Here is a 70,886-nt window from a genome sequence, read left to right on the forward strand (position 1 = left end):
CCAATCTGCGTTTATGTAATCCTGGCTTTCAACAAAAGCATCCAAAGTCCATCACCACGGAGAGGCCCTTAGGACATATCCTGCCACTGCTTTTTGCCAGAGTCATGATGGAGCAGTCTAACCTGGGAATAGCAGTGCACTTTGGAACACAGCAACACACCCATCAGTACACAAGCCGAGCTGTCACATATAATAAATAATATGTACAGATGCAAATTTAGGCCAATACTCAGGAACCCTTGGGTGCCAGATCTTACTCTGATGAAAGGCCAGCATGATAATATGGGCCCAGCAGGGAGGGAGCTTTTTCAGCCTGAGGGCCACATTCTCTTCTGGGCAACCTTCCAGGGGCCGTGTGCCAGTGGTAGATGAAGCCAGAGGCAAAAATAGCTAGAGCAATTCATGCAATTTTACCTTTTGACAGTAAGCTAGATTCTACACTTGTATGAAGAGCCTGCAGGATCAGGCCAGTGGCCCATCTAGTCAAACATCCTCTTCTCACACTGGCCAACTAGGTGCCTCTTCTGGGTGGCCCACGAGCAGGACCTGAGCACAAGAGGCCTCTCCCCTCCTGCAACTGGTGTTACAGAAGCATTGCTTTCTCCAGCTCGGGAGGCAGAGCATAGCCACTGTGGCTTTTGGCCATCGTCAACTACCTCCGCCATGAATTCGTCTAATCCTTTTTTTTAAAGTCACCTAGGCCATCTTTTCCCAGCCACCTAGCTTTTCCCAGTAGTGATGTAGTGATGTATGATGTATTTTCCCAGTAGTGATGTATGGAAGTGAAAGCTGGACCATAAAGAAGGCTGATCGCCAAAGAATTGATGCTTTTGAATTATGGTGCTGGAGGAGAGTCCCATGGACTGCAAGAAAATCAAACCTATCTATTCTTAAGGAAATCAGCACTGAGTGCTCACTGGAAGGACAGATCCTGAAGCTGAGGCTCCAATACTTTGGCCACCTCATGAGAAGAGAAGACTCCCTGGAAAAGACCCTGATGTTGGGAAAGATGGAGGGCACAAGGAGAAGGGGACGACAGAGGACGAGATGGTTGGACAGTGTTCTCGAAGCTACCAGCATGAGTTTGACCAAACTGCGGGAGGCAGTGGAAGACAGGAGTGCGTGGCGTGCTCTGGTCCATGGGGTCACGAAGAATCGGACACGACTAAATGACTAAACAACAACAACAACAACAGGCCATCACTGCTTCCTGGGGATGAGAATTCCAAAGTCTAACTCTGCACTGTGTGAAGAAGTCCTTTCTTTTAACTGACCTGAATCTTCCAACATGAGAGAGAAACTTTTATTTCCCCACTTTCTCCACACCATTTTGGACACTATTATCATGTTGCCCCATGCACACACACACCCCCCCCAAAGACCTCAATAGGTCACTGTTTCCTTATGATTTTTAGTAAGGCCAAAGAAAGCACTTGTGCAACGGGAGGAGTCAAGCTGCAGATTTAGAAGCCACCCCAATTTGCTCTCCACCACCAATGGCTATACTTGCATCTCTTCTAAAGCATTAAAGCAGCTTAACAATCAGATCCTCTTTAAGAGAGACAGTAAAAATACAAGCTCAGAGAGAGATGCAGGGTTTCCCCTTCCTGGTTTTGGTGCCGGCAAAGGAGAGGTCTCTTATCTGGTGCAAAGAGCCGGAGAGGATTCTGCACAAGAGGTGAAGAGCAAGAGAGGATTTAACTAAAATAACCACACCCTGCTGGTTATCTGGGGCATGGCCTCTCAGGAATATCCCCATTGAATCAAGAAGGGGCTGGTGAGCTCCTTTCCATGTGGGGTGAGTGTCTCATAGAACAATCCTGAATAGTGGAAGATTCAGGACAGATAAAAGAAAGGATTTATTCATGTAGCACATTGTTAAACTATGGAACTCAGTGCCACAGGAGGCAGGGACAGCTTAGGTAATTTTAAAAGAGGATTAGAAAAATTCATGGAAGGCTGTTGATGGCTATTAGCTATGATCACAATGCTGTCTCTACCTTTGACGGCAGTAATGCTTCTGAATCCCAGTTTCTGAAAGCCACAAGAGGCGAGAGGGCACTTGTTCCTGAGTCCTGCTTACAGCAGCTTTCCCATTGAGGCATCTGGCTGGCCAGTGGGAGAACAGGATGCTGGACTGGACCCCCTTTGGCTTGATCCAGCAGGCTCTTCTTATGTTCTTATGAGATCCTGAAAGATGGTAGGATGGGAGAAGAAAGTGGGGGGAGGGGGGACAAAGAAAGAAAGGAAAGAGGAGGCACCTCCCATCTCTGAACCTTTGGAGAACCACTGCTGCCAGTCAGTGCAGGCAATACTGGGCTGCTGGTCTGACTCATTTTAATACACTTTCCCATGTAGCTCAGTGTTGGAGCATCTGCTTTGTTTACAAAAAGTACCCTCTTCAATCCCTGGAACTTCCAGGTACAGCTGGGATTATCTCTTAAATCTGAAGCGCTGGGAAACCACTGCTGCTAGTCAGTGCAGCATTTAGTCCATGACTCAGAAGCATCCAGCTTCCTGTATTCCTGTTTGATTCAAACTTCTTCAGAATTATGAGGACTAGAAACTTATGGAGAAGGGCTATAGCTCTGCTGAGAATGTCCTCTGTCTGAAGCTCTGGAGAGCAGCTTCTGCTGTCAGCCAGTGCAGCCAGTCCTGAGCTTCAGTTAATTCAGAACTATGAGGACTAGTATCCTAACAAAGGCTCCTCCAGAAGCCCCGGAAAGACACTGCTGCCAGTCTGTGTAGACAATACTGAGCTAGATGGCTCAATAGTTGGACTCAGCGCAAGGCACTTCCTACCTCCCTATTTCATCCAGGCTTTTCTCTAAAACTATGAGGACTAGCATCTTACTCGGCAGAGAATGCCTCCTGCCTGAAATTCCTGGAGAGCTGCGGCCAGTCCATGTAGACAGTGCTGAACTAGATCGACATGTGCTTCTGTTTAATTCAGCTATTTCTCCAGAATCGTGAGGACTAGAATCTTTCTTTCTTTTCAGGCGGAGGACTTGATCAAAGCTCTAACTCAGCCCTAAAGCAGCTCCCTCTCTTGGAAAGCCAAGCCCGGGCGCCGAAAAGCAACCGAGAGCGAGGAGGGCGTGACCGCCGGGTGTGTCCGCCCATTAAGGGACGGGACGGGCCCGGCTGAGCCGCCTGGAGTTGCGTGCCGTCACTGCTGCTGCCACTGTCACCTTTCCTTCCGCGCCTACAACGTTTCACGCTCCACTACGCGGCTCTCCCGGGCTGTGCGCTGCGTGGAATCCCGGCAGCCCCTCTCCACAGGACCCCCCAAAAGGGGAGAGCGAGACTTTTTATTGCGGTCCCCCGGCGCTCTTTTGCGCGCAGGATGGAGAACCAAGGCGGGTGGCTCTTCTTCTGGGTGCCCCTCATGCTGGTTCTGGTGGCACTGGTGCTGGAGCTCAGCCCACGGGCCAAGTTCAAGGCGAAGATTGGCTTCTACTGCGTCCTCTGCGTGGTTGCCTCCACCTTCACCGCCCCCGTCTGCCTCCTATGGAACCGAGGAAGGACTGTCCACAACATGACGTGAGCTTGGAAGCTTCTCCGCTTCCCCGATCTCCTTTATTTATTTGGGGTGTTCTTTGCAATAATAGCTGAGAGTTTGGGCTACACACACACACACACCATAGCGGGTTGGACTAGATGATCCTTTGCGTCCTTTCCCATTCTACGATTCTGTGACATCCCTCCCACCGTTTCCTTTCCCGGGTCGGGATTCCTTTCCCACTCAGGGCGTGGAGCTCTGCGCGCGCTCGCAAGCTCTCCTCGTGCTTTTCTTTCACGGATGTTTAGCAGGCAGTTTGCAAAGTGTGGCAACGTTTGGAGGCTCACCTCTGCCAAGGACAGGCTCCTTGTTTTCCCCACACACGTGTCTTAATACAAGTGACTGCTTTTTTAAAATTTATGTTTTGCCGCCCTTAAAATATTTGCAAAAATCCACAGAACGCGGCTCATGCAATGTCTTTGGAAGCCGTTTTCTCTGCTGCCTTCTAGCAAAACTCTTAATGCAACCTTTCCGTTTTGGTGACTTGTGGAGCGAGCCTTTTCTGGAGGGAGAGTTTTCCTCCTCCGCTCTTCCGGGTTTGCAAGTCCTGCCTCTTCCTGGAGAGTAGAGAGCAAGCTAGGATAGAGAAATCTCGCTTTAAACCAGCGGTCTCAACAGGTTGAGAAAGGCTGCTTTTGCTTTCCATTCTCTTAAGAAACCTTGATCCTTCACTTCCTCAAATCTCACGCGCGCACACTTTACAAGAGCCCCAAATCTCACACCGGGGTGGGGGGGGGCCGGACTCTCTGTGCATAGAGCAGCGCTTTTCAAACTTTTTCGGCCACCGCCCCCTTGCCTCCATAAACTCAACCCCAGCGCCTGCTACCCTACCCTATAAAAAGACATTGTTCAGAATTTTTTTGTTGGCATCCATCTGTCTCGAGAGACAGTGGAATGCGCCTCCGGGGGTGAAGTCAAACTGCTGTAGAATCACGGTCCCAATAACAGACAATAACAGTAAAATTCAAAACGGCAACAATTAATTGCACATTTACTCAAAATCCAATTAAAACACTTTGGCTTAATTGGAGGAACTTGATCCAGTGATAGCAGCTTTTCAAAGTGTAATAGTCATTTACACCTTCAGCGCCATTCTGCCCCCCTCTTGTCTCTTAGTGCCCCCCAGGGAATCAGCCTCCTCCCGCCGCCGCCGCCCCCGCCATGTTACTGCACACTTTGGGAACCACTTGGTCAGGGTGTCATCTCACACCTCTACCTCCCCTTGCTATTGCAAAAAACAACAAACCCAAGAACAAAATACGCAGCTGGCTGCTCAGAAGACTGCCCCCTCTAGACTTGGGGAAATTGTGCACACCCACCCAGCTATGACAGTTGTCTCCAGCATTCTTTCCTGATTCCAGTCTAAATTAAACCTGCCCAAAGCATTGATGCGTCATCTGTGTACGTTTAAAAAGTTCAGACCCTCCAAGTGCCCCTATTTTCCAGTGACGTTCCTGGTTTAGAGAAGCCGTCCTGGTTTCCGATTTGATCCCAGATTGTCCCACTTTTCCTTAGGATGTCCCTAATTTCATTGGAAAAATGTTGGAGGGTATGGAGTTATCTGACCCCCCAGCCATCTGAAGGCAATCCTGTATAGGGAAGGTTTTTTTTTTAATGTTTAATCTTTTATTACGTTTCAAATATGTTGGAAGCTGCCCAGAGTGGCTGGGGCAACCCAGTAAGATGTGTGGGGTATATATAGTAAAATTATCATTCTGGAATGGGATGTCCCTATTTTCATCGGAGAAATGTTGGAGGGCATGAAAGTTGCTTTCTGGCTTGCATATGCACCACATATTTAGAGCATATTTCCACCCACCCACCCCTGAAGAATCCTGGGAACTGTAGTTTAAGGGAGTTGGAAATTGAAGTCTTGTGAAATATAGTTCCCACGATTCTTTTGGGGAGGGGTGTTTTTAAATGTACAGTATAGCGCGAATTTAGCCTTTTTATAATAATAATATTTTATTATTTATACCCCGCCCATTTGGCTGGGTTTCCCCAGCCACTCTGGGGAATTAAAAATTTTTTAAAAGTGGAGATGTGAGTTTGGACTAGCTTCTTACTATTACACTCTCTCTCTCTCTCTCTCTCTCTCTCTCTCTCTCTCTCTCCTCTTAAAAAAAAGTAGACTGAGATCTCATTTCTCTTCCCTTATTAGTTTAGCATAATCCAATGAAACATTAATGAAATCACCAGCATCTACTTTGCAGGCAGTTTCTTTAAAAAAAAATAATCAGCATATCACCCAACATCTTCAGAGGCGTTTTATCCAACAATATCTCCTTAGAGTAAACACACTGGAATTAAAGGGCTTGACTGATTTGGGTCCATTAGTGTCAATGGACCTATTATTTAACGTGTTTATAGTTATACCTGCTTCCTCCCAAGGTGGTATGCAAGGCAGCTCATAGCATTCAAAAGCAACATTCTAAAATACAATTATACAATAATTATAATACATCAAAGTTGGACCACAACTCCATTGCTTTTTTATCCCCTCCACCCCTTTAGTTTTGGAAGCCAGCTTGTGCTACACAAAACGGGGGTCACAGTTCCCACTTCCATGAACTTGATTTCTTTCTCTGCAAGAGATCCATGATATATTTCCCCCTAATTAAATGGTGTTGCATAGTGGCTGGTCTAAGGGAGCTGCAGCAAAGATAATGAGCTGCTATTTTGAATCAACTCTAATTACAGCACTCTTGCTATGTGTGGTTTCTAGAATCAGGCCCTGCCTGGCAGGTGGCAGGTCAGTCTGGATTTCCACAGCATTTTTTTTTTAAAACACATGCTAGTATCCATACTGCTGAATAACCAACCGCAAAAATATTATGGCAATTTAAATGTTGCCATTATTTTGCATGAAATAACTAGGCCTGCATTTCCATTTCAGAGAGAGTGAGAGTGTTGGGTGGGTGTTTTAGTGCAATAGTGTGAGTTGAAGTGTCTTCGTCTGGCTGCACATACTGACTTCTGAGCAAGCAGAGATCAGCATTCCAGACCCACCCAAATTTTACTTCTTTATAATGCTTCAGGGCATCTAGGTCTGTTGAAAGGGGTGAGAAGAAGATAACCTCTCTTTGTGGACCTTCACTTCCTTGGGTGATCAAGGGACACAACTTGAATTATTTCAAGCATCTAGCCCTCATGGTTACTGAGAGAATCTTGAAATTCACACAACAGCCTTTTAATTATTATTATTTTAAAGCCCCAATTAACTTGCATTTCAACTGGTTTTGATGTTGGCTTTATTGGGACATTTCAGAATTTAATGTGCAGAAGTTCGGAGGTTGGGCATTGGAACAAAGCCACTCCTGTCAATCATGTGTCATGAAGTGATTGCTAATTGTTCTGCTGGTGTGTTTGCAGAAAATGTGTGTGTGCATTCCCTTTACTGCAACTGGAAATATATTGCACCAACATGGCTGTTCTCCAAACCAGGGTGTTTATGTGTACCAAAGTGTTTTTATGCAATAGACACACATATTCCTCTTGTAAACCTTGTAGGAGAAATATAGTACAGTGGTACCTTGGTACTCAAACTTAATCTGTTCCGGAAGTCGATTCCAAAACCAAGGCGCACTTTCCCATAGAAGGTAATGCAAAACTGATTAATCCGTTCCAGACTTTTAAAAACAACCGCTAAAACAGCAATTTAATATGAATTTTACTACTGAGACCATTGATCCATAAAATGAAAGCAATAATCAATGTACTGTACTGTAAAATAAATAAGATAGTATTGTAGATGATAAAAATTAAAATTTTAAAAAATTCTAACCTGTACTGATGATAGTCATTGTTTGGATGGGCTTTTATCCATTTCCGCAGTCACACAGTCAATCAATCCATCAGTAGCTGAACTGGGTTCCACATAGTCACAAAACTAAATTAACCCAAAAAGCCTCAAAAACAAAAACGCAAAATAAATAGCAAAAACAAAAGCGCCAAACTTAATCCGTTCCAGAAGTCCGTTTGACTTCTGAAATGTTCAAAAACCAAGGCGCAGCTTATGATTGGTGCAGGCGCCCCCGAAACAATAGCCAACAGCCACATTGGACGTTCGGCTTCCGAAAAACGATCGAAAACACTTACTTCAGGGTTTTTTGCATTTGGGAACCAAGGCTTTTGAGAACCAAGGTACCACTGTATTAAATAAAAGACCTCTTTATTTAAAGTTTCTTTAAACACTTTTCCTGAAATGCCCTACATGGGAACATGGGTGTAGTCTGGATTTTTGTTGAAAGGGCAGGCCTTTTGTTTTCTGGGGGGCAGAACCTCAGTTAGCTATGTATTTTTATTGATTTTGGAGGGGCAGCTGCCCCTCCCTGCCCCCGCCCCCCCCCCCAGGCTGCTCTCATGGCTGGGAAAACTGAGCTGGTGTGAAAGGGAACCTCAGTTCCACCCCCACCATCCACCATGCCAACTTTTTACTCTCATCCAGAATTGTGTGTCCCTTTCCCTGGTGGATACAATACACAGAAATGACTGCCTTAATAGTATTAAGTTCAGGGTCTAAATTAACTTGAGCTGCACCACCAGCAATTTCATGGTGTAGGCCTCCTCAGTGTGCTCTGCTGAGCCACTCCCAACCCACCCCCAAAAACCTGTGGTCACTTTTGTCAGCTGCCAAGATGAAATCTGGTTACTGAATGCAGCCCTTTCTTCAATACTATGAGGACTAGAACAAACCCTGGAGTACAGCTGATGCCAGTCAGTGTAGACAATATGGAGCTAGAATGGACCTGTGTTCTGACCATAGGCGCCGACTCCATGGGGCTTGAGGGGGCCCGAGCCCCCTCAAAAATTCGTTTGGGGGGGCTCCGCCCCCCCAATAATCTCCGGCGCCCCTCCAGCAGAGCGCCATCGCCGCCCCTCCCCCAGCCCAAAATGCACAGGGGGGGCGGGCTGCATGCCTCCTGCCCTCCCTCCCGAGCAAAAGCTCCACCCAATTTCCTTTGGAGCTGATTAATAGGCGCAGCACGCTCTCCCCTATTCGCTCACGAGGAGGCGGCGCCACTTTATTTGCATATTCATGAGCTTATTTATTATTCATGAGCTTTCCCGGGCCCCCCCAATATTTTTTATAAGTCCGCGTCGCTGGTTCTGACTCCATAAAAGGCTGTGCTCCTATTTAATTCAGCCTTTTCTTCAAGTCCATGAGGACTAGAATGTGAGCAAATGTGAGATTTCTCTCCCCCTCGAGCAAAAATAAATGGCCGGGTTGTGAGTGGGGCATGGGATGTGGGTGTCAGAATTCCCCTTTCACACCCCTTTCCTCCTTTCTTGTGTTGCTCCACACCCTGACAGACTAAAATTGTTTGTGTCCTGTGAGGTATTCAGAGGTGTGTGAGCTCCAAACACACACACCTCTCTCTCTCTCTCTCTCTCTCTCTCTCTCTCTCTCTTTCTGTGTGTTTGTGTGTTGCCTAATGATGCTTTCATGTCAAAAGCTTTACTTAAAGGAGGCAAGTTGAGGCAAGAATTTTGTTTAGCAGGAATGCCTGTGGAGAGGCCTGACACTTTGCCACACGGTCACTTATTTGCATGCTTTTTACAAGGACAACACCCACCACACAAAGGGCAAGAGGTGGGAAGCCTTCCTTTTGCGAGCCCCCCAGGTGTGCATTCCTTTACAGGTAACATTCCAGGGGCCACAGGCCACTTGTAAGTACAGCTGCACACAAGTTGGAGGGTTAGATATGGAGTTAGTCATGTGCAGAGTAAAGTAAAGGTAAAGGGACCCCTGACCATTAGGTCCAGTTGCGGACGACTCTGGGGTTGTGGCGCTCATCTCGCTTTACTAGCCGAGGGAGCCGGTGTACAGCTTCTGGGTCATGTGGCCAGCATGACTAAGCCGCTTCTGGCGAACCAGAGCAGCGCACGGAAACGCCGTTTACCTTCCTGCCGGAGCGGTACCTATTTATCTACTTGCACTTTGACGTGCTTTCAAACTGCTAGGTTGGCAGGACATGTGCAGAGTTGACCTGTTTAAATGTGCAGAGTAGACCTGCAGACACCCCATGCCTTTGGTTTCTTCCCCCAAAGAATCTTGGGAAGTGTAGTTTTGCTCCCCAGGGAGCTACAGTTCCCAGTGCCTTTAACAAACTGTGGTGCCTATAACTCTTTGGGGAAAGCTAAGCGCTTGTAACTTTTTTATTTCATAAAATCTATACAGCGCTTCATGATTTAAGAAAGAAAAACTTTAACACAGTTAACAACAGAGACAAAACAATAAAATTATTAACAGGAAGAATTAACAATAATTTAACACATTCAAAAAGTTAAAATAGCAATAGACTCACATCTGCTTTCTAAATAGCTGCATAGGCTTGTCTACATCAGATTGTTTTTTGCAGGTGCCGAAAAGAGTATAGCAAAGGCGCCTGACCAATATCCATAGGCAGGGAGTTCTGGGGGTTAGAAAAAATTGAGTTCTGAGAGATGTGGGACGGGGTTTATGTGTGATGTGTACCCAGCCTAACACTGGCATGTTAAATATAGGATAGATCTGCACCCTATATTTATCTATTTGTACTTCCCTCAATGAATCATGGGAACTGCAGTTCACCCTTCACAGAACTGCAGCAGGGGCTGTACCTTGGAGCAGCAAACCTTCCCCTAAAAATGAAGATTATTGTCATGGTTCTGAGTAAAGGGCTAAATTTAATAGGAGGTTGCTACTTATATTTAACTTAGGAAGATGCCTTCTACTAAGTCAGACTCTTGGTCTACTGTCTACACTGGCTGACATCTGCTTCACGAGGGGGCTTCTGGAAGGGAGTCTTTTCCCAAGACCTACCTGGAGGAGATCTGCTGGGTGTTGAACCCAGGACCTTCTGCAAGCAAAGCAAGTGATCTGCCACTGAGCTGCAGCCCTTCCTCATACATTTGGTGCCCTCCAGGTGTTTTGCACCAAAGCTCCCATCAGTCCCAGCTAGCAAGTCAAAGCCTTGAACAATTCAGCTAAATGCTTGTTTGCAGAGCCTGCATTAACAGCCTGTCCTAGAAATATTGGCTGGCTCTCCTAGTTTGGGATCCTTCTGACACACAGGAACTCTCTGAGATTGTCCTGCAGACCGGACAGGAAACAACTGGTTGCTCAACTAATCTGTTCCCCCACACACACCCCTTACTGCCAGTCCTCACATTCCCCTCCTAGCAGCTCTTCCCACAGGCCCAGCCAGATGAAGCCTGCAAAAGAAGGAGCAAAAGAAAAATCCTAATGTGTGAGCATTAGCCCCAGAAGCCACTTAAAAAGGGATCAAGGATGCAGCGTGGCCCACATGCAAAGGGGCGGTGATCACACTTACTCATCCTCTTAGAGCCTATAAATAGAAATCCTAGATGCACATTCACCAGGGGTGGCAGAGTTTATTTATTTGCAGGGCATAGTAAGTTCTGGCATCAAGCAAACACAAAGGCCATTAAACAACAAGAGATTTTAAAGTCCTAAAGCAGCAGCTGGAAACTTCTCAGGCCACATGTGGCCCTTTGGCCCTCTCTGTCCAGCCTCCAGTGCTCTTTCCTTGACCACCCCTCTGCCCCCAACCCTCTCCCCATGGGCCCTGCTGCTCCTGGAGTACATGAGTGTGCTTGGAATGTGTCCTTGAGCTGTGACAACACTGCTGGCCTGCCTGAACTGAGACATGTCTATATCTGTATATCTATGTATAGAGCAACCTCTGCGGCTGCAGTTGATGAAACTCTACTCAGAGTAGACCAATGAAATTAGGGAAAGGCCGTGGCTCTGTGGAAGAGCCCCTGATCTGCATGCAGAAGGTCTTGGGTTCAATCCCCAGTGTCACCTTCAGGTAGGGCTGAAGAGTTACTGCCAGTCAGTGTAGACAATATGGAACTGAATGGACCAATGGTCCAATGACTCAATAGAAAGCAGCTTTTTATGTGCCAGGTTCGCACCAGAGGAAAAGACTCCTGTTCATTATCAACCAGGGTTCCAGAACAGCCTCAGAACTTAACAGTGTGGTTCTGGTTTTGCAGTTCTGGGGTTGCACACTTTTTGCAGCAGCCGGATGCCAGGCTGAATAGCGAGATGCCAGTGGACCAGTTTTGGGGATACAGTTTGACATTAAAAAAAAAAGTAGTAGTAGTAATGTTGTTTGTTATACAACCTTAGTGTACCAAGGTGTTGACCTGACCCAGAAAGGCCACCCTGGCCAGTAGGTCACCTCCAGAAGGGATTGATCTACTCCTGTGCCACAATTTAGTGGCTAGTGTGGTTCTTTGGAAAACGTTCTCTGGCCTCCTTGGTCATCAAATATCCCTGCCCTGAGATTTATATAAGCTGCAAAGGGGGTTAATCTGGCCTTGTCCACAAAGGCTGTGATCTAGCTAACTTTGGATTCCAAGAGCCAGGACTGGGTTTGTGTATAAGGCTATGTACACACTGCAAATTTAAAGCAACCCACCCAACCCCCTTAAAAAGAAAAAAAAAGAATCCTGAGAACTGGAACGCTGTGAAAGGTAAAACAAAGTCCCCAGGGCTCTTTGAGGGAAAGCCATGTGCTTCAGATGTTTGGTATGTACACTCAACCAATGGAAGGGAGCCTGTTTTGTTGGCTGGTTCTTGTTTTACAATAATCTTGTTAAGTTTATATTGCTCCTTATTCCTTCCTAGAATGGAGCGGCTCCCCTTTGAAGAAAGTTTGCAGCAATGGGGACTTTTTAATTTAAAGAAAGCCTTTCTTTGCACAGCACATAGTTAAACGATACTCCCATAGGAGGCAGTAACAGTCACCAACCTAGACGGCTTTAAAAAAGGATTATACAAATACATAAAGGAGGAGAGGGCTAATGAGGGCTACTGGCCATAATGGCTGTGCTCTGCCTCCATAGGTGCTTCTGAATACCAGTTCCTGGAAACCACAGGAGGGGAGAGAGATCTTGTGCTTGAATCCTGTTTGCTGGTTTCCCCTTTGGGGTATCAGGTTGGTCACTGTAAGAACAGAGCACTGATCCAGCTGGTGGTTTGTAGATAATAATAATAATAAATAATAATAATAATAATAATAATAATAATAAATTTTATTTATACCCGGCCAGAGCCAGGCTCAGGGCAGCTAACAGCATTAAAATTTCAGTAAAAAACATAATAGGGGGGGGGGACACAAATTTAAAATACAGGTTAAAATGCAATTTAAAATGCAGCCTCATTTTAAAAGTAGCCCATAGATCAAAACCATAAGGGGGAGGGAAACATAAGGGTCAGACTGAGTCCAAACCAAAGGCCAGGCAGAACAGCTCTGTCTTGCAGGCCCTGTGGAAAGATGTCAAGTCCCGCAGGGCCCTAGTCTCTTGTGACAGAGCGTTCCACCAAGTTGGGGCCAATACTGAAAAGGCCCTGGCCCTAGTTGAGACCAGTCTAACCACCTTGCGACCTGGGACCTCCAAAATGTTGTCATTTGTGGACCGTAAGGTCCTCCGCGGGGCATACCAGGAGAGGCAGTCCCGTATAAAGTGATTCAAGGCTGCATAGATGGGTTTTCTGCATCAGCCCTTCCAATTTTATTCTCACAACAACCCTGTTGAGTTGAGAGTGAGAGGGGTTGCTTCAGACTTCATGGCACCTGGGCCTCCCTTTGTGCTGATGCTATGAATAAAGTGTGGCATTTTCATTTGGGCCTTTTCTGAGGAATCTTCAAAGTCCTTAGAGGTGCATGACCAAGTTGTGTGGCAGTGCTGGCTACTCCTGTTTTTCAGAGAATTTGGTGCCTTGAATCAGGCTTACTGTATGAATTTATGGTTCAGGCCTTGTCAGAATGAGGCCACCCACACAGGCAAGAATAAGGAAACAAAACAAAAAAAGGCATTCTACATACCTAGGGACGCTTTTGCCTTTTATGTTTTTAACTGTTTTCTTGGGGGGGGGGTGGATTTCCTGGTGCAGCCGACATCTGTGTCATGAGGAAAATGTTGCAATGCTTTCTGATAGGGCTGTGGTGGTGGTGGAGCTGAGTGTAACATCATGACCCTATCGTCATTTCAGTCCTGGGTGAGGGTTCAAGATGCTGTAATCAGAGAGTAACTAAAAATCATGACATAAGGAAGTCAGAGAAAGTTGACTGTTGCAAAAACGCCGTGTTCCTTTTCGACAAACACTGTTTCCTGTGTGCAAAGTCTGTCTCTGTGTGTGTAAGGTTGTGTGAGTGAAGGGGGAGGAGGGAGAGGTGGAAGGCAGCAAGTCTGCTCTGGACAAAGAGAGGCTGCCTTAGACTGAGTCAGTCCATTTAATTCAGTGTCACCAACACTGACTGGCGGCAGCACTGGCTTTCCAGGGTTTTAGATTGGAGACATTCCCAGCCCTACCTTGATATTCCCAGAGGGATTGAACCTGGGCCCTTTGCATGCAGAGCAGGTGCTCCATCTCTGAACCCTGGTCCTTCCTCCTGGACAGAAGGTTGCCATAGAACAGGGGTCAGCAAACTTTTTCAGCAGGGGGCCGGTCCACTGTCCCACAGACCTTGTGGGGGGCTGGACTATATTTTGAAGAAGAAAAAATGAACGAATTCCTATGCCCCACAAAAAACCCAGAGATGCATTTTAAATAAAAGGACACATTCTACTCATGTAAAAACATGCTGATTCCCAGACCGTAGGTGGACCGGATTTAGAAGGCGATTGGGCCGGCTCCAGCTCCCAGGCCTTAGTTTGCCTACTCATGCCATAGAGGATGTTCCTCCCCCCTGTCTGCAAAAAAAACAAACAAAAAAACTAAAAACTAGCATGCTCTGTTGATTTTGCAAAGGAGGAGATGGAAGTGCCATGGCTTGCAAAACTGCAATGGATTGGCTCTTACTTCAGAACCATGGAATGGAGTCTTTCTTCATAGGAGTGGACCATTGCCAGAGGCAGGGCATCTCCACCTAGGGCTGGGAGTGAGTCCCCCCCTGCCCCCGCCCCAGTTTGCTCTGATTCAGTGAAAGGCAGTTTCCTAAAAAGAAGAAGAATACCACCTCAAGTGTTTCTAATGCTCTTGGGGTGGCTAACAACTGTGAAGCGAGGGCAGTAATTTTAGCAGTGCTTTACAGTGGTACCTCGGGTTACATACGCTTCAGATTACAGACCCCACTAACCCAGAAATAGTACCTCAGGTTAAGAACTTTGCTTCAGGATGAGAACAGAAATTGTGCTCCGGCCCTATTAGCTAAAGTGGTGCTTCAGGTTAAGAACAGTTTCAGGTTAAGAATGGACCTCCGGAACGAATCAAGTACTTAGCCCGAGGTACCGCTGTATTTATTTATTTTCCTCTGGCAACAGAAAAAAAGTTTGTTTCATAAGGTTGTTATTAGAACTGGACGTCCTCCCATTAGATGAGGCTAGGTACAAACGCAAGCATACCTGTAATGGATCCTGGAAGTCCGTTTTTTCCTTGGCTGTGCTTTTACTGTACTAGGCTACGTGTGGACATGAGCCTTGGTGGATCAGGCCTAAGGGGATCTTAGAGTAGTCCAGGACCCTGGACCCAATAAATTCCCTATGCAAATTACTCTAATTTGCACATGAAGATTTCCCAGGAAATTCACATCACCAGATTAAGAACATAAGGAGAGCCGGTTTGATCAGGCCAGTGGCCCATCAGGCCATGCTGTCCTCACAGTGGCCAACAAGTTGCCCCCAATAGGAAACCTGCAAGCAGTTGGCACGAGGGTACTCTCCTCTCCTGTGGTCCAGAAACTGGCATTCGTAAGCATTACTGCCTCCAACTGTGTATGCAGAGCATTGGCGTTAGGGCTACTAGGCACTGAACACCTCATCTCCTCCATGAATTCATCCAATTCTCTTTTAAAGCCATACAGGTTTGGTGGCCATCAGGGCCTCTTGGTCCTGGCCCACTGATGAGGCTGTGGGAGACACCCACCCTGAATGACAGACACCCAGGGAGGTGGCACCCACTTTGCCTCTGTCTCCAGTGGAGAAGCATCACCCTCAAGTGGCACAAATTTCTGGAGAGGTCTCTTTTAAATATTGCGAGATCTCATGGAGCACGTGAGACTTCACAAGACTTTGGCAGTATCTTGCAAGATGATATCTTGCAAGACAGATGTCAGATGTCAGAATCCGGATTCAAGAAATTGGATACATTTGTCCAAACTGACAAGAGCTCCACCTGCTCAACTGCTTTGAAGCGTGAGGGAAAAGCAGCCAGGCCGGTTTCTGGGGATGCGGCCTTCTTGCTGATGAGTTAATTTGCTGCAGAGCATCTAAGGGAGGAAAGGTGGTTCCAAACCCCAAAGCACTAAAAAAATTCCTCCCAGTAGCACCTTAGAGACCAACTAAGTTTGTTATTGGTGTGAGCTTTCGTGTGCATGCACACTTCTTCAGATACAGGTTTACTACACCTATCAGCTAATCACCCATTCCCACCACCCTTCTGAGTAATACCCCTCCCCACCCTCTCACTATATATAAAGTTCTGGTGACTTCTGTTTCAGTGTATCTGAAGAAGTGTGCATGCACACGAAAGCTCATACCAATAACAAACTTAGTTGGTCTCTAAGGTGGTGCTGGAAGGATTTTTTAAATTTTGTTTTGACTATGGCAGACCAACATGGCTACCTACCTGTAACTATTTCATGACTGTTTATTAAGTTTCTGTCCTAGGATACAAGAAAGCTAGTCTCTCTAGCATAAGATCACCCCCAGTGAGCTTCAGGACTGAGTTGGGAGGGATCTGAACCCTGGTCTCCATCAGGGCCTAGTCCTCATTTAATCCCCACAACAACCCTGTGAGGTAGGTTATGCCGAGAGAGGTAGTTACCAGCCCCCAAGGTCACACCCATGACCTTTGTGACCAAATGGATGGATGGTTTCTCCCAGGGCATAGGGACGTGGGTGGCCTCTTGGGCTTGCCAATCAGAAGGTCGGCGGTTTTAATCCCTGCAACAGGTTGAGCTCCCGTTGTTCAGTCCCAGCTCCTGTCAACCTAGCAGTTTAAAAGCATGCCAGAAAGTTGGAGTAGATAAATAGGTACCGATCCAGCAAGAAGGTAAACGGCATTTCCTTGCTCTGCTCTGATTTCGGTGTTCCGAAGCGGCTTAGTCATGCTGGCCACATGACCTGGAAAAACCTGTCTGCGGACAAACGCCCGCTCCCTCAGCCTGTAAAGCGAGATGAGTGCCACAACCGCAGGGTCGTCTGTGACTGGACTGAACTGTCAGGGGTCCTTTACCTTTACCTTTTGTCTCCCAGGGCACCCTAGCAACTATACTCCAACACACTACAGAGGCAACAAGCCATTCTCGGCTTTTGAAGCTGGAAGGTGGGGCAAGTTACACATTATCCCAAGAGTGCACACACTAGCTGGAACACTCATCCACCACTCGTCTGCTCTCACCTGAGAGAGGGCAGGGTCCACTCCGCTGCTCTCATGTGCCCAGGGAGGAGTTCTCTGGAGAGAAGCCAGCTGCAGAAAGGAAGAGGCTTGGTGCCTCGTGAACCAAGCAACTGAGGACCTCCCTGTACTCCAGCCAGGGTGGCAAAGCACTTCATGCTGGTCAGTGTAGACACAATACTGCGCTAGATGGACCAAGGGTTTGACTCAGTATAAGGCAGCTTCCTAGGGACACGGGTGGCGCTGTGGTCTAAACCACTGAGCCTCTTAGGCTTGCTGACAGAGCTCCCATTGCTCTGTGCCAGCTCCTGCCAACCTATCAGTTTGAAAGCATGCCAGTGCAAGTAGGTAAATAGGTACCGCTGTGACGGGAAGGTAAATGGCGTTTCCATGCGCTCTGGCACTCATCATGGTGTTCCGTTGCACCAGAAGCAGTTTAGTCATGCTGGCTACATGACCTGGAAAACTGTCTGTGGACAAACGCCAGCTCCCTTGGCCTGAAAGCGAGATGAGCGCCGCAACCCCATAGTTGCCTTTGACTGGTCTTAAACATCCAGGGGTCCTTTACCTTTACCAATGCAGCTTCCTATGTTCATCATCATTACCATTATTAATATGTTCTTGTATAATTCAGCCCTTTATTGAGAACCATGACAACTTGCTTGTTCTTCTTAGGGGAAGGGGTACAGCTTGATGAAAGCACATCTGCTTTGCATCTCCTAGGTTCAATCCCAAAGGCAATTACAATGCAGCAATAATTTGTGTTGTCATGATTCAACACAAATTCAGCTGTTGAGGGGTGTCTGGGGTGTTGGGGAGTACCACTGGTGGGGGACATGCTGTGCTCCTTCCGGGGATAGTCTGTCCACCTTGGGTCCCCACCCTGCACTCAGCTCTCACCTGTGGCCCCTAGAAGCTGCCAGCATGCAACAGCAGCTTCAACTGGCCAGCTAAACCAGGTGAGGAACTTCCCCTGAATGTGAAGATAGGCTGCGGTGGACAAGACCAATAGTGGGTCCAATGGTCAAGAAGGTTTGAAGGGAGACCATCTAGGAGAAGGAAAACTCTGATCTTATACCTTTGCTGCCTTGCGGGACATCTTCTGGAAAAGAGAAGACTAAGCAGTAAACCCTACACAATTCCGGAGTGAAGTCCGTGGGACGGTTGGGTGGCACCTTGTATGCCTCCTTTGGGCAACTCCTTCAGCCAGACTGGTGCCAAACATATAGCTCTGGCAACTACCAAGTGGCTTTAAGAGAGGATTGTGGAGAAAGACAAGACTATCAATGGCTAGTTGACATGATGGCTATGCTCTACTGGAGGCAAGATGCCTCTGGACGCCAGTTGCTGGTAATCACAAGAGGAGAGTTTCTGCTGTTGTGTGCCTGCTTGTGAGCTTCCCATTGGAGGCATTTTGCTGGCAACTGTGAAAAGACAACGTTGGATGAGATGGGCCTTTGGTTCAATCTCATGGAACTTTGAAGTGTCAGGCATAGCTCTAATGGCTTTAGCCCAAACGTAGCAGAGTTTTCCTGCACAGCGAAGAAGCTAGTTGAGGTGGAAATGACTAGTCAGCTAGACTCAGAATAACTATTTACAGGATTTATTAAAAGGAAAAATAAAACCAGCAGAGTTTCTGCATACAAAACAAAACAAAATAAATCCTTTCTTTCTCTCTCTCTCTCTCTTAACCATACACAGCACTCCTAACTCCTAACACACCCCTAACATCACACTGTGCTAGCAATCCCTAGATAACAGAGTTGAGTTCTGGTCGTTAACCAATCAGAGTAAGTAGTTTCTAGGTCAAGCAGACCTGGGCTTTCTGCCAAGAGTAAATTGACACTGCCTTGAGTTAATTGTGCGAAGCCAGAATCTGTAAGTTTCCCATGAGAACCAATTAACAGAAACTGAACACAATCAGCAGGACTCTGCCTGTGGAGGACTACTGTGTTTGCAGGCCTTCCATCCCCAGGGGCAGTCTAGCTCAGAAGGGCAGTTGCCGGGAGGTACAGGTGGGGAGAGTTGCTGTTGCATTTGTGTCCTGCTTGGCGACTTCCCTTTGCAGCACCCGGTTGGCCACTTTGAGGACAGAATGATGGGTTAGATGGGCCATTGGCCAGATCCAGCAGGCTCTTCTTACCTTCTTAAGGTGGGTGGTGTAGATTTCCTGGGAAATTTTCATGTGCAAATTAGAGTGATTTGCATAGTGAATTTATCAGGGTCACTAAACTTTAGCCTTACTGAGATCATCTGGATGACTGTTGCTAGTTCTCCTGCATGTTGAAGAGGCCAAGCTGGCCTCCATTAACATCACAGAATTGAAGAGTTGGAAGGAAACAGAGGGTCATCTAGTCCAAACTCCTGCAGTGTTGGGAGTTGGCCATTTATTTTCTCCGCTCCCATGTTGTGCAGAACAGACCTCCAGCAGAGATTCATCAGGCACCCTCACTTTTGACTTTCAGGCATCTTGGTTTTGTTTTGTTTTTATGCTGTCCTTTTATATTTTTTGTTGGGGAGGTCAGTCTGGATGATGCCCCAAGTCCTTTCTGATTCTGGGGTCCCGTGCCCAGTGAGGGTTAGCATCTAATGGAGGAGGTTGCTGAACAGGTCAGACAAGTTTCTTCGTAAGAACTTAGCTCAGAGGTGTTCAACCTTTTTGTGTCCATGGCTCCCTTGACCAACTACATTCTTTCTGCGGTTCCCCTGTGGGGAAACATACTCTGAGCCTCAGAAGCTGTTATGCCACCCCTTGCCGGCAGCCCCTCACCCCCTTTTGAACACCCTCCCTTGTGTTCACTTGGCTTCCTCTCCTTTCCCCCCTTCTTGGGAGTCTTCTGGGCAGCAGCTGCAGCCGTCCCAGTCTCAGAACCGTCAAAGGAGACTTGGCAACTGTGAATGTGAGGCTTGCACCTTACTCATCTTGGGTGGCAGCAGTGGGCACCACCGGGCCTGCCTGCCAAGCCTCCCACTTGTCTGGCCATTCCGAACAGCCAGGGCTGACAGGCTGGCTGGCTGGCTGGGCTCCCTCACCCACTTGCTTGCTTACTCCAAGGCAGCCTCAACTCCTGGCCAGCCCTAGAGGCCCCATTCACCTGTGGAGCTTTTAGCCAGGGCTGCTGCAGCAAACAGCCACACAAGTCTTTGGGAGGCAGAGGTGCAAGAGGGCATCAGAGGAGGAAGGGGAGGAAAGAGGGACAGAGGCCAGTGTTGCCCGCGGCACCCCTGACCATCATTCAAGGCACCCCAGGGTACCACGGCACACTGGTTGAAAATCCTTGCCTTTGCTGGCCACATACACATTCTCATCAGCATCCCCAAAGAATGAGCCAGGTTGCAAGAACTACAACTAAGCAATGGGGCCCTCCAGACTAATAGGGGGGGGGGGAGTGAGCTTTCCTCCACCCCTTTCACCTACTTGCAAGGGGGAAACAAGAGCCAGAGAGGTGTGTTATGAGCTGAGCTGGAAGCAGCCTGGAAGCTGGAGACACAGAGACCTGCTTGCTGTGTGCTGGATCCAAAGCTATGACTAATGGAAAAGCAAGATTTGTTGGTGCAATCATTATTATTATTATTATTATTATTATTATTATTATTATTATTATTATTATTGGGTGGCTTCCAACAAAGATTAAAAACACATTAAAATGACACACATTTAAAACTTACCTGAACAGGGCTGCCTTCAGGTGTCTTCTAAATGTCAGGTAGTTGTTTATCTCTTTGACATCTGATGGGAGGGCATTCCACAGGGCAGGTGCCACTACCGAGAAGGCCCTCTGCCTGGTTCCCTGTAGATTTGCTTCTCTCAGTGAGGGAACTGCCAGAAGGCCTTCGGCGCTGGACCACAGCGTCTGGGCAGAACGATGGGGGTGGAGACGCTCCTTCAGGTATACTGGGCCGAGGCCATTTAGGGCTTTAAAGGTCAGCACCAACACTTTGAATTGTGCTCGGAAACATACTGGGAGCCAGTGTAGGTCTTTCAAGACCGGTGTTTTGTGGTCTCGGCGGCCGCCCCCAGTCACCAGTCTAGCTGCCACATTCTGAATTAGTTGTAGTTTCCGGGTCACCTTCAAAGGTAGCCCCACATAGAGCGCATTGCAGTAGTCCAAGCGGGAGATAACTAGAGCATGCACCACTCTGGCGAGAAAGTAGCAGGCAGGTAGGGTCTCAGCCTGCGTACCAGATGGAGCTGGTAGACATCTGCCCTGGATACAGAATTGACATGTGCCTCCATGGACAGCTGTGAGTCCAAAATGACTCCCAGGCTGCACACCTGGTCCTTCAGGGGCACAGTTACCCCATTCAGGACCAGGGAATCCCCCACACCCACCCGCCCCCTGACCCCCCCAAAACAGTACTTCTGTCTTGTCAGGATTCAACCTCAATCTGTTAGCCGCCATCCATCCTCCAACCACCTCCAGGCACTTGCACAGGACCTTCACCGCCTTCACTGGTTCTGGTAATGCTATGAGCCCCTCCATCCTATGCTCAGGTTGTGCATATGTGTAAAAAGAATCACATATCCTGAAGACACCGCAGCGTCCACTGACCTTCATTCCAAGGAATTCAAAACCATGGTTAAGCACTTGGAATCCCTGGAGTCTCCCACTATTTGGAGATTGGGGTGGCATGTAACAATTTTTTCCTCAAGTAGCCAGTCACTTTTCATGTGATTTTATTTGTTTAAAATGCTCCCATTACCTGACCTCTCATTTCCTCTCCTGCCTACAGGATCATCAAAAATGTTGTCCGGAGCTTCAAGTACTTATATGGGCTGAGGTTTGACAAGAAGGGCCTAGAGCACTTCGAGGTTGAGGGGCCCTGCGTCATCGTTTCGAACCATCAAAGCATCTTGGACATGATGGGTGAGAATAGCCAGAAGAAGCTTCCCCTTGACCCAGCACTCAAAACTGGTTCATGTGATGATGACATTTTCCCAGAGTAGAACAGAAATATAGAATATAAAATGCAACATAATTTGTATAAACATGAACAGCTAAGTGAGGCAGCAGTAACTAAACAACAACAACAACCAGAGCTCACCTAGCCCAGAATATAAAATACAGTTCATTGCACAGGCTGCCTGAAACATGGTATTCAGAGCCTTTTTTAAAGAGTTGTTTGTGGTGATGTTCAAGAGGTTAACAGGCAACGAATAGCAATGAACTACAAAGCTGTGGAACCACCACTAAAAAGGCACCCTCTCTCTAGAATCCCCACCAATTTCACTACCCGAAGGCAGAGGGCAAATGACTAGGGCCAACATTTCCAATCTTTAATGTGCAGGCAGGTTGAAATGGGTACAAATGGCCTTCCAAATACCGGTAATTGTTGTCCCAAAGCATTTTGGGCTTTAAAGAATTACACACACAAAAAACCCACAGTGCTTTGAATTGGGCACCTAAGCACACCAACCAGCAATACAATGGAGATGATAAAGGCATTTTGAAGTCTGGTGGCTGCTTTTAAAACCATCTGAAGTCTCTGAGCCATCTATAAGGGCAGCCCCATACAGTGCTCATTACAGAAGTTAAGCCTAGATCTAATTAGAACACAGATGGCTGCAGCTAGGTCCACTGTAAGACATTTTAAAAAATATATATTAGTTGACTGAATATCTGTTGGCTGCTCAAGCACAGATGTCTAAAGATTAAATCAGGGCAGGGAACCCTTTTTAACTTGAGGGCTGCATTCTATTAGAAACCCATAAAGGGGTCGCATGCTAGTGGGGGGTGGAGCCATAGACTAGGACCTGAGTGTTACAGCAGATGTGACACTTAACCTTTTGTCCAGTGAATCCTGCGAAAGTTGGAAGTTTCGACAAAAGGACACCCTGCACATCTCTCCATCTTCTAAATTTAGATCAGGGGTTGGCAACCTAAGGCCCATGGGCCGGTAGCAGCCCACAGGGCTTGTCTAACAGACCCATGACAACCCCTGCCACCCCCCAGCCCACTCTTACTGGCACAGCACAGGGACTGACTTCTGGGTTGATGGCGCCTGTGTGCATGTGCACAGGTGCTCCTCTGACCTGGATGTGCACCAGAAATAGTGTGTGTGCACGGGCACTCCCCTGACCCAGAAGAGCGCACGTGCACATGCACATGCACATATGCTCCAGCCCATCCTCCGACGTACAGAACATGGACCGGCCCATCATCTGGTAATCTTGCCAACCCCTGGTTTAGATCCTATCAAAGCATCAACATAGTTTTGAAAGAGGTGCAAGGTTTATCCTGTTTGTTTGTTTGCTTGCTTGCTTGCTTGCTTGCTTGCTTGCTTGCTTGCTTGTTGTTGTTACCTGCCCTTCACCCCAAGGCCCCAGGACAAGTTACAAAATTAAAACAGTTTAAAACAACATACAACTATAAAAATGAAGTGGGTCCTTATGCAGGAAGAGGACCCTCTGTGTTAACCTCAGCACCCAAGAGGGTCTGTAGGGAAGGAGGGGGTCTTTCAGGTATTTGGATCCTGAGTTGTTTCAGGTCTTTGAACACTAAAGTGAGCACCTTGAATTGGGACCAGAAATGAACTGGTGATTGGTAACTCTCTCACCAGCCCTGTAAGGTTGGTCAGGCACCAGCGGCGTCTTCTCTGTCCAGATCTAACACTCCTGCCCTGTGTTGCCGCAATGGAGACTCCCTGATAAGGGAAAGGGAGAGGATCCGTACTGGACCACAGAGCAGAACTCAGCATCCCGCCTGCTCTCCTATCCCTTTAGGCTTGATGGAGATCCTTCCAGAACGCTGCGTCCAGATCGCGAAGCGGGAGCTCCTCTACTTCGGCACCGTGGGCCTCATCATGTACCTGGGTGGTGTCATCTTCATCAACCGGAAGAGAACCAGCAACGCCAAGTCCGTGATGGCCGGAGTGGGCCAAGCCATGATGAAAGACAATGTGAGTTGCAGGCAGGAGGCGGGTTGCAAATATGTTTGCATGTGCATGCACTTGAGAATTGTACTGTGGCATTTCATCTCCAGTAGTTTTATCCAGTGGTTTTATCCTAAAATGCCACTGATCAACTCAATGAAACCTGCAAAGTATTACCTGTGTATATCAGTCACTTGTGAGAAGGACAGTTATCCTTTATTTCATTGTATTTAAACTGTGGCATCTTAAACTCAAGGGTTGGGTCCCAGGTGGTGTCCTGCAATGAGCACATGCAATGACACACAGGGTGGTCCTTCTGGCTAGGTAAAGGTAAAGGTACCCCTGCCCGTACAGGCCAGTCGTGTCCGACTCTGGGGTTGCGCGCCCATCTCGCTTAAGAGGCCGGGGGCCAGCGCTGTCCTTCTGACTATTCCCACAGTGACCCTGTGAGGGAGGCTAGGCTGAGAGGCAGCGACTGGCAGCCAAAGTACCTCCAGTGAGCTTCACTGCCAAGTGAGGAGTTGAACCCTGGCGTCTCCCAGGTCCTAGCCCACATTTAATCCCCGCAGCAGCCCTGTGAGGTAGATTAGACCGAGAGACAATAACTGGCCCAACGTCACACCCAGTGAGCTTCATGGCTGAGTGAGGATTTGAACCATGGTCTCCCAGGTGCTAGTCTGACACTCTAACCACACTCGCTTTATAGGACATCATCTCAGTAATCCTAGCAACAATCCTGCAGGGTGGGCCAGAATTATTTCTTGCCTCCCATCTTGTAGCAGATGGTAGACAGAGGGATATTACTCTCTTAAGACAAAGTGAAGTGAATTCATAGGAGACACAAGGTTTGAACCAAAGCTCTGAGAAGCTGAAGTCCTTCTAAGCATCATGGCAGAGTGGGGGTTTGAACCCTGGCCTCTCAGGTCATGATCTAGCACTCTAACCACTAGAACACACTGTCAGACTTTGAGAGTTGTATGTGTCTTTCTACAGGTCAAGGTGTGGATCTACCCAGAGGGTACCAGGAATGGGAACGGGGAGTTGCTGCCGTTCAAGAAGGGAGCTTTTCATCTTGCTATTCAGACACAGGTAACCAACGGATTTGTTCATGCAAAGCATGCACAGTGGTTAGAGACCCCACCCCATCTTTATTCAGCATTTTGTACTTGTTTAAGGGGTGGTTACAAGCAAACGGAGACTCATCCTGATTTGCTTGTGTTTAGTATTTACATACCTTCCCATTAATCATTAGTTTACCACACTTTAAAGGTAAAGGGACCCCTGACCGTTAGGTCCAGTCACAGACAACTCTGGGGTTGCGGCGCTCATCTCACTTTACTGGCTAAGGGAGCTGACATTTGTCCGCAATCAGTTTTTCTGGGTCATGTGGCATCATGACTAAGCCACTTCTGGCGCAACGGAACACTGAAACCAGAGCAGCGCATGGAAATGCCATTTACCTTTCCGCCAGAGCGGTACCTGTTTATCTACTTTCACTTTTTGGTGTGCTTTTGAACTGCTAGGTTGGCAGGAGTTGGGACAGAGCAATGAGAGCTCATCCCGTCTTCGGGATTTGAACCACCAACCTTCCAATCAGCAAGCCCTAGGCTCAGTGGTTTAGACCACAGTGACACCCTTAAACCCCCTTTAAACCATTAAACCCCCTTTCATTGCATGAAATTTGGAAGGCAATGGAAGAGTGCGCCTTTGTGGGTGAAGTCAAACTTTTGGAGGGTTACAGTGCCGGCTGTAGCTGTAGAGACCGATGCAGGAGAGACATGTTTCGTTGCAGCATGTTGTTGCAACAACATGGTTGTTATGCTGCAGGTGCATCTTCTCTGTGGTCATCCCAGCGGTCATTTCTCCTCTGCTGGTCACTGTTATGGATGCACAACTTGTCTGTCTCTAGGCACTGCTGTCATCTGCATGGGATTCCCACACGGTGGGATTAATGTTGCCAGCCTTCATGCCATGTTTGTAGACATCTTTGTAATGTGGAGTTGGTCTGCCTGCAGGCCTGGTGCCTGAAGCCAGCTCCCCAAGAGAGCATGCCTTTGGGGATCCCCAAGGACGTGCATGAACCAAATGTTCCAGTACATGCAGTGGAATCACCCCCATTAAATAGTGACAAACAGAGGCCAGCCCATTATATGAAGCCCAAAAGAAGGTCCTGAGTGCAGCAGTCCTCCTCTGCCGTTATTCCTCAGCAACAGAGGTAGACTGCCTCTGAGCATGGAGGCTCCATTTTCAGCTATCATGCTTCCTGCAGTTGGATCAGGCCATTTAATCCAGCATCCTATTCTCAGAGTGGCCAACCTGATGGCTATATGGGAAACACACAAGCAACAACTCACACCTCCATCAGATTCCAGCAACTGTTATTCAGAAGCATTGCTGCCCCCAACTGTGGAAATGAAGCATAGCCTTTATGGCTGCTAGTGCCCTTCCATAGCCCTCTCCTCCAGTCATTTGTCTAATCCTCTCTTAAAGGCATCTGTGCTGATGACATTGCTGCCATTTCCATAGTGTAACTCTTTGTGCACTTTGTGAAGAAGGACTTTCTTTTCTCATTCAGTTTTATTGGATGTTCTCTCATTCAGAGGGAGTGAGGAATAGCTTTTCTCTATCCACTTTCTCCATGCCAGGCATCATTTTGTAAACTTCTATCATGTCGCCTCTTACTTGCTTTTAATTGCACTGCTGTTGCATCAGTGTCACCTTGCAGAAGATACCCATTCCAAAATCTGTGAACCCAGAGGGATCCTAGGGCCAAAAGTGGGGTATAAATCCTTTTTTAATATGCATGCAGTAGCAACAACAGCAGATCTCTTTGAGGTCAGTTGCTAACCATTCCCCATGCCTTCTCTTGTCTCCAGGTCCCAGTAATTCCTGTGGTGTATTCCTCCTTCTTATCATTTTACAATTCGGAGAAGAATCTCTTTACATCAGGTATGGTAGTGGCTGGTCTGCAAACTGTCCTCTTCCCAGACCCTGTGCATTATTTTTAAAAGGAGAGGTCTGCCTGGTGGTCTGGACCCTTGCACAAAATAGCCAATATTCCAAAGCCCTTTCAGGGTTAATTCAGGGGGGTTGCTGTCACTGGAGGCTGCCCCATTGACAGGGACTTCTTGGTGTTGGCTCCCCATTTTGTGTAATGCCCTCCCTGGCAAGGTGCATCTGTATCTCTCACTACTGATTTCCAGGAAGAATGTTTAAACATTCCCAGTTATCCAGGCACTTGGTGGCGTTTTTTAGTGTGGCAGCATCTGCACGTTGGAACTCCCTGCCTGTTGACATCAGACAGACACATTTGCAGTACTCTTTTCGGTACCTGCTAAAAACATTTTGATTAGACAAGCTTGCCCAGATGTTTAGAAAGTTGATGCCACTTTTAAGCTGGCTTTAGTGTATTGTTATCTTAGCCTTTCAGAAATCTTAGATTATTGTTGTTGTTTTCTTATCGATAATTTAGTTATCTTTTTTACAACCTCTTTGTTTTTTGTTTGTTTTTTTACAGTCAAGCGATGTATAAATTTGACAAAATAAATACATAAATAATTTGTTTACCCTCACCAGGCAAAATCCAGATCGAAGTCTTGCCCCCCATACCAACCGAGGGTCTGACTACCACAGACGTTGACGACCTCACCAACAGATGTTACAGCAGCATGAGGGCGACCTTCCTCAGGCTGTCGGGGAGGCCCAGTGAAGTCAACGGAGAGGCATCCAGCCTTGCACAGTGACAACTTTTTGAAGACCCCCGTGCAAAAGATGCACACCTTTCGAAACGACCTGTTGCCAAAAACGAAACTTTGTGGTGATTCTTCTTTGCTTAGGATGGAGCAGGAAAGTTCACAAACTCTTCCTCAAAGTCCTAGGGAAAGGGAGATGGGGAAGGGAACGCCTCTGCATATATCTATCATTATCATTCCTGTTCTCCTCTTCGGCTTCCCCTCCCCAGACCAGCCACCACCAACGCACAGATTACACTCTCCAACTTGTTGCTGTGACCCTTCAGAGTTTTGGGGGAAAGCCCCTTTGACTGTCCAAAATCCAGGCAGAAATGTGTTCATTTTTTTCTCTCTCCTCTGCTTACTTGAAAGGGCTTGGATCTCACCTGTTCAGCCATTCCCTATGTTCTAGGGTTATTGTTCCTTCAGCCACACCTCATCTCTATGGGGCTCTAGGTTCTGTCCCCCCTTCCCTTTGGAAGTTGAGAACAGTGTTAACAACTTTGCCTCAAGTTTGTATAACTGGACAGAGAATTATGAAATGATGTCTCTCAGCACTGTGGAGGTCTTTCACTGCTTGGGGTATGTGTTTTCCACACACACATTCCTTAGACACGCAATGTCTCCCTTCCTAAATATCAGTGCAATTCCAACAGTCTGGGGCCCACTTCTCATTGGGTGGGAGCAATGTCCCGAAATGGGTTTCTGTACAGAAACAAGTAGTAATAACGGGAGGTGCTGGCTTTTTATCATTTTAATCATATGTACTTTAGAGGATTTGGGTGCAGAGTTCCAGGATGGGTTGGAGGGGGAACCCCACCGAGGACGGTCTCTGTGAAACTCCAAGGATGGAGGGTCTCCATTGGAGTTGCAAAGACGGGTGACCTTAGCTTGTCCTTTTGTGTTGGTTCTCTGTTTTATGTTGTGGGTGGAGGGGAATGTCTCTGGGAAAGGGGTATTGCAGGTAGGAGAGCTTTGGGCTTCAAATACCAGAGTTTCTGTTAACTTGGAAAGTCGTCCTTGCTTTTTAACAGGGTTGGGGGAATCTGGATGTTGTTGGATTTCCATCTGCTCTAACCACAGTGATGGATGCTGGGAATTGTAGTCTCGTCAACATCTGGACAGCTACAGATGTTAGCCTTCCATGAGGTCAGGCCAAAGGCCCATCATTACGATGGGAAGCAAGTGACATCTCCCCATCTGTTGGGAGCTGCAGATGTCAAATGGATGTACGTGTCAGGGGAGTTTGGTAGCCAGAATGAAGCTCAAACTCACTCAAGAGCAGGGTAGCATTTTCTTAAACATTTAGCTAAGTTCCCTGCACTGCCTGCCTCCTTTTGTTTAAAGGAAGGGAAACACTCCCAGTAAGTTGCAATTGCAGGTGGATCCTGCAAAAATCTCGCAGTTGCATTTTGCTTCAGGGGTGTGATCCCACAGCCAGCTTCTGCTGGCCAGGATCTTGTGATCTTGTGTAGGGCGATGTTTCCAAAGGATTTGTTCCATTCTGTTTTTAGGGCACAATCTGGAAAAGCTCCACTATGCGGGTGGCTAACCCTGCTTGCCCACCAGAGGTTCTTGGGGCTTCCCATCAGCCAGCATGACCAGTGGTCAAAGACAGCAATGATGGGAGTTCCACTCCAGCAAAATCTGGAGGGCCACAGGTGTTATTCAGCACTTCTTTCATATATAAGAAATGCCCATGAACTAGACTTGGTGTTCTTTGGGGCCGGGGCCTTGTCACGCAAGTGTGTCCTTCTGGCCTGAGCTCGTGGCCTGCTTAGTTCACCATCTCTGGACACAAATCATCAGTTTGGGTGTCGTCATAGGGGACAGGTGTGTGGTGAACTAGACTGGCTCTTCAGATGGGCAGGGATTGCTCAAGGTCATGCTATGTTTTAATGTTCTTAGACGGCAAGTTGGGGAATTTTTGGCCACTGTTTTTGTTGAAAGGGCTGTGTGTGCAGAGATCCGCTCTGATTCCTAAAAGACCAGCTGCTCTTCAAGAGTGCCTGTAATAGGTGCGTCTTCTTGGAGCAGATGTATTTTCTCCAAATGAAAAAATAAAATAAAATCATATTGTTAATAGCTATAGGATTTGAGAAACTGCAAAATCTCCCCAAGCACTTGGGTGCTTCTCTTTCAGCTGGGGAAAAACCCAAAGCATTAAGTGTGGGGCACAAGATCTGTAGACAGGTAGGCAGTGGGGGGGGGGACTTTTGCTCCTGTTAACATGGTGACTGGTGGGGCATTTCCTTCTGCACCATGAAGGGGGGCAGTCTGTGCCAACCTCCATGTTTCAGACTTCAAACACTTAGTATCATCATCTCTGAAACTTGGCCACCTTGACTGAGAGCTGATGGGAGATGGCATCCCAACACCATCCTGAGGGTACCCACCCCCATCCAGGCTGAGGGGGGGTACCCTTCTCTATTTGGGTGTCATCAACCAGGACACAGTACCACCCTCCCACCCAAATACAACCCTGGGAATAATAATGGATTTTTGCTTAAAAGAAGGCACACACACACTTTCCGAAGTTCTTTGTGTAAAGAGTGTCCTCAGCATGGACTTGAAGGGCCATCAGCAGGTCCTGATCCATGCTCAACCCTCTCTTCAGAGCAAGTGGGGCTTATCTCAGTTGCCCTCTTGTTCCACATCTAAGGCAGGAATGCACTCAGGGAAAAGAAGCCCATAGGCCCTTGAGCAGAGCTGCCCCCTCACTCCAAGAATGGAAGGAGGCTTGAAAGCCAAATTGCTTCTGGGGTGTGTTTGTTTTACAAGACTTGTTCTAGTTTTACAAACATGTTTGAACAAAGGCAAGTTAGGCAAAAGCGACCAGCACCAGGCAAAGTTTCTATCTGGCCTGCTTTTTTGGCTCTCGGTTCCAAGTGATAATTGTGTTTCCAAGCCACAAATAGGATGTGGCCTTGCTTAGCGGCAGGTGAGCGCTGGAGTCTTCATCTCCATGGCTGGACATGGGCAGGGCGGTGTGGCACAGGGCACCCAACTGCTGAAACTGCAAAACCCAGCAGATTCTCTGCAGCCTGCCTGCCTTTCAAAACAGCTGTGCCAGTGTCCACCAAGTTTGATTAATAACCCCACTCTGGAGGAATAGGGAAAACAGGGATCAGAGTAAGGCAGCCTGCTTCCACCTGCCTGCACCTTCCAGGTGTTGCTGGACTCTCAGCCCCCATCACCCTCTCTGGCTATGCCCATGGGACCAACGGCACTTGGGAGTTCAACTCTGATATTCCAGAGGCTGCCAAGTTGGGGAAGGCTGCAAGTAAGTCACACCCCTTGAAAGCATTTTTGGGTGGGAGGAAATAAAGGGCTGTATCCAGCATTAGTCCTATGCAGAGTAGACCAACTGAACAAACTTAATTTTCCATGTCTGTAGTTGGATAAAGCCTAGAGGTTTTCTCCGTTTCAAGTTAGGAGTGCGAGGTAAGATTAAAGACACAGGACCCCCCCCCCCAACTTGGGCAGCTGAGATGCTTTGGCACAGATGATGCAGTCCACAAACTGGTACCCTTCAGATGCTGTTTGTTTCCCCAACTCCCATGAGCCCTTCCCAGATTCCCATGGCAAATGTTCTGCAGTGGTGATTGGAGTTGCTGTTGAACACCTGGAGGGTACCATGTTGATGAGCAGCTGATGTGGCCAAACCTTCGTAGTCCATTCTGAGGGCTTCCTAGCCATGGGTCAGAGTGGTTTTCTATCTTCCCCACTGCTTTTGCACGGAAAACCCACTCTATACTAGCTTCTATAGGAAATAGCCATTAAGGTGTTGTCATTTCCGGTAGCTCTTGATAACTTGTCCACACTCTCTATATAAACTACTTATACAGTCGTGCCTTGGTTGTCGGAATGCCTTATGGCTCAAACGTTTTGGCTCCCGAACACTGCAAACCCAGGAGTGTGTGTTCCGGTTTGCGAACGTTCTTTGGAACCCGAACGTCCGACGGGGCTTCCACGGCTTCCGATTGAGCGCAGGAAGCTCCTGCAGCCAATCGTAAGCCTCATATTGGGTTTTGAACATTTTTGGAAGTCGAACAGACTTCCAGAACAGATTCCATTCATCAGCCAAGGTACAACTGTACCATGATTCAAAAAGTCAAAGAAAACCAAATTGCTGTTTGCTGGATAAGGAGTGGGTTTTCCAGGGAGAAAGTGGCAACACAAAGGAAAGTGTGGGTCAGACCCATGTGTTTATGTACAGGAATTGGCCAGGGATGGGGGGCTGCCACCCTCTTGCCACTTGTGTTAGGAAGACAGGATTAGGGACTAGCTGCTTGTTCCAGGCCAAACTGTTGCACTTCCAGGCTAAAGATATTTTTTCCAGTGATCATTTTGGGGGGTGTTAATGGGGACCTCCTTGGACTGTGCAATCTGAGACACTGTGTTTGATCCTGGCTGCAGGAGTGGGGCTGCCTTCATGCACAGATCCTCTACATGGGGGACAGAGAAAGAAATGCCTCTAGCAATCAGTGGCTGCATGCTGTTGATGTTTTGAGGGGGGGAAATGTGTGGTCTGATTTTTATAAAGCACAATTTATTTAAAGAGAAGTGTCTCTGATGTGGTGTGATTCATTTTGCAGAAAGAGCTTTGCTGTTTGGGGCAGCGGGAAGAGGTCTCAAATGCTCCCTTGGTGTTTGCACAATTAGGCTGCATGTTCCCCACCCAGCAATGTATTTAATGGTTCGAGATGAAATGATTGGCCTTAAAACGGTATGACTTTGAAATTTCATACCAGGATTATCACAACAACTATCCAACAGAGCCTTATCCCACCTTCCCCCACCCCCAAAATTTGCAGATATATTGCCACTGAATGGGGAGGCTCTGTGAAGTTCTAAAATCCTCTACTCTCGAGGCCTGTGTTTATTTATTTCATACAATTTATATACCACTTGATTGTGTAAGAAAACAAAAACAAACCTCAAAGCGGTTCACTAAAAAGGTAAAATAATAAAATTATAAGGTAAAATAATAAAATTATCAAGACGAAAAATTAGCAACAATAATTTAAGTCTTTTGAAAAGTTGAAATAACAATAGATTAAAAAGAGACTAAAACTGGCACCTGTATAGCCTGAATAGGCTTGTCTAAACAATGTTTCAGAGGGCACCCACGGGGTGTCAATAGACAGGGAGTTCCAATGCAGGCACTCATTATCAAATATGAGTGGGTGTGTATACAGCCACTAAATTCAATGGGAGGCTCTATGGATTTCTTAAAATCATCTACTTGGAGCCCAGAATGTTGGTAACAGCCACCACCATTTCTGGCAGTAAATTCCCCCAATACGATTACTTGTCATCTGAAGAGAGGTCCCACCCAGTGACCCTATTTCAGCACATGGGTGCTATGCCTCCCTCTTCTCCTGAAGCCCATTATTGCAACCTCTTCCCAAAGAATAGCATTTAAATCTCTTTGTGTGTGTGTCTTTTATTGGAGAAAAAACAACAACTTATTTCCAAAAGGAAAAAATAATAATAATATTGCATCAGGTCATTACTGGTGTCGAGCCTTTGCACTTTTGCAGAAGAGTGAGTAAATTGTACCATTAAGTTCTCTCTAGACAATTATTTTCAAAATAGGAAGGTTTTGTACACGCTTATGGTGGCAGAAGAAAACAGGAGGCATGGCTCAGAGTTGGGTGGAACCTGCAGCTCTCCAGAACATAAGTATCATAGAGTTGAAAAGTTGGAAGGGCTCCCAAGGATCATCTAATCCAATGCAGGAATCATAGCCAGGATGCCACTGGACTCTTGTGAGGATGCTGAACAAGATGGGCCACTGGCCTGATTATGTTGCCGGATGCTTAACTCCCATCAGTCACCCACCCACCCCAGCTGGCATGGCTCAAGGGCTAGGAATGATGGGAGTTGTAGTCCCAAAGGTATCAGGTTTGGGCAAAGCTGCTTTACGACAACACAGCCTTCATCCTCTCTTCTCCTTCCACCAACCAAAAAACAAACAAACCAGGTAGTTTACTGAGCTAAAAAGGCCAATGGTCTAACTTGGTATAAAGCAGCTTCTTTTGTTGCTACTTGAGTCCTTTATACAAAACAATGAGGTCTAGAATCTTGCTTAATTTTCAAGGGAAGAACTGAAACCCTGGATAGCCGCTGCTGCCAGTATAGACAATACTGAGCTAGATGGACCAAGGGTCTGACTCAGTATAAGGCAGCTTCCTATGTACCACATTTGGGGATGAGGGTTGCAAGCTTCTCTATTACCAGAAGCTGCAGCTTGCTTAATTTTCAGGACGCCAATAAGAGTTCCTTTCTAGCTGACATCCTGTGTTTCTTTATCGCCTGATGGCTTCACTTTGCTTCTTTAGTCCACAAAGTTATTCGCTGCTGTACAGATGCATATTTTGGTGACACAGAAGAGGCTAGGAGTCCTGCTCCATTTGAATCTTCTGTTGTCTTCCTTAACGTTCATTTTTGCAAGAACCTGCAAGGCAGAGAGAGAGAGAAGTGATCAAAGCCATCAAAATGATATTCCCATCTGTTTGAAATCCAACAAGATGTTGTCCCCCATTCCTGCCAGCTTTTATTGTATTATTATCATCATCATTATTATTATTAATAATAATAATAATAATACCCAGCCTACTTCCAGGATTCAAAGCAGCTAAATCATCACACAATTAAGTCAATACACATAAAAATACAAAAAAATACAAACGTATAAGAAGATTATTGTTAAATAGGAATTAAACTCTTAATAGAAGTAAAACAATATAAAAGCAGATATATTAAAAGACAAAATAATAAAAACATGAGTGGGGATTTGAACCCTAGTCTACCAGCTCCACAACAGCCCTGTGAGGTAGGTTTGTTTCAGAGGCAGTGAATGGCTCCCGAGGTCACACCCAGTGAGCTTCAGCACCAAGTGGAGGGAGATTCAAACCATGGTCTCTCCTTGATCCCTAGTCCGACACTCTTAACCAGTGGCTCTCCCAGGTTGTATCACCTTAGAAGGGGTGTAATTATCAAGAAAAGACATTGCCCTTCTGAATTTGCCACTACGCTCCTGTATGTTTCCCATTTCCCAGCATTTGTTGAAAGGGGAATAAACAGGGTTAAAGAAAGGGAGGCTTGTGTAGTCCGCCCCCCCAAGCACACACTTTATTGCCACTTACAAATCTCCAGCCGCTCCTCCAGGAAAGAGATCTGCTCACTGAGAGAGTCGATTCTGTCCAGCTTCTGCAGAGAGTGCACCAGGAGGGCGATGGGGTCAGCAGGGCTCCCCTCCAACCCTGGTACCTCCACTTTGAGGAATGGCGCTAGCGTGAGCTGAAATTTCTACCCAAATAAGTTTGGCAGGCCGGGGGGGGGGGGAGAGTGGTGGAAGAGAAACAGGTAAACCTTTAGTGAGTAGGTGAGCAACAGCTATCTAGCCACAAAGACCAGGTGTAACCCCTGCTGCCGCTTTTGATTAAAAGAAGAAGAAGAACCATTGCTGCCATGGTTAACTAAGGCATAACTACAGCAGGAAAGCCACCCATGGAGAGGTTCATAACCAAGACCAGCCAACAAGCCACTCAAAACTCCCACACCAGGAACCCTTCTCTCACCCACCCCAGCATCTGTTAAATGTAAGAACATGAGACGAGCCTGGCTGCCGGATCAGGCCAAAGGGGCCCCATCTAGTCCATCACAGTGGCCTCACCAGCAGCCCTGATGGGGAAAAGTCCCCAAATGCAATAGCAATTCTCCCTGCCTGTGGTTTCCAGCAACTAGTACTTGCAGGTAGACTGCCCCTGGGCATGGATGTTCTACCATGACAATAGTAAATTACTTGCTAAGGGCCAGGAGCCTGTTCCCCACCCTTGCAGAGGGACCCTCTTCCCACCCACCAAGAACTAGCAGAGAAGACTCACTTCCTCCAGAGCGGCCATCCTGGTCTTCAGCTGCCGAACTTCATCCTCCACCATCAGGTTGGTGGTCCTAGCTGCACAGGTTTCACGGCAAAGAGGGAGAAAAAAATACAAGTAAGACAGTGGTTCCTTGAACTAAAGAAAATGAAGATTCAATCAATCAGTCTGGTATTCATAGCTGGACTATCGCTGGGCATGGAAGTTTTGCAGTAACAGTAGATCTATGCAGAGTCCTCGTGGATCTGGCCAAAGGGGGCTCATCTAGTCTAGCCACCTGTTCTCACAGTGGCCAACCAGGTGCCCAAAGCAGGACCTGAGCATGAGTGTGCTGCCCACCTGCAATTCCATCATCTGCACAGGAAGGGTTTCCATTGACCAGTCCCGCCCAGGCAGAAGGACATATCTGTAGGCCACGGGTGGCAGCATGGGGTCGTTCCCACGGCACTGGGGGATGTCCTCTGCAGCACACCTGAGAATCTGAAGGCGATGTGTGGGTCCTCTCCCGTCCTTCTGGTGCAGGTGCCGGGCTTCCGCGCATTATTACTCACGGTACGAGTTTGAAGTGGCACAGCGCGTACCAAAAGTAATAATGGGCGGCAGTCAGCCTTGGCTCAGGATGCTGATCTTCTTCCAGGAGGCTAGAGGGCAATGGAGGCAAACAGACTATGGGGGAAGCAGCTCCTTCAGCCCACTGGAGCTCAGACTGGGCACTTAAGAGGAGTCACGGCAAGGCCACACACAGATATTATGCAGAACAGGTAGGCAAAGGTGACGAAGAGCAAGTGGGCTGCCCCAAAGCACAACTTATGGATGATAGGAGAAAGCTGGTTTTCTGCTAGTTAACAGTGTGGTGCAGCAGCAGCAGCAGCATCAAAAAAAAAAGGTAGTGCAATTTGAATGCTTCTGATAACAAAGGGCAGAACATGAGATGAGCCTGCTGGATCAGGCCAATGGCTCATCTAGTCCAGCATCCTGCTCTCTCAGGGGCCAACCAGACGCCCCAATGGGAAGCCCACAAGCAGGATCAGAGCACAAACACTGGTGTGAATGGATCAATGTCCTCCAAAGGCCTGGGTGATATCCAGTGAAGCTTGAATGTTGGAAGATAAAAAGAAGGACATCATGCAGCACAGAGTTAAGCTAGGGAATTCACTGCCACAAGAAGAAGCGGAGGAAGAGGAAGATTCCAGTCCAGAATCTTGCTCTCCTGGGGCTTTTCTACACTTCCCCTTGTCCCACCACTTTCCCCTGGGGAAATGCACTGTTTACTGCTGAATTGGAACCAATGCCAATCAGTTTTTTCTGCAGTTTGACTTTGTTCCGATTCAGTGGTAAACAGAAGTTTTCCCTGGGGGGAAAGCAGCAGGGCAAACAAAAAAACCCACTCAGACCCATGCTTTCTAGGCACAGGACAAGTGGAAGTGTGGACAAACCCACAATGGTCACCCAGAGGTCCCCATGGGAAGAAGACCCCAAACAGGACCTGAGCACAATAGCAACTTTCTCCTCCTGTGACTTCCAGCAACTGGGATTCAAAAGCACTACTGCCTCTGACCATGGGGAGAGATTAGCCAACCTGGCTAGTAGCGACTGACAGTCCTCTCATCCGTGAAATTAGTTTAATCCTCATTTAAAGCCATCCGAGTTGGTGGCCGTCTCCTGCAGAAGTGAGTTCCACAGTTTAACATATGCACCATTTAGAATAATGATGGCTGAAATGCAAGGCAAATCTTTAAGGCCACCCGAAGAGTTTGCCTGGTCTACGTTGGCCTTACCTGGGCTCACAGCATCAGTAGGCACCCCCAGAGCCTCACAGGTCCTTCCATCCACACCGAGTTCGTAACCTTGCTGGCAGGTGCAGCGGTAACTCCCAACCACGTTGTGACAGGTGTGGCTGCACCCGTGTCTCCCTCCAGCACATTCATCCACATCTGAAAGCACGAAAGGAATTGTGTCCTAAAGGATGGGTCTTAGTCCAGCCACAAGAGCAAAGTCACAAAGCCTCAAACTATATAGCGTTTGATTGCGGGGGCTGTACTAAATGACACTAGGGGTCCCTTCCAACCCTACAATTATCCGGTACTACGATCTCAGCCAGCTTCCCTTGCACGTAGCTGTTTTCACCACCATCAGATCAGATACAAGTATGTTTCTCATTGCAATCATAGAATGGTTTTAGTTGTAAACTGCTTTTATATGCTTCTAACTGGGGATGAAGGGCCAGGCTTATTCAAGAAATAAACAAATTCAATCTTTTAAAAAAACCCTGCTTTTGTTTGTTTTTTTGCAAGGGAAGTTGAGATTGTGACCACCAGAGACCTGCACCCGCAAATTCATTCTGAGCACCCATGGTAGGCAGCCCTGATGTATTTGGATAGACAGATAGAAAGGGAGAGGAAATGGTTAGAAAGGTCCTCAAGGACCAATTTGGGGGGAGGGGCAGGAAGTGGCCTTTACCTTTCTGGCAACTCTTTCCGCTCCATCCTGAAGGGCAAGAACACTTGTTAGGGGACAGACACTTCCCACCATTCTGGCAAGGGGGGCGGCAGATTGCTGGAAGAGAAGGCCACGGTTAAAACAGGGGTCTGTGGGTAGGAAGATCCTTAAGCTTGGCCCAGGAAAATGTTTCTGCTTTCAAACTGTGTGTGTTGCTTCTCAAAAATCAATTAGTAATAGGTAAAAGGCCACAGTGGTCTGTGGAACAGACTCCCTTGGGAGGTTGTGGACTCTCCTTCACTGGAGGTTTTTAATCAGAGGCTGGGTGCCTGTCTGTCAGGGAAGCTGTAGATGTGATTCCTGCCTTGCAGGGGGTTGGACTAGATGACCCTTGGGGTCCCTTTGAACCCTACAATTCTATGATTCTATGAACACTGGACCCGAGACAGACCAGGGTTCAACGCCCACCACCACCACAACTTGGCCCTGAAGCTCAGTGGGTGTAACACAAGGAGGCAGTCACTGCCTCTCAGCCTGACCTACCTTACAGGGTTGTTGTGGGGATTAAACAAGGAGGGAGAGAACCATGCAAGCCACCTTGAGCTCCTTGGGAGTAAAAAGGTGGGGTTTGAGTGCAACAAATAAACAGACACTGGCAAATAGTGGTGTCCCCACTGCTCACTTGCAGCCCGAGCAAATGGGCATGCATTCTTTATATACAAAGCAGCATACATAGTTGAGGGAGATGGGTATGTTTAGTCTGGGTAAGAGACGAAGAGGAGATATGATAGCCATCTTCAAATAACTAGAAGGGTGTCCCATGGAAGATGGAGCAGGCTTGTTTCCTCCTGCTCTGGAGGGTAGGACCCGAACCAATGGCTTCAAGTTACAAGCAAGGAGATTCCAACCAAACATTTGGAAGATCTTTCAGTAAGAACTGTTTCACAGTGAAACAGACTCTCTCAGAAGGCGGTGGACTCTTCTTTGTTGGATGTTTTCAAGCATACGCCTGTCACATTTGACCTCCTTGAGATTCCTGCATTGCAGGGGATTGAACTTTGGGTGCCTTTCTAACTCTACAATTTTATGAGTATATGGTTCTACGATTGGGAAACCAAGTGAAGAATGAATGAATGAGAGGCTTACCTATACTGCATCCATGCCCAGGGGCACCATTTGCCCGTCTCCACCCAGGACAGCAGGCATATGTTGGATAGGACTGCTTCCGATAGGCTAGGCGCTGGGCAGTTTTGTAGATGGTTCTGCAAATTTGTGCCAAAACACAAAGATTTAGTATTCAGAGTTGCAAGGCTTTTAAAAAAAAGAAATGGCTATTTTTACCATTTCCATGAGAAAAAGGAAACAAAAGCGTTCAAAAGAAAGTAAGACGAACATCTGGATGGCCAGAAGAGGCCCATCCAGCCCAGCATCTTGTCCTCACAGTGGCCAACCAGATGCCTCATTGAGAAGCCCCCAAGCATGATTTGAGCACAGGAGCCCTCTCCCCCTCCAGCAGTTGCATGCAAATGGTATTCAAAAGCACTGCAGCCGCCAACTGCAGAGGCAGGGAGAGAGTCCCACAGTTTAGCTATGTGCCAACTGAATTAAGTCCTTCCTTTAATCTGCTCTGAATCAGGGTTTCCCAAACTTGGGTCTCCTGTTGCTTGTGGACTACAGTTCCCATCATCCTTGACCACTGCTCCTGCTAGCTAGGGATGATGGGAGTTGTAGTCTAAAAAACGACAAAATCTGGAGACCCAAGTATGGGAAACCCTGCTCTACACAAAAAAGGCTGAGGATGACTCCATACCTGTACATACTGCAGAGCCTGTATCCCTGGCACAAAGTGAGGTAAGGCTGGTACATAGGTTGGGCATGGGACACGAGGTAGGACACCACCTGGCTCTTCAGCCCCATGGAGCACACTCTGGGCCTGCAATGGAGCAACAAAATACAGACCCCCCACATCAGGTTTATAGCAGCACAATGCGAGCCCCGCAACACGTGCCACATCCTGTCCGTTTTGCACTTGCAAGGATCCATCCTCCAGAGAGGAAGAAATTTGATTTAAGGCAGGGGCCTGTTTTTGGCCTAGCTGTGAAAAACTTCCTCCCTTAAGCAAACCTCCACAGACATGCAAAAGCTGGCATGTATTTTAATATGCAAACTTGTTTTCAACGTCTGATTTCGCTGGTAGTTTTAGTGTGGGTTTTTTTTGTATTTTACGTAACCCACTTAAATGTTTTGATGATTATGCAGTATATAAATCCAGTTAAATAGTTGCATATGTCAGAATCTAGTATCTGGCCTCCTACGCACGCATTTACACACACATGTACATATTTTTAAATTACTTGTGGAGCCTTCCTGAGAAAGGAAAGGAAAAAGGAGGGCCAGTGAAATCAAGTAGAAAGCAACACAATATCCCAGCCTTCTTGCAACCTACTAGGCAGTGTGGTGCAGTGGTTAGAGTGTCAGATTAGGATCTGGGAGATCAGAGTTCAAATCCCCACTTGGGCATGACACTCCAAGCAAAGCAGCCTTGGAAATGGTGCTCCGAAGAGAAAGGGCACTTACCCTGGTCTAGAGGAACACTCAGCATTGATCACAGCAAGGATGAAAAGGACCAATGCCAGAAGGCAGCTGATCCTCCTCATTTCCTATCCTCTGCTGGGCCTTTTCTCCCCCACCCCTCCAGTGTAGCAAATACAGGTGTGGGGTGTTTCACAGCAAGGGGCTTTTCAATGCGCACACCTGGAAACAAAGAGAGAGAGGATGAAGGAATTTGACAGCACTTTGCACGCATGCAGGAGACTACAGCTGAAATGAACAGGGGTTGTGTGTGTGTGTGTGTGTGTGTGTGTGTGTGTGAGAGAGAGAGAGAGAGAGAGAGAGAGAGAGAGAGAGAGAGAGAATATGTCACACTTGCAATCCCAGCCTCTGAAAGGGAAAGAAGTATGACTCATGCAACACGTTGGCGATTAATATACACAGAGCAATAATTATATATACTTTATCAATCTTCTGAGAAAAATACAAAACATTAAACAAAGCCACAGAGACTTGCGAACTACCCAGCCTAAAATGAACTTATAATGTCTGGTTTCAATAGATTTTTCAAATGCTTAACTCAGTCTTTTAGATAAGTTCATGAAGAACAAAAGGTAAGTTCAGTGTTTTTCACAATACCGAGAGATGCTAGTGGAGTTGTAGATAGATGTTAATAAAGTTGTAGACAATGAAGTTGTAGATGAAAGGGAAAGGGCGGGTGAGAGGTAAAAAAAGATGCACCTGTCTGTGGGTTTTCAGGGGCTCCGTCAAAAACAATGAAAAGTCAAATAATTGAGCACCTATTTAAATCACCAGAGCCAGCATGAGGTGACATAGAATCACAGAACTGTAAAGTTGGAAGGGACCCCACGAGTCATCTAGTACAACCGTCTGCCATGCAGGAATCCCAGCATTTATAATAAATATGACATAATAATAAAGAAAAATAAAATGAATAACAAACTCCATGGAAAGTAAAAGGTGGATGGGGACGACGACCCTTTTTCTCCCTTTCCCATAACACTAGAACTTGTGGACATCCAGTGAAGTTGAATGTTGGAAGGTTCAGGACAGATAGTTAAACTCCCTCCCACAGGAGACAACGGTAGCCACTGACGTGGATGGCTTTTAAAAAGGGATTAGACAAATTCATAGAGGACAAATTCATATTGAAGGCTATTACCACAATGGCCAGGCTCTGCCTTAACAGAGGCAGCAATGCTTCTGAATCCTAGTTGCTGGAAGAGAGGGGAGAGGGCTCTTGTGCTCAAACCCCGCTTGCTGGTTTCCCTTTTGAACACCTCGGGAGCCACTGTGTAGAACAGAGTACAGTGGTACCTCAGTACCTCGGTTTAAGAACTTAATTCGTTCCCGAGGTCCATTCTTAACCTGAAACTGTTCTTAACCTGAGGTACCACTTTAACTTATGGGGCCTCCTGCTGCTGCCGCGCCACTGTTGCGCGATTACTGTTCTCATCCTGAAGCAAAGTTCTTAACCCGAGGTACTATTTCTGGGTTAGTGGAGTCTGTAACCTCAAGCGTCTGTAACCTGAGGTACCACTGTACTAGATTGGAACCAGCAGGCTCTGCTTATGTTCTTAATTATCTGACAAGGCAGCTTCTTCTTATGTCCCAAGGGGAACTGTCCCATCAGGGCCAGACCTCAACACTTTTAGGGGAAAGTTTGGCAACCCAGGAACAGAGCTGATGGTTCAATCATGAGCACTGTCATGCTTGCATCCTGCTCACTGTGGGTTTTCCAAGGGGCATCTGCCTGACAACCAGACGCAGGATGAGGCAGGTTCTGGGTCCAATCCAGCAGCCAGACTCCTCTTAATGTAGAGCACGGGGGATTTTTGATCAGCACCTGAGAAAATCTGCAGGAAACTGTTCTGCAGAGTAATTTACACTCCTACATATAAAGCATTATTATTAACTTGGGGAGAACCATGGGAGACAAAATATTCCTTAATGGAGTGGTGATAGATGATTGATAGATAGATAGATAGATAGATAGATAGATGATAGATGATAGATGAATTATATGAAATGCGGGAAAGTTTCACCCCCAGCCGTCAGAATTCTCCAGCTTTGTAAAGGAAGAAGCACTAACCCACCCCACACCGGGCAGATGAAGAGATTTGATCATGGAAATAAACTTTAACCAAAAGATAGATATGCTAGATGCTTTTTAGAAACCAGATGGCTGAAAACACTTTTTGGCATCTCACATTTGCTACTGTCATTGATCTCCTGGCTTTGCCCCAAACCGCTGCTGCTGCTGTGGTCGTGCCTCTGGTCCAGAAGTTCAAACCCTGATTTCTGGACATCTGGCTAACTGGACATCTGGTTAGCAAAGCTGGACCAGGGAACAGCTGCCAGACCGGTTGCCATCACCATAGAAAGCAGGGGGAAACTTGAGGTTCTTCAAATAACGGGGTGTCCCTATAGCACCCTGCTCCACCCAATGCATTTGGTGAGAATTTCTGATCAAAATATGCCCATGAGGAATTACTTAAAGGCCACACTTGATTAAAACATGTAAAATGCATTTAACACACATTTAAAACATACCCATGAATCCTGGAAACTGTGGTCTGTTAAGGGTGCTGGGAATTGCAGCACTGTGAGGTGAAAACTCACAGAGTGCCCAGGGTTTTTTGGGGGAAACCATGTGCTTTAAATGAATGGTGTAAATGTGATCCTGCACCAGAGAGGGAGAACCCGAAGCAACTGATTCAAACTACAAGAAAGGAGATTCTGACTAAACATACTAATCATTCCAGCTAAAACTTTCTAAAAGTAAGAGCTGTTCAACAGTGGAACAGTCTCCCTCGGAAGGTGGTGGACTCTCCTTCCTTGAAGGTTTTAAAGCAGAGGTTGGACAGCCATCTGTCACAGATGCTTTAGCTGAGATTATTGCATTTGGAGGAGGTTGGACTAGATGACCCTCAGGGTCCCTTCCATCTCTACAGTTCTATGACTAAGTAGCACACAGCATGTTGGGAAACGTCAAATATCCGAGCCAGCCCCCCTTGGGGTCTGGACATTACTAAAGATTCAAAATGCATAGTTGGCAGTTAAGAGCCAGGAATTAGCAGAGGCTCATTTGAGATGTAAAAATCTCTTCCAATTCATGCCGAAACTGTGTTAACTCTCATACAACTCCCTTATGTGCATTCCAGGTCCCGTTCCTCCACTCCAAAACAATAAATAAATCCCAGAACACCATCAACTGTGCGGTCATGAAATTATGCTTGCAGGAAGATAAATTCCAGCAGTCAGACCGACTCAAATCTAGATGCATTCCCACAACATTCCTCTCCATCAGCGCCACTAACTAAATGAGAATGATGCCAGATAATGGGAAACATTCACAAATATCTCCAAGTTATGAAGGGACAGTGCTGGTTTCTGAAAATTTGTAAGCAATGTCAATGCAGCACAGCAGCTGTGGTTCTTGAACTACAAGGGGTTCGACTAGATGGCCCTTGGGGGTCCCTTACAACTCTAGAGTTCTATGACTCTATAGTAAATAGGGCACACTGTGGCTTAACTGCAATCCTAGGTTTCACTTAAAACCAACCCGTTCCTCATATAGGTTGCAATCAACAGGGAGACGCTTGAGAGCTCCACTGCAGAGCTTATGTCCTGTGTTCCAGTCCTACCTCATCTCCAGGTAAGGCTCCCAGCAGCCAGCATCACCCATGGTGAGGAAGGACATTTGAACCACCAGCTCTGCTCCTGTGCTGCTAAACTTTTTCCTAAAAGTGTTGAAGTCTGTCGCTGATAGGACAGTTCCCCTTGGGACCTGCTGTTTCAAATGGGTTTTCCATTATTTTACTGCCCATTGAGTAAACACTGTTTTTGACCAAGTTCCGGAAAACCCACAGACAGGTGCATCTTTTTACCTGTGATCTGCCCTTCTCCTTCAAAGGCTGAGATTGAAAGTGCGATTCTCAAACACACACACAAACAAACAAACAAACACACCCGTTCTTTCCAGCTGCTCAACTTTGTGCTGGAGAATTATCTTCGGTCTCCTACATGCATGCAAAGTGCTTCCAAATTCATTCAGCTCATTTGAATAGGACGGACACCTAGGAGCAGCGGGAATCTCTCAGTTAAATTAGTGAAGCTGATCATTAGACAATTTCATGGAGCGGTAAGAGGCTATCAACGGCTACAAACCACAATTACTATGGTCTGCCTCCACAGTCAGAGCCAGCAAAGTGAAATCACAAAAGCATAGAATTGCGGAGTTGGAAGGGACCCCAAGGGTCATATAGTCCAACACCCTGCAATATAGGAATCTTAACTAAGTCATCCATGACAGATGGCCATCCAACCTCTGCTTAAAGGTAAAGGTAAAGGGACCCCTGACCATTAGGTCCAGTCGCAGACGACTCTGGGGTTGCGGCGCTCATCTCGCTTTACTGGTTGAGGGAGCCGGCGTTTGTCCGCAGACAGCTTCAAGGCCACGTGGCCAGCATGACAAAGCCGCTTCTGGCAAACCAGAGCAGCACATGGAAACGCCGTTTACCTTCCCGCCGGAGCAGTACCTATTTATCTACTTGCACTTTGACGTGCTTTCAAACTACTACGTTGGCAGGAGCAGGGACTGAGCAACAGGAGCTCACCCCGTCGCGGGGATTTGAACCACCAACCTTCTGATCGGCAAGTCCTAGGCTCTGTGGTTTAACCCACAGCGCCACCCGTGTCCCTAACCTCTGCTTAAAAACCTCCAATGAAGTCCACAACCTCCGAAGGGAGACCATTCCGCTGTGGAACATCTCTTAGAACAGCTCTTGCCTTTAGAAAGTTCTTCCTCGCTTCTTGTAACTTGAAACTGTTGGTTCAAGTCCTACCCTTCAGAGCCGGGGAAAACAAGCTCACTCCATCTTCCATGTGACAGCCCTTTAGAGATTTGAAGATGGCTATCATATCTCCACTCAGTATCCTCTTTTCCAGACTAAGCATGCCCAACTCCCTCAACGGTTCAAGGGATCACATCCCTCCTCCTCCACAACCAATTTGATCTTACTAGCTCTCAACATCAGGCCTCCCTCGCAGGACAGTTGTGAGGTCAAAGCAGCATTTTTAAAAAGCATGTTTGGTTTAAAGTTTTAAATAGCTTTTAAAAACTGATAATCTCGTTGTTTAATCTTTTCATAAACCACTTTGAGGTTGCTGTTCCCTTGCAATACATATACATATACGTATTATTAAATAAGGAATAGATAAAGTTTGGGTTTGAAAAACATTATTGGTCAAAACAGGTTGCATCAGCTATCTAAAATATCCTGTGCATTATTTTTTTAAAAAACACGCGTAAATACTTTTCTTTATGCATTTGTTAAAAAATGAAGTTTTTCTGTGTTAACGGCAAGTTAAACTTTTTTTACCACCACTAGGTGGGGAGGTCCTCTCATTATCATACATATACAATATATAAATGTAAAGAGCTTTACACTTTGTGTAAAAGGAGTCTTCTGTGCAACGGGGTGGGTAGAGAAATAACTATTGTTCAAGCGACAGAAGCGAAGGAGATTCTCTCCGGGGGCGGGATTGGCGCCCATTCACAACCCGCCCCCCCGGTTCAGTCCTATTGTTTAAGCAACAACTCCTGCAACAAATCTGTGCAGGAGATTCTCCTAAGTTCTGCTGCCTTATCTGCCCTCTTCTCCACCTCTGCAAATTCTACTTCCCGCGCCACCGAGAGGGACCCTTCGCCGCCCGCTGCAAAATGTTTTGCAAAAGTTGCATTGCACGAGCGAACGAAGCTCAGACAAACAACAGGCACCCACCGCCCCAAACTCTTTACTAAAAAATTTTGCATTAGCAAAAAGGAAAAAAGAAACCGGATTTTGGAATCTCCCTCTCACACACACAAAACTCCACACAGGTCCCTCTTTCTCCTCCCAAATCCAGCAGCTGATTTAAATCTCGATTTGCCTCAACCAAAGCGTGCAAACAAGAGAAAAAAACGGGGCGGGGGAGCAACATTAAAAGCCCCCAGCAACGGTCCTTGCAGGCGCTTTTCCGCTTTCCAAAAAATAAATAAATGCTACTCACTTTTCCTGCAGAGGCGCTTTTGCAAACCGGTCGCTTCCTTCCCACCCCCTGAAGAAACCAAATCTCCCTGCCGCCCCGCTTCCTTCTCCTCCTTTTCTTCCCGTTTTTTTTAAAAGTAATATCCAGAATTGCCTTTTAACACACACACACACCACCACCACCCCAGTCTACCTCGCCTTCTTTGCTCGCTTCTGTCTCTCAGCCAGTCCACTGATCTCAAGGAAAGGATTATCAAGAAAAGATTTGAGCTCTGCACCATCCTTGGAGCGTAGGGGCGTAGGGGGGAACCGTCCACTTTTTTCCAAAGAGGTTGCAGATTGCAAGAAGAAAGGAAAGAATTCTTTCTGCACTGTTCTCTCCCCCCATTAAAGATAAGAAACTTGCCTTCAGAAAACTGTCCCAAGAGGACAGTGCCTCCTCCTTCTCCATAAACCGCCTGAACACGTGTTTGTGTTTTTGAACCAAAAAATGAACAGGGAGGTTACTTCTTCAGGAATCAAGAGAACCAGAAACTTAGGTCTGGGTAACAGCAGGTGAGAAAGCTAGTGAAACTGGTCCTGAGTTGCTATCTACAGCCAAATCCTGTCTACTTCCCCCCCCCCCCAGATAAGCTCTTCCTTGTTACAATGGGACTTACTCCCCAAGGGAAAGCTAGCACATTAGGGCTGAGAGCCTACAACGTGTGGACAAGGTACAGTGGTACCTTGGGTTAAGAACTTAATTAACAAAAATCCATTTTGCATTACTTTGGTTTTGGAATGCTTTGGTTTTGGAACAGATGTCCGGAACGGATTAAGTTTGAGAAATAAGGTACCACTGTAAACAAAACAAAAATTTAAAAGGTATCCATTACAGTGGTACCTCGGGTTAAGTACTTAATTCGTTCCAGAGGTCCATTCTTAACCTGAAACCGTTCTTAACCTGGAGCACCACTTTAGCTAATGGGGCCTCCTGCTGCCGCTGCACCGCCGCTGCACAATTTCTGTTCTCATCCTGAAGCAAAGTTGTTAACCTGAGGTACTATTTCTGGGTTAGCAGAGTCTGTAACCTCAAGCGTATGTAACTCGAGGTACCACTGTAACAGTTTTGGGCCTTCAGTTGGACATCTGGGAATGGGGTGCAATTTTGCAGTACATCTTATTTCCCCTTGTTTACAAACAAAGCCCTACTCAAACTTGACCCCATGAAATAAATGGGCCTGTTAGCAATGCCCATTCATTTCAGTGGGTCTACTCTAGATACAACCAGGAGCTTGCATCCCACCCTTTCAACATTTTTAAACGTTTGGCAAGCAATACAATTAAATAATAATTTTGTTATTAAATCAGGGCATCATCACGACAATATATACCGGTAGCTATTTTTGAAAGCACTTGTGCATGGATCCTTGTGGCGATCACAATGAAAAGCGTCTACACACCAAAAATTACTACTACTATTACTACTACTAATAGTAATAATAAACCGCCCTTCACCTTAAGGCCCCAGAGCCAGCTGTAACAATTAAAATAGTTTTAAACAATTGTCACCGAAATAAGTTAGGTCCTAAGCACATTCTTTCCTCTTTCCGAAAAGAATCCTGAAAACTAGTTTGTTGAGGGTGCTAGGAACTGTAGCTGTATGAAAAGTAAAATGTGCTTTAAATATCAAGTGTGTGTATGCAGCACAGAAAATTCAGTATCTGTCAACAGATATGCAGTTTGTGGCAGATCATGAGAGACCCTAGTCGTCATGAAACCTTGGAGAGCTGCTGTTGGTCACAGAAAATGTTATCGGGCTAGACAGACAGTTAGCTTATGCCTCACAAATTAGAGTCTACATATGGCAGCCTCGCTTGGAACAGAAGAAGAGGCCAATGGCACATTTAGTCAATCATCCTGTTCTCACATTAGTCTAAAGGTTGACTGTAGGAAACAAGCAAGCAGAATTCTAAGACAAGAGCCCTTTCCCCTCCTGTGGTTTCCAGCAACTGGTATTCAGAAGCATTGCTGCCTCCCAATTGTGGAGGCAGAACATAGTCTTTATGGCTAATGGCCATCAATAGCCCTCTCCTCCTCCATGAATTTGCCCAATGCTCTTTTAAAGCCATCAAGCTGATGGGCATCACTGCCTCCTAAGGGAGTGAGCTCCACAATTTTGCTCTGTGCTGTGTGAAGAAATTATCCCTTTTTATCTGTCCTGAATCTTCCAACCTTCAGCTTCATTTGATGTCCCTGGGTGTCACCCTCCATGCTTTCTCCATGCCATGCATCATTTTATAAAGTGCCATGCCTCTTCCTTGCATTTTTCATAAACCCCAAATTCTCAAATGAAGCAGCCTTTCCTCTAAGGGCAGTCATTATATCCCCTTGATATTTCGGTTGCCCTTTTCTGAACCTTTTCCAGCTCCACAATATCATTTTAGCCTTGTTTTATTTACTTGGCAAAAGGTTAGGGACTGTGTTGCAGCATTTAAAATGACTCACCTGAAGCATCTTGATCCGTCATCTGTCATTAAACCGAAGTGGATTCTCTCCAAAGGGCACTTTGACTTCTTACTGCTGGAGCAAGAGGAAAAAGCACAGTTGTGCATAGTCTAAGAGGTGGTTTTGTGGGATGCCTTAATCAGGCATCCATTAGTGAGGCGGCTAATGCATGCAATTTGCTCAGATTGCCAACTTTCTGTCTGCTTCCTGCTCCTGTGTTTGGTTTGGGTTTTTTTACAGCAGCTGAACCACCACCCCACTGCAGACATTAATAGGTGGCAGTGCTTCATTCCAGCTGTGAAAAGAGTCCCTTGCTGGTTTCTGCAGAGCACATTAAAGGCATTAAAGGTTGGGGACCCTGGACTCGAACTCACATCTCCCATGAGGGTTGGCCATGCTGTCTCCTGGGCCTGATGGGAGCTGGAGTCCAATAATATATAGGGATGCAGAAGACCCCTTCCCTGATATGCAGGAAAGTATTTCAGCTACTGATACATTCTTTTTGTACCATGGATGTCAAATATTAAAAAATTTAGGAATATGTCAGGATTTCAAAATCTGCCGTAGCATTTTAGAAAGTCAGCCAAGAACATTGGCAGAGCCTTTTCATCTTGCTTACAGGGAAGGCGGATTTGCTCTGCCACTTCCCTCACTCAGGTCCAAAAGAGAGTGGCAGAAGGAACAGTTGTGAGGGGCTTGGCATGGGTAGTCAGAGGTTGTCACACCCATTCCCACCCACCATCCTACTCTCTGCTGCTTTGACCAGAGGCAAATGAGACGGCCAGCCCCCCTGCCCGCTCCCCTACTGTATCTCATAGTAACATCAAATTTTAGAGCTGAAAAATCATCTAGTCTAACCCCCTGCAGTGTAGGAATCACAGCTAATCTTCACGCTCTGAAAACAGCAAAAGGATGACTGGAAAGAGTCATGCAAGAGTTTCTGCTTGCCATGCAAAAGAACCCCGGTTCCATGCCTGGCATGTCCAGATGAAGCTGGACTCCTGTCCAAAATCCTGGAGAACCACAGCCAGTCTGTGCAGACAGCACTAAGCTAAAGGAACCCATGGTCTGACTCTTTCTAAAGTAGCTTCCTAATTTCCAGTTTGTTCAGAACTATGAGGACTAGAATCTTGCTTTATGCCTAGGCCATAGCTCTGTGGTAGACAGCACTGTAATATATCACCTGCACTAGCTTAGTACTGTCTACACTGACTGGCAGAAGCTCTCCACGATTTTAGGCTGGAGTCTTTTTCCCAGTCATTATGTGAAGAAGCTCAGGATTGACCCCAAGACTTCTACACTACAGTCCTCTTTTTTTTTTTAAGAAAAAAAGTTATTTTTCCTTTTTTACGCAAAAATTTTATTAAACTTTGAAATATTTCCATACCAATTCCAGCTTTTAAGTTTGTTATACATTTCCTCTTTAAACTTTTACTTCCCACCTTTCCTTACATGCTGTTCTTCATCCCATCCCATCCACATAATGCATTCTAATAAACATTTAACCTAAGACACATTCTTCCATTTCAAATATTATCATTTTTCTTCCGCTGCTCTCAAAGTTATTTTCCTATCAAGTCAGATCATTGGCATCTCTAGCTCAGCATTGGCAGTATAAGGTTTCCAGGCAAGGTACTTTATTTATTCCCAGCCCCACCTGGAGCACCACTGCGGACTGAAGTTGGCACCTTTGGTAAGGAAAACAGGTACTCAGCTGCTGAGTTATGGGTCTTCCTATAAACATAAAGTAAGTGTCTAGTCTTCATGGTAATGGCCAAATGGCTGAATTAAACAGGAACACGGGTAGCCATTTTACGTTCAGTCCATCTGGTTCATTATTGCCCACATTGACTGGAAAGATTTTGGAGAAGAGGTCTCTCCTAGCCAGTCCTGGAAATGCCATCAGAAATTGAACCCAGGACCCTCTGCGTGCCAAGCAGATGCTCTGCCACAGTACTACAGACCTTCTCCCCGAAACCAAATAAGGTTCCAGTCCTCATTGTTCTGTGTAATAAAGGACAGAATTAAACAGCAGCATAGGAAGTGCCTTTCAAACACTATGTTCTGCTCAGTTCTGTCTACACTGAGCAGCAGCAGGAGCTCTCTAGGATTACCGGTAAGAATGACTCCCAGTCCTAACTGGAGTTGCTGCCAGTGGGGGTGGGAGCCCCTCAAACCTGGGACCTTCTGCTCTTCCACAGAGCTATGACCCTTTTCCAAAAAATAAAGCAAGATTCTAGTCCTCATGGCACTGAAGAAAGGACTGCATTCTATAAAGCCACAGGAAGCTACCTTATAACAGAGCCAGACCACTGGCCCATGTAGCTCAGGACTGCCAGCACTGACTGGCAGCAGTGACTCTCAAGGGATTCAGGCAGCGCATGTTCCCAGCCCTACCTGACGGTGTCATTGGGTATTGAACCTGGGTCCTTCTGCGTGAGAGGCAAATGCTCTGCCACTGAGCAACAACCCCTCTCCTAAAAATAAAAGACCACGGTCCTCATAATTCTGAACAAATGGATTGAACCTTGCACCTGCCACTGAACGACAGCCATCCTCTGTGGCCTGGCTCCCCAAACAACCCCAAGCCTTAGAACCTCAACAGTCATACGATACCTGCCATGTGTCCTTGTCAGCTGTCTGTGCCCCTCTGCGGCGGCCAGGCAAGGTGGGCCACTCTCTGTCTCCCTAAGCAACTCCCATTGAACGCAGTTGCCACCATGGCCAGAACCACCTCTGCCGGCCTTTGCAGCTCCATGGCCCTCCCCAGCCGGGGCTGCTTCTATGCTTGCTCCCTCTTTCTCTCCCTCCGTGGTCCCACTGTGATGCTGTCTGGAGACAAGAGGTCCCTCTGGATGGGGAAGGGCAGCCTTTTTATTCCCGCCTTCCTGTGCAAATCAGGGCTGGGATGGACAACCTGGGCAGGAAATCCCTGCGGGTGTCACTGGCTGATAAGGAGCTTTGCAAGCAGAAAAAAAACACAAGCCAACTCAGGAGGGACCTGGAGAGAGAGAATTTAATACCTTCTCAGTCTGTAAAGGGATAGGACAGTTGAAAAGACTCCCTTGGTAGATGTTGGGCTCTCCTTCCTTAGAGGTTTGTAATCAGAGGTTGGCTGGCCATCTGTCATGGATGCTTTAGTTGACATTCCTGCACTGCAGAGGACTAGATGAACCTTGGAGATCTCACCCAACTACACAATTCTATCATTCCATGAGGAGGCAGATGGGACTTGTGAACAGGGGGCCAAACTTTCATCCCCAGGGGGATGGCACTTGAGGATCGGGTGATGGGAAAAGCCAGAGGCCATGAAGAGCTACTGCTGGTCAGAGCTGGAAGAATCAGGCCCTTGGTCCATCCTTCTCAGTATTGTCCACACTGACTGGCAGCTCCTCTTCAGAGATCAAGACAGGGGGTGTTCCTATCCCTTCCTGGAGATGCAGGGATCAAACGAGGGACCTTTGGCGTGTAAACCAGATGCTCTGCCACTGAGCTACAGCCCTTCTCACCAAATATAGTGAGATAGCATAGTTGGTTAGAGCATGATGCTGATAATGCCAGAGTCATAGGTTCAATCCCCGTAAGGGATGGCTGCATATTCCTGCACTGCAGAGGGCTGAACTAGATGATCCTCAGAGTCCCTTCCAACACTACAGTTCTATGATTCTATTATTCCAGTTCTCATAGTTATGAACAAAGAGCCTTTTCCAAAGGCTTGTTGGTATCTCTCCGTGGCTGCTTTGATTTCAACAAGCATTGGCTATGAAATCTCAAATGCTATCTATCAGGATCACAGTTATACTGCATGTTAAAAACTGAACACTATCCAGGGCCAAATTTTGAAATCAAACACCAAATACTCAAAGTAAATACAATCACATGTCAAATATCTAACAGGCTGCTACATCTGACAAAAGCATCATTTCCTGTGGTGAGTCTGTGCTCATCTCTTTTATCCTGATATTGTCTCTGCTCAAACAGGTTCTGCAGGTTTTGGTAGTGCTTGAAAAACTTGCAGAACTGTTTTCGCGAGATCAAATTCTAGGTGCGCCTATCGCAGGGGAAATGTTTGGGGAATATGAAAATATTCAGAAATGAGCCGAGGCTTGGATAGCTCAGTTGGCAGAGTGTGATATTCTTCATCTCAGGGTCGAGGGTTCGAGCCCCACATGGAGCAAAAGATTCCTGCATTGCAGGGGACTAGACTAGATGATCCAGGTGGCCCCTTCCAACTCTGTAATTCTATCACCCTGTGAACATTGAGCACCAAAATTAGAGACCTTTTTGAGGAACAAATTCAGCACAATTCTGACATGGTATAAGATTATGCGTGGCCTGGAGAAAGCAGATAGAGAAAACTCCCCCCCCCCCTAACTGGTGGATATCCTATGAAGCTGGATGTTGAAAGGTTCAAGGAAGGAATGCAGAATGGAAGTCAATATAGCATATACATTTAATAAATAACCACCCCAGAAAACAAGGCACAATCCACACTGTACATTTAAAGCAAGTTCCTCCTCAAAAGAACCATGGGAGCTGTTGTTTGTTAAAGGTGCTGGGAATTGTAGTTCTGCCAGGCATAAACTACAGTTCCCAGCATTCTTATTGGGAAGCCGTGTGCTTTAAACGTATGGTGTTCAGTCAGCTTGAGTCAAAACTAATTCCACATCAAAGCAGTCTTAAATTAAGGGTTGTAGCCACATTCAGTGGGAGTGTTCAGTAATATTAATGGGCCCGACGAACCAAGCAGATTCATTTAAATGTGTTTACTCTGTGTAAAAAGTACTGGGATACAACTCATTATCTGTTAAGAATTAATGGAACAAAGATTAATGCAGCAGGCCATCTGAAAAAGCCCCCACCCACTGCCCAGTGTTTGGCCATTTCTGCTTCTTAAGAGTTCCACAAGTTAATTATACATTAAAGGGGCACCACTTTGGGTGGCTTCTGAGTTTGTATGAAGGAAGGAGAAAGAAATTCCCCTAACCTAAGCGATTCTTTATTTCTGGTGGCTGTGGGATTGTGTAATAACAGAGGAAGTGCTTTGCCCAAATGCAAGTAGAAGGCACCTACCCTTTTCCTCTGTGGGTGGTGGTGGTGGTGTCTGTGACAGTTGTCAACACGCTCATGGATAAAATTGCATAAATAGTCAGTCAGTGGCGGTGCTTTCTAAGAGCGTAAGAAGAGGCTTCTGGATCAGGCCAATGGCCCATCCAGCCCAGCATCCTGTTCTCACAGTGACTAACCAGGTGCCTTTTTTCTGGGAAATCTGCAAGAAGGGTTCAAGCATGAGGAAGGAACTTCCCTCCTGCGGTTTCCAGCAACTGGTATTCAGAAGCATGGAGGCAGAGCATAGCCATCAGGGCTTGTAGCCAAAAACACCCTCTATCACAATACCCTGCATTTAGACCCTGCTAAGCCTCATTTGAGAGGGACGCGGGTGGCGCTGTGGGTAAAAGCCTCAGCGCCTAGGGCTTGCCGATCGAAAGGTCGGCGGTTCGAATCCCCGCGGCAGGGTGCGCTCCCGTTGCTCGGTCCCAGCACCTGCCAACCTAGCAGTTCGAAAGCACCCCTGGGTGCAAGTAGATAAATAGGGACCGCTTACTGGCGGGAAGGTAAACGGCGTTTCCGTGTGCTGCGCTGGCTCGCCAGATGCAGCTTGTCACGCTGGCCACGTGACCCGGAAGTGTCTGCGGACAGCGCTGGCTCCCGGCCTCTTGAGTGAGATGGGCACACAACCCCAGAGTCTGGCAAGACTGGCCCGTACGGGCAGGGGTACCTTTACCTTTACCTTTAAGCCTCATTTGAAAGATGAACAGCACCAGAACACTCACCCAGAAGCCCACCTGTATACAACACGTCTACACCTTCTCACTTTTACGACTCCATCAAGTGTTCTTACAAACAATAATCTCCAATTTCCTGACTTCCCATGCTAAAGGCTGCACTCAACCTTAAAATATAGTTAAGAAAGAATAGTGAGGGTGTGTTGTTGCTGCTGCTGCTGCTGCTGCTGCTGCCATGTGCATTGATTCTCCCTCAACCTCTTGGGTTTCAAGAGTATCAAATGCACACTCACATTGTTTTAGCCACTTATCTCTCTTCATCAGGGGCGAGGGAAAGTGGGGAGGAGAAGATGCTATTATTCTGGTGAATGCACAGTCAGTATTTTTTAAAAAACAATGATTATTTTGGGGAGCGAAAACTTCCTGGTTCAGCAGGACTCTTCTGGCAGGGTTGCTTTGCAGAGTCAGGAGTTCAAACCCTGATAAGGCTTGTTTTATTTCTGCATGTGTGCATTTTAGTAAAGATTCCTTTAAAAAAATCATTTTATAATGCATATAAAACAGAGAGAACTGTTATAAGAACAGATGAAAATTAAAAGATGGAAAAACAAAATTAGAAAATAGGCGTGTAGAATTCGCCCGGTTGCACATGGAATGAAATGACAAAAGTCCAAGTTAGGACTATCAGTGTTATCAGATTATTATGTCCAGTTCCAGATTTGCCAGATTTGGGTCAAGGGTTGTCATGAAAGTGTATATGTCATAGAAGAATGCCAGGTCTTATATAGAAATGCATGGAGGTTCTATTCCTCAGCTCTATGATTCTGTGATATCTGAAAATATGCATAATTTTCTCCATTCTGGCTCTATTCCAGAGTGAGTGGCACTAAGCACCCAGTGTAAGATTTTGGGCTGATTTCTGCTGAGTTGCAATTACTATTTGAGCTGCCAAAATCATACATCGGATGATCAAAATCTTTTTGACAACTTAGCTACAATATGTCTGCTTTGGCATCATCAGAAATATTCAGTGATATTAATTACGGACAACAAACAATAGCTTCTTTAATAATAGTAAATACTTTATTATTAAGAGCATAATAATAATATGCAGGATTTAGGTACCAGTTTGGGGAATCCATGGCTCTCCAGATGCTGTTGGACTAAATCTCCCATCGAAGGAGGCTGCCTTATATATTGGACACAGCATCATTGAATACTAGAGGTGAAAGTGACCCTGAAGGTCATCTGTTCCAACCCGCTGCAATGCAGGTCCACTGAGCACCTCAATGCTGTCTACACTGATTTGCCCCTGGAGGTGCTGTTGAGGATTGAATCTGGGACCTTCTGCATGCAAAGCAGGTGCTCTGACCCTGTGCTATGACTCCCCCGCTCCCCCGAGTATAATAAGGTTCTAGTCCTCATAGTTTTGAATAAAGGGATGAATTGAAGAGGAGCACAAGCAGCTGGCTTATACAGAGTCAGACCCTTGGCTCACCTAGCTGAGTATTGTCTACGTTGTCCGGTAGTGGTAATGTTAATTTTGGACAACAAACAATGGTGTCTTTAATTTATCATACCTTTCAAAATTAAATCTCAAAAATCTTGCTAAGGCTTATTTTCATTATGCTGGAAGCCACAAGGATTTTGTTGCTTTAGAGTTATTCAAGGCCTTTCCCCCTTCAAAAAAAAATATGCAAAGGGATGAAGATTTGCAATGAGGGATTTCAGCTCATTCCGTTCCTGCCCCTTGCTAGTTTGCACCCTCGACTACAGCTCGAATAACAGTTCACGTACCCCTAGAAATATCTGTTTCTGCCCTCTGTCAGGAAACAGGAAGTGGATGTGAGAAAGAGATTTGGAAGTCTGCTTGGGAGAACAATTAGAATCTCAACAGAGAGGAAATGGGAACTGCGTCAGGAGTAAAAAATCACTTTGTTGCTCAGGGAAGAGAGAATGACCTTTGCAGTCCAGAGCCCGTGAGGCTGATGGAGCCTCTGCACAAATATATAGCCTTAAAAGGCCTTTTTCCTGGAGTGGGGGGTGGGGGCTGAGCAACAGGACCCACCACTCTGGGAGAGCCACAGTCCTCACTACCTGAAATTCAACAACGACAAAACATTGTTCTATCTTATCTTTAAAATTAGACTTCTAGAAAGCTGTCAAGGCAATAAACGACCATTTGCTACAAAAATGCCACCGCTAAAAACAACTGGATGATGGTAGCTCAGAGGCAGAACATCTGCTCTGAGTGCAGAAGGTCCCAGGTTGAATCCCCAGCAGCATCCCCAGGCAGGGCTGAGAGAGATTAATGTGCAAAACCCTGGAAAGCCACTGCTGCCAGTCAGTGTAGATAATGCTGAGCTAAATGGACCAAGCACCTGTCTCTGAATGAGGCAGCTTCCTATGTGCCCTTTTAACCCAGGCTTTTCTTCAGAGCCACGAGGACTGGAACCTCACTTTGATTTTAGGGGAGGGCTTGCAGTTCAGTGGCAGAGCACCTGTTTTGCATGCAGAAGGTCCCAGCTTCATTAGCTGGCATCTCCAAGTGGGGCTGGGAAAACCCCTGGAATCTGAAGCCCTGGAGAGCAACTGCTGGGCAGCATAAACAATACTGAGCTAGACCAGCCGTGTATAAGGTATACTTGGTATAAGACTGCTTGCTCTGTTCTTATGAGTGAAGGTCAGAGCTTTGCATGCAGAAGGTCCCATGTTCACTCCCTAACAGCATCTTCAGGTAGGGCTGAAAATGACCTGAAATCTTGGAGAACCACTGCTGCCAGTCAGTGTAGGCAATACAGAGCTAGATGGGCCACAATGGTCTGGCTCAGAATATGACCCCTTCCTCCACTCCAGTGTTCAATATGTAGTACAGAAATGAGTCTGAAGGGAGAGGCAATGCCCCCTCAAAGATCTCCAACTCCTCCATTCTTTACCATTCATTTCATAGAAACATAGAAGGGGTACCAGGGGTCATCAACCCCCTGCAATGCAGGAATCACAGCTAATTTCACAACAAGTACAATTGACAGGGGAGCAAGGATTTGATCTCTGTGATTTAGGACCTTAATAGCCTTTGTCATTCCTTTACTTCTCTTTCTCTCTCTCTCTCTCTCTCTCTCTCTCTCTATATATATATATATATATATATATCTGGAGTCATAGAATCGTAGAGTTGGAAGGGACCCTGAGGGTCATGTGGTCCAACCCCCTGCAATTCAGGAATATCATTTGATTTTGTGTTTTTAATGCATTATTTGATGTTAGCTGCCCTGAGCCCGGTCTTGGCCGGGGAGGGTGGGGTATAATTATTATTATTATTATTATTATTATTATTATTATTATTATTATGCACCTGCCCCATACAGGGATCGAACCTGCCACCTTGGCATTATCAGCACCACATTCTAACCAACTGAGCTATCCAGGCTTGTTATCTGACAGTATGTATATGACAGTTGAGAACTGTTCCAGCTGGAGAAGATTCTGAGTTGTACCTTTTGACCAGCTTTTTAGCCCATTAATCCAGTGGTTTTGCAGCAAGCAAAACTTGGGATACACATGCTCACATACAACAAATCATATTTCCCTGACAATGAAGCTTATCGCACATAGAAACAAAAACCTTATCTGTCTCCCTATTTATAACTTTCAAGAGCCAGAAAGTCTTAGTTCGAGGACGGGTCCTCCGCAGAGCCAGAAGTTAAGCAGGCACCACCCAATTCTCTCTTTTTTATAATGGTCTTTAAAGTTGATGATAAACTTCCTCTGAGTTCAGTGAAACAAAACAGGAACCTTGGACCTTTTGTCAACAGGAATGAATGGCTGGATGAAGCCAGCCAGCTTTTGCTAGAGCCACGTCTCAGGGGTTGAGAGAAGTGTGAGGAATCTCACTCACTACCAGATGTGTAGGCTGACAAAGAAATGCATTTCTGTATATTGTCTTCACCAATATATGATTTTCAAATGGACATTTTCTCCCCCTTAATGCATACATTTTTATGTATATATATTCTCTGATTGGAGAATTGCATTGCAAAATTCAGAGAAGTGTGATGTGGTTTCCAGAAACCAGTTTTGAGAAGCATTTGTGCCTTTGACCATGAAGGCAGAGCATAGCAAACATGGCTAGTAGCCACTGATAGCCTCCTCCTCATTCATAAATTTGTCTAATCTTTTTTTCAAAGCCATTCAAGGTGGCCATCCCCCGCTTCCTGTGGGTGTGAGTTCCATACAGTAGTTTAACTGTGTGCTGCATGAAGAAGTCCTTCCTTTTATCTGTCCCGAATCTTCCAACACTCAACTTCAGTGGTTGTTTACCAGTTATGAAAGAGGGAGGAACACTGTTCTCCATCTGCTTTCTCCATCCCATGAATTCAAAGCACAATTATGCTACTCTAACAAAGCGTGGGTGGCGCTGTGGGTTAAACCACAGAGCCTAGGACTTGCCAATCAGAAGGTTGGCAGTTTGAATCCCCGCGACGGGGTGAGCTCCCATTGCTCAGTCCCTCTCCTGCCAACCTAGCAGTTCAAAAGCACGTCCAAGTGCAAGTAGATAAATAGGTACCACTGTGGCAGGAAGGTAAACGGCATTTCCGTGCGCTGCTCTGGTTCGCCAGAAGCAGCTTAGTCATGCTGGCCACATGACCCGGAAGCTGTACGCCGGCTCCCTCGGCCAATAAAGCGAGATGATGAGCGCCGCAACCCCAGAGTCCTAATGACTGGACCTAATGGTCAGGGGTCCCTGACCCCAAAGCACAATTATGCTACCCATTATCTTATTCCAGAACCATTTACATCGTGTTATGAGTTGGCTGGGGGGCCCTGCCAGGGACTAGCTGCTCTTTTTTTTAGTTTATAGCTTTATTCAGAGAAGACTCTTGCCCCAAGCCTTACCCAAACTCTGCATGGGCAGTTAAATTGGATGACAGACTCCTAACCTGTGGACCCAGCTTCCCATGTTCAGGAGATTACCTGGGAAATGTGCCATTAAGAGAAGAAAGCAAAGGTAATGAGCCGTTAAGAAAGCCAAGGAGAAGGAGCTTTATGTCAAGAAGGCAAATTGGTGGGGCTCCTCTTTGATCTCTGAGATACTTAGAAGAACAAAAGACAGAGTTGAGTTGGGAGTTGGCTGTGTTGTGACTGAGAGGAAGAAAGGTTGCAGGCTGGTAAAAACTTCTGCTTTATTGACTATGCAAAAGCCTTTGACTGTGTTGACCACAGCAAACTATGGCAAGTTCTTAAAGAAATGGGAGTGCCTGATCACCTCATCTGTCTCCTGAGAAATCTCTATGTGGGACAAGAAACTACAGCTAGAACTGGATATGGAACCACTGATTGGGTCAAAATTGGGAAAGGAGTACGACAAGGCTGTATATTGTCTCCCTGCTTATCTAATTTATATGCAGAATTCATCATGCGAAAGCCTGGACTGGATGAATCCCAAGCCGGAATTAAGATTGCCAGAAGAAATATCAACAACCTCAGATATGCAGGTGACACAACATAGATGGCAGAAAGTGAGGAGGAATTAAAGAACCTTTTAATGAGGGTGAAAGATGAGAGCGCAAAATATGGTTTGAAGCTCAACATCAAAAAAAGATCATGGCCACTGGTCCCATCACCTCCAGGCAAATAGAAGGAGAAAAAATGGAGGCAGTGAGAGATTTTACTTTCTTGGGCTCCATGATCACTGCAGATGGTGACAGCAGCCACGAAATTAAAAGACGCCTGCTTCTTGGGAGAAAAGCAATGACAAACCTAGACAGCATCTTAAAAAGCAGAGACATCACCGTGCCAACAAAGGTCCGTATAGTTAAAGCTATGGTTTTCCCAGTAGTGATGTATGGAAGTGAGAGCTGGACCATAAAGAAGGCTGATCACCGAAGAATTGATGCTTTTGAATTATGGTGCTGGAGGAGACTCTTGAGAGTCCCATGGACTGCAAGAAGATCAAACCTATCCATTCTTACGGAAATCAGCCCTGAGTGCTCACTGGAAGGACAGATCCTAAAGCTGAGGCTCCAATACTCTGGCCACCTCATGAGAAGAGAAGACTCCCTGGAAAAGACCCTGATGTTGGGAAAGATGGAGGGCACAAGGAGAAGGGGACGACAGAAGATGAGATGGTTAGACAGTGTCCTCGAAGCTACCAGCATGAGTTTGACCAAACTGCAGGAGGCAGTGGAAGACAGGAGTGCGTGGCGTGCTCTGGTCCATGGGGTCACGAAGAGTTGGACATGACTAAATGACTAAACAACAACAACAAAAAACAGAAAGCTGAAAAGCAAGAAAGGAGAGCACAGTGTTTGATGAATCCAAGGCTGTGGCTATAGGAGAAACAAGACCTTTTTGGGGTGTTGATGCTGTAAACCCCTCTGTCATAGGCTTAAGTTGTATATATGTGTAAATAAACCATATGTCACAAAGACACAACGGCCTCTGCTGTGCCTCATTCCCAAAAGAAAACACGAACCCTAGCTAAGAACCTGGAAGCACTCAAGAGATTGAGGTTGTGTGCAACAATAAACACTTTATTTCCTGAGCAATTTTCCTTCCAGAGAAAATATTTGTTCAGATCTCAAAACTATTCCTGGATAAGATCAGCAGTAAAGTGGATGTTAGAAAATGATAGTTAATTGTGAACTGGGTTTCCCCCATTGCAATCTGAAGACCCCCCTAAGTGGGTGGGTGCAGCTGGCCCAAATTAGACACTATTTTGGCTAAAATGCATTGAATGCTAAAGACTTCCATTCCAGAGAAGCTGATTGCTGCAGTTGGCTGGAAGACCTGAGAGCTAATTTGGGGCCTGTTTCTTGCACCAGAACGGAACAATTAAAATTTCACAGAGCCTTGGAAGCTGTTCGGGAAGAAACTAGCTGCACTAGATATTTAAAACGGTTCTAACAGCCATTCCAAAGAATTGATGCTTTTGAATTATGGTGCTGGAGGAGACTCTTGAGAGTCCCATGGACTGCAAGAAGATCAAACCTATCCATTTTTAAGGAAATCAGCCCTGAGTGCTCACTGGAAGGACAGATCCTGAAGCTGAGGCTCCAATACTTTGGCCACCTCATGAGAAGAGAAGACCCCCTGGAAAAGACCCTGATGTTGGGAAAGATGGAGGGCACAAGGAGAAGGGGACGACAGAGGATGAGATGGTTGGACAGTGTTCTTGAAGCTACCAGCATGAGTTTGACCAAACTGCGGGAGGCAGTGGAAGACAGGAGTGCCTGGCGTGCTCTGGTCCATGGGGTCACGAAGAGTCGGACACGACTAAACGACTAAACAACAACAACAACAGCCATTCCTTCTTTCTAGAGCAGTGGTGGGGAATCTCAAGTCAAGGAGGGGCAGATAAAGCTCCCTGGGCTTCTCTGCCTGGACTTCCCTGGGGCCACGCTCCCTCTACCCAGACCATGCCCCTCGCAAGTCCCACCCATGGCTGCCTCCCTGAGGGCTTTTGGCTTGTTGGACCAGAATACATTCAAAGCACTTCTCATTCCCCACCCCACTAAGAATCCTGGGAACTATAGTTGGTTAACAGTGCCGGGAATAGTAGTTCTGTGAAGGGGTTAACTGTCACTTTTATTTATTTTATAAAAATTTATATACCACCTGATTATAAAAAAGAAAAAGAAAAACCCCACAAAGCGGTTTACAGTTCTATTGGGGAAGCCACTTGCTTTAAAGGTGTTGTGTGGAGGCAGGGATAAAGAGATGGGGTAACAGAAAACATTTGCCGCTTGGCCCACTCTCATCTCTGGCTGCTCCCACCACTGCCCTGCAGCCCCCCAGAACTGGGAGGGGGCTTGGCCTCAGGCTGGAAAATCCATAGGGAATTCCGGGAGTTGCTATTCTGTTGTTCATGACTGGGCATAAGACTAACAAAAAGCTGTCAGAGGAATGAATATGTGTTTGTGTGAATGACTAAAATGGCAGAGTTTTGAAGCTTTAATCCTGGCAGCTTTAGGAAGGGTTGGCTGAACACAAGCAAAGCCTTCGCTTGTGACATGATTAGAGGACTTGCAAGCCGGACAGCGAAACAGGATCTCTCCTCCACCCCACCCCCCCAACCCTGGCTTTGCTTCTCCTTCCCAGCCTTAATTAGCTCAGGGCTTTGTGTTCAGGGCCCAAGCGGGAACTGTGAGCTCAGCATTTCCAGACAGAGCCCCCCCTTTTTTGTTTTTGCAGAAGGCCCCCTGCAACACAGGAAGCTGTTACTTTATCGTCCAACTGTTGGTGTATCTCACTCAAGGTTGTGGGCACTCACTGGCAGCAGCTATGGCTTTCCAGGGTTTCAAGCAGGGAATATTTCCCAGTTCTACCTGGGCATTGTCAGGAATTGAACCTGGCATCTCCTGCATGCAAAGCGTGGGCTCTGCACTGATCTATGGCCCATCCCCTGAAAATAATGGTTCCAGGCCTCATGATTCTGAATAAAGGACTGAATTACATAGGAATGAAAGAAGGCATTGCATTGCAGAGGGGTTAGACAAGATGACCCCTGGGGTCCCTTCCAACTCTACCATTCTATGATTCTAAGGCACCTTATAGAGAGTCAGACCATTGGTCCATCTAGCTCAGTATTGTATACACTGACTGGAAGCAGCCCTCCAGAGTTTCAAATATGGGATATTCCCATCCAGCAGGGATTGAACCTGGGACCTTCTGCACACAAAGCACATGCTCTACCCCTGAGCTCTGGCTCGTCCCAAAAAACTAAAGTAAGATTCTAGTCCTTATGGTTTTGAAGAAAGGAACACAGGAAGCTGCCTTGCACCAAGTGAGAACCCTTGGACCATCTAGTTCAGCATTGTCTACACTGACCGGCAGCGGCTCTCCACAGTTTCAGGAGGATCCTTCGTTAAGACACTAGTCCTCATTCTTCTGAATAAAGAGATGAATTAAATAGGAACAATGGAAGCTGCCTTATACTTAGTCAGACCATTGCCCCGTCAAGCTCAGGACTGTGCACAGTGATAGGTAGTGGCTCTCTGGGCTTTCAGACAGGGAGTCTTTCCACAGGGCCACCTGGATATGCTGCAGGGGGATTAAACCAGGGACCCTTTCCTCACAAACCAACCAGTCTTAGACTGAGCCAAGAACCTTCCTATGTGCATCGTAAGAAAAGCAAACTCCACTTTATTCAGAGCCAGTGTGGTGTAGTGGTTAAGAGGGGTAGTCTCATAATCTGGGGAACCGGGTTCACGTCTCCGCTCCTCCACATGCAGCTGCTGCGTGATCTTGGGCCAGTCACACTTCTTTGAAGTCTCTCAGCCCCACTCACCTCACAGAGTGTTTGTTGTGGGGGAGGAAGGGAAAGGAGAATGTTAGCCGCTTTGAGACTCCTTAAAGGGAGTGAAAGGCGGGATGTCAAATCCAAACTCTTCTTCTTCTTCACTAAAGAGACTGAGCTGGGGAGCAGAGAGGTTACCCTCTTTGTTTTGGTAAGTGGTTTTGTTTAGTTCTGGTGGTGGTGATGGTGTTTGTCCTGCTGCCTTTGAGAAAACCCTGGTTCAAATGACAGGCTATATAAACAACATGAGACCCTCCAGACAAATGGTGAGGGTTTTTAACACAAAGTCAGGGCACAGCATTCACTGGCCACTACTAGCAAAACATGGCAGGGCTGGCAGGGTGGGGGGAAAACCCAAAACAAATTAAACCTTTTCAGAAACATAAACTGGTTGGCTTTAAAAGAGGATCAGACAAATCCATGGAGGAGGGCAGTGCGGTCTTTAACATAAGTGCCACCGGGGTGCAACGATCCGTTCAGCTTGTGAACGACAAGCTGACGTGGCGCATCTTTGGTAAATGAGTGCACAAAGTTGAAAGTCCTTTAGTGAAACAGTAGGTATACATTTCGGTAATACCTAGGTATATATATATATATTGTTTTTCTAGCTTGATCAAAATTATTTATTAGTTCATAACAGGTAGATAGTTAAGAGCTTAGGCGGCTTCAGCGGCTGGCACCTGGCGCCCCCCAGAATTTGGCACCCGGGTGCCCCGTACCCCTTGCACCCCCGGGTAAAGACAGCCCTGGAGGAGGGCCATCAGTAGCTACAAGCCATAATGGCTATGTTTTCTCTTGCCTGTCGGAGGCTGCGTGCTTCTGAAGACCCGTTTCTCGAAGTCATGAGTGCACAGAGTGTGGCCATTGTGCTCAGGTCCTGCCCATGGGCTTCTCATTGAGGAATCTAGTTGGCCACTGAGAGGACAGAAGGCTGGACTCTGGCCTTATCTGGCAGCAGGTATCTCAATACAGAAGTCTACTGTGACAGCAGAACTCCCATGCCCGGAGCAGTCTACTTAAGTCCATCATCCTGTTCTTACAGGAGCCATCCCATTGCCCCCAAATAGGAAACCCACAAGCAGGACCCCAGCACAGAAGCATCTCTACCGTCCTGTGGTTTCCAGCAACTGGTATTCAGAAGCATGGCTGCCCTGACTGTAGAGGCAGGGCAGAGCCATCATGGCTAGTAGCTATCAAAAGCCCTCTCCTCCATGAACTTGTCCAGTCCTCTTTTAAAGCTGTCCAGATTGGTGGACATCACAGCCTCCTGTGGGAGCAAGTTCCACAGTTTATAGTGAATGAAGGAGTTATTCTCTTCCATCTGTCTTGAATCTTCCAATGTTCAGTTTCATGGGGTGTTCAGATAGTTGCAGTGGTAAATGCTTCTCTCTCTCTCTCTCTCTCTCTCTCTCTCTCTCTCTCTCTCTCTCTCTGTGTGTGTGTGTGTGTGTTGATTCAACTTTTGTTGCTGGAGAAATCTAACTAATTTTGGGGGGGGGGGTTCCAGTTCTCAAACTGCAAACCTCACTGCAAACGTTAAAACGCCATGGCAGGAAGCAAACTGTAGGAGGAGGAGAGGAGGGTTTCCTGCCTCTCTGGAGCGAAACAGTCAAAAGATCCCATCTGTCAACAGCCTTTGCGAGTGCAGCCCCAAGATAACTCCCCAGCAATCCTCCATCGCTTCCGCCTTTTGTCCCCTGAATTTTTTCAGGCTTTCCTGCCCAGGAGCGTCCAGCATGGAAAGAATTTTATTTCCTCATGCGCTGGCCTGCTATGCCTTTCGATTCTTTCCCCCCACTTGCCAATAGCATTTATTACCACTACCACCACCACCACCAAGTCATTGTGCACAGACCCCTAAGTGCATAGAGCCCTGACAGCCACCCGTAAAAACACCCAGTTTATTTTAAGGGACAGGGAAGAGGAGTGAGCAAGGGGTCCTTAATGTTAGGCCAGGTGGGTGGCTGAAAGCAGCACAGATCAGTGTGCCAGGTGAGCCCAGTTCAGGCCACAGGTGACAGCACTGAGGTTTTGGGGAAGTTATGACTCAGTGGCTTCCATAAACACGAGACAAGCTTGCTGGATCAGGCCAATGGCCCATCAAGTCCAGCAAACTCTTCTCACAGAGGCCAGTCAGATGCTGGCAGGAAACCCACAAGCAGGATTTGAGCATTCCTGGTGCTTTCGAGCAACTGATATTCAGAAGCTTTGCTGCCTCCAACTGTGGAGGCAGAGCATAGCCATTGTGGCTAGTAGCCATCATGGTTAGTGGCCATCAATAGCCTCCTCCTCCTCCCTGAATTTGCCCAATGCTCTTTTAAAGTCACCCAAAGTGGTGGCCATCACTGCCTACTGTGGGGGGGGGGGAGTTTCATAGTTTATCTAGGGATTGTGTGAAAGATTTTTATTTTCTCTGTCCTGAATCTTCCAACATTCAATCGCACTGGATGTCCGCAAGTTCTAATGTTATGAGACAGAACAGAAAACTTTTCTCTAACCACTTTCTCAGTTTCATTTCTCTCTGATCTCATTGCTGACAGTTCCACTTTCACCTCTCTCTATACCTGCTTTGTCCAACCTGGTACACTCTGGATTTTGGACTATGTAGGAAGTTGTCTTATCCCAAGCCAGACCATTGGTCCATCCCACCCAGTGTTGTCTACACTGGCTGGCAGCATCTCTCCAGGTTTCCAGGCAGCATTATTTCCCAGCCCTACCCATTTCAGCCCTTTCTACAGAAATCCAGCCCTTTGTACAGAATCTTACTTTATTTTTCAGTGGAGCATGAAGAAGGTTGCAGGTCAATCCCAGGCGGCATCTCCAGGTCGGGCTGGAAATGTCCGTGTCTGGAATCCTGGAGGGCTGCTGCTGCCAGCCAGTGTATGCAACCCTGAGTAGGATGAACCAATGGCGTGGCTCAGTATAAAGCAGTTTCTGATGTTCCTACATACATGACAATGTGGAAACCAATGGTGGTTGAGACAGTACAGAAATGTTATGAAGAACTGCTGATATCATAATGCTGTTATACAACTCTATGGTGCAGCCGTATTTGGAATAAAACCATATACAGTTCTGGTTGTCTCACCTCAAAAAAGGATATTGTGGAGTTGGGAAAAGGTTCAGAAAAGGGCAACCAAAATGATCAAGGGGATGGAGCGATTCCCCTATGAGAAAAGATTGCAGAGTTTGGAGGTGGGGTAGGGTTTGCTTAGAGAAATGCATGCAGGGTATGAAGAAAGTGAAGAGAGAGAAAACATTTTCCCCTCTCATGACAACACTCAGGGACATCGCACAAAGCTGAATGTTGGGAGATTCAGGATAGACAAAAGGAAAGACTTTTTCACACAGTGCATTGTTAAACTATGGAACTCCCTTGCACAGGAGGCAGCAATGACTACCAACGTGGATGGCTTTGAGAGATAATTTGAGAAATTCATGGAGGAGGGGAAATTGATAGCTACTAGCCAGGATGTCCCTGCTATGCTTCCACAGTTGGAGGCAGCAGTAACTTCTGAGTACCTGTTGCTGGAAGCTACAGGAGGGAAGAAGGCTCTTGTGCTCAGTTTCCAGCTTCCCAGAGAGGCATTCGGTTGTCCCCTGTGAGAACAGGATGCTAGACTATATGGAGGGGCCCCAGCACAGTTCTCCTTATGTTCTTATCTCTGAGAGTACAAGAGGGTGAAGAAAGAATCTTAAAGCTTGTCAACCGGGAGTGAGGGGTCTCTTTCAGTCCTGGGATCTCAGTCCCTTGTAGGAAAGCTTCCAGGGGTCAGAACCGAAAGGGACTGAGGCAGCTCATGTAGCTCTTTACCTCTGTACAGTGGGACACATTCCAGCTGCGAAAATGTCCCTCCACTTGGAGGTGGGGGGGAATGAGTACTTGGAATCTAGTGAGGGCATTTTCACCAGTGAAGCACACTGAGCAGTCAAAATTATTTCTGCACCTCCAACATTCCCATAAAAACAACAGCACAAAGTGCCTCCCTGCACGCACACATCCAACTTATTAGGGACAGGGTGCCAGCACCCCCACCCCACCCCATTTGAAAGCTACACACAGAGAGAGAGAGAAGATGGTCAGAGAGAGTTGTCCAATCTTTAGGAGCAGACGTTTCCTCTGGGCTGTGCTTCACTCATCCCCTTTAATAAATCACTGATACCTCGTGGCCTGTGACTCGCCCCAGAGAGGAAATAGGGGCCAGGCAGTAAAAAGGAGGGAGGCTGCTCAGTTCAGGGGCATGGGAACAACACCAACAGCCCAGCTAGTATCAAGCACCCTTCCCAGAAAGAGGCACACAGATATTTGGGATGAGCAATGGTCCTGCCAAGCTGAGCACCTGTGCCAAATAAGACCCCCCCCTCCAACCCATCAACACACACTTTCCTGTGACTCATTATGGCCCAGCTGTTAATTTATATATCTGAACATAACACAACTAGCATCTCATCTCCCAAGAGTCTGCCATCAGCAAAAGGCTCTTCAAAATTAAACATCCTGCCCACCTGGGGAGGGGAGGGGGTGCAATAGCCAGCCCAAGAGCTGTGAGATGTGGTCAACCTCCTTGCAAAAGTTGCCCAAGCAACAGGGATCCAAATACTTCACACCAGCCATCAGGGTAAATAAGTGGTTTTCAATCTTTTTGAGTCCACGGCTCCCTTGACCAACCACGTTCTTTCTGAGGCTTCCCTGCGGGATACAAGGGAATCCTCACTTATGCAGGGGTCCCGTTCTGGGCCACCACATGTGTCACTGGGATGCATGTAAGTAGGAATTCCCCCATTCTGCCCCCCCCCCATACCGCCCCTGTCCCTTTTTAGCAACATTTTCTGCATACATATAAGTGGGAACATGCAAATGGGAATTTCACTTTTTGTTAGTGCTTGCCAAACTAAAGAATCCATATTGCTGTGTTTTTAAGCGTGGGACCTAGGGGCAAGAAATTCTGGAAGCAGAAAGAATAAAATAGCTGGCAATATTAGGCCAAAACACACATCAGTTGGCATTGATTACTGGCAGTCATAAGAGAATGCCATCAGTGTTGACACCTGCCTTGATTTTACAGTTTTACATTTTATTTTTTCATCCAAATGGTTATATTTATTGCAAGATATTTTGTTGGGCAGCATGCAAATAATGGCAGTAAATAAATGCTTTATTATTTAGAACAGGGGTGGGATACTTTTTATTTATGGCATTGAACCAAAGGTGAAATGTTCCAGAAGCTTTGCTAACGCCATCTTGGTAGTCAAGATAACCCCACAATTAATTGGTAGTTGTTGCAGCAATGAACTCATATATATTTCTATTCACTTGCTTTGATATAAGCAAATTGGCTTGCTTTGATGTTACCCTTAACTGTGGGGTTTGGGGTGCTGGGATCTGAGCCCAGAAAGGGGAGCCATCTGTACGACTTGAGTTTTTGCCACCTATGTCCTTATCTGGTTAGGTGAAATGATGGGCTGTCTTGTGATATATGCTGCTTTGTGTATAAAGAATGTATGGACGTTTGCTTGGGTGTAGACAAGTCATCTCCTTGCTGCAGTGTCCGTCCCACATCTGCAAAGGCTAGGAGAACTGGCAGGCTGCTTTGCTGTAAGCCTACACCTTCTCTAGAATTGGCCATTGTGAAGTTTTTGACATTACTCTTTGGTATCCCTGCACCCCTCCTACCAGCCCTCCTTTGGGCCAGTGGTTCTGGACACCTGAGGCGATCCTGGAGAGGGCCAACCATTGTGGCTTTTGGCTTACTGCTAATATTACCCAAGTATGGGCTTTGGCATAAATTATCTGTCTTACAGATGCTTTCACCTCTGCGGCTTTGCAATCAAGCAAAGAGCTCCAGTTGCCCCATTTTGAAGACTTAGAAAAACTGAAGAAAAAGAATAATGGTCAAACCAACTAGGGGGCTGGGGCAATGTCAAGGCTTCAAATCCTCCACTCAGCTATGAAGTTCACTGGGTGGCGGCTGGTCACTCCCTCTCAGCCTGACCTACCTTGCAGGGTAGCTATGTGGAGAGAATGGGGAAGTGAGAGGCAAAAGATAGCATTGTGACAATATACACACAATAGCCCTAAATACACAAGACACAACCAAGCAGGAAGTTCTCCTGCACAAGGCCCCTTTCAAACCGGCGGGAACCCAAGCAGCGCCACTGCTCTGCAGGGCCAAGCTAATTCCCTTGTGCTTACCATTTATAGGTTTCCCCTTTGGGGCATCTGGCTGGCCACTGTGGACAGGCTGCTGGACTAGGTGAGCTATTGGTCTGGTCCAGCAGGTTTTTCTTATGCTCTTATATTACATTCTTAAACTGTTTCCCACATATACTGTCATGAATTCAGCGCCATTGCTCCTCACTTTAAGAGCAGATTCCAGTTTGGGAATTTGAGGCCATTTCCAACAAACGCAGAAAAAAATCCATTTTCCTGCAGCAATTAATTGGATGGCCATGGAGGCAGACAACAGCCATTGTGTCTAGCAGCCATTGGCAACTTGATCCTCCACAAATACCCTAATCCTTCCTGACTTAAGGAAAGCCTGCTGGATCAGGCTGATGTCCCAAGTAGTCCAGCATCCTCTTCTTACAAAATCTTCCAACATTCAGCTTCATTTGATGTTCATTAGATGTCACCCGTTTCCTTGTAGGTCACTGATCAATTCAAAGCAGAAGTACTGTTCTTCATCTACCACATATGTTGCATTGCAATTTAATTCTGGTTTAGTTTTTATATAATAATAATAATAATAATAATAATAATAATAATAATAATAAAAAAAAAAAAATTATTTATACCTCGCCCTCCCCAGCCAAGGCTGGGCTCAGAGCGGCTAACAAGCAATAATAAAAACAAGTTGAATGAAT

General features: G+C 46.6%; 2 protein-coding genes across 6 annotated transcripts; one reads left to right on the forward strand and one right to left on the reverse strand.

Annotated features, from left to right (window-relative positions):
- The first annotated feature begins 3,115 nt into the window (after window positions 1-3,115).
- Window positions 3,116-27,549, forward strand: AGPAT2 (1-acylglycerol-3-phosphate O-acyltransferase 2). The gene is made up of 6 exons (XM_053373470.1): window positions 3,116-3,543; window positions 21,651-21,784; window positions 23,641-23,816; window positions 24,783-24,878; window positions 26,666-26,738; window positions 27,366-27,549. Exons 1-6 carry the CDS (start codon window positions 3,347-3,349, stop codon window positions 27,530-27,532), a joined length of 843 nt encoding a protein of 280 aa, XP_053229445.1. The 5' UTR covers window positions 3,116-3,346; the 3' UTR covers window positions 27,533-27,549.
- Window positions 27,550-32,955: 5,406 nt separating this feature from the next.
- On the reverse strand, window positions 32,956-51,800 carry EGFL7 (EGF like domain multiple 7). 5 transcript variants are annotated; one of them, XM_053373471.1, is made up of 10 exons: window positions 51,555-51,799; window positions 48,939-49,010; window positions 40,426-40,602; window positions 39,659-39,781; window positions 38,995-39,110; window positions 37,870-37,965; window positions 37,188-37,343; window positions 35,416-35,486; window positions 34,675-34,837; window positions 33,855-33,983 (listed from the first exon to the last, which is right to left on the reverse strand). In XM_053373471.1, exons 3-10 carry the CDS (start codon window positions 40,503-40,505, stop codon window positions 33,961-33,963), a joined length of 828 nt encoding a protein of 275 aa, XP_053229446.1. In that variant the 5' UTR covers window positions 40,506-40,602; window positions 48,939-49,010; window positions 51,555-51,799; the 3' UTR covers window positions 33,855-33,960. The 5 variants fall into 5 exon arrangements, with proteins under 5 accessions (XP_053229449.1, XP_053229446.1, XP_053229447.1 ...); XM_053373472.1 differs by having other exon boundaries at window positions 48,939-49,013; XM_053373474.1 differs by lacking the exon at window positions 34,675-34,837 and having other exon boundaries at window positions 32,956-33,983; window positions 51,555-51,800.
- Window positions 51,801-70,886: the final 19,086 nt, after the last annotated feature.

This window comes from Podarcis raffonei, chromosome Z (assembly GCF_027172205.1).
Source record: "Podarcis raffonei isolate rPodRaf1 chromosome Z, rPodRaf1.pri, whole genome shotgun sequence".
Taxonomy (NCBI): domain Eukaryota; kingdom Metazoa; phylum Chordata; class Lepidosauria; order Squamata; family Lacertidae; genus Podarcis; species Podarcis raffonei.

Excerpts from the sequence above, each read along its gene's own strand:
- AGPAT2 (XM_053373470.1), top strand. The coding sequence starts at position 3,347 with ATGGAGAACCAAGGCGGGTGGCTCTTCTTCTGGGTGCCCCTCATGCTG. Across the intron at positions 3,544-21,650 it reads AGGACTGTCCACAACATGAC|GATCATCAAAAATGTTGTCC; the intron begins GTGAGCTTGGAA and ends TCCTGCCTACAG. Across the intron at positions 24,879-26,665 it reads ATCTTGCTATTCAGACACAG|GTCCCAGTAATTCCTGTGGT; the intron begins GTAACCAACGGA and ends TCTTGTCTCCAG.
- EGFL7 (XM_053373471.1), bottom strand. The coding sequence starts at position 40,505 with ATGAGGAGGATCAGCTGCCTTCTGGCATTGGTCCTTTTCATCCTTGCT. Across the intron at positions 35,487-37,187 it reads TACTGATGCTGTGAGCCCAG|CTAGGACCACCAACCTGATG; the intron begins GTAAGGCCAACG and ends AAACCTGTGCAG. Across the intron at positions 34,838-35,415 it reads GGATGGCCGCTCTGGAGGAA|AAATTTCAGCTCACGCTAGC; the intron begins GTGAGTCTTCTC and ends TTATTTGGGTAG.